Source organism: Esox lucius, chromosome 7 (genome assembly GCF_011004845.1).
Source record: "Esox lucius isolate fEsoLuc1 chromosome 7, fEsoLuc1.pri, whole genome shotgun sequence".
Classification (NCBI taxonomy): domain Eukaryota; kingdom Metazoa; phylum Chordata; class Actinopteri; order Esociformes; family Esocidae; genus Esox; species Esox lucius.
Window position 1 is genome coordinate 49,694,048 of NC_047575.1, and position 64,860 is coordinate 49,758,907.

General features: G+C 43.8%; 5 protein-coding genes across 11 annotated transcripts; 1 reads left to right on the forward strand and 4 right to left on the reverse strand.

Moving 5' to 3' along the window:
- Window positions 1-1,518: 1,518 nt before the first annotated feature.
- On the reverse strand, window positions 1,519-17,898 carry heatr6 (HEAT repeat containing 6). Of its 4 annotated transcripts, none has more exons than XM_034293386.1 (20): window positions 17,579-17,898; window positions 17,290-17,397; window positions 16,950-17,090; window positions 16,519-16,634; window positions 15,845-15,959; window positions 15,298-15,399; window positions 14,660-14,803; window positions 13,120-13,343; window positions 12,544-12,718; window positions 11,070-11,276; window positions 10,363-10,462; window positions 9,488-9,867; window positions 8,601-8,723; window positions 8,041-8,127; window positions 7,690-7,824; window positions 5,012-5,134; window positions 4,652-4,776; window positions 3,856-3,952; window positions 3,380-3,584; window positions 1,519-2,867 (listed from the first exon to the last, which is right to left on the reverse strand). In XM_034293386.1, the coding sequence occupies exons 1-20, from the start codon at window positions 17,888-17,890 to the stop codon at window positions 2,269-2,271; spliced, it is 3,618 nt and encodes a 1,205-aa protein (XP_034149277.1). In that variant the 5' UTR covers window positions 17,891-17,898; the 3' UTR covers window positions 1,519-2,268. The 4 variants fall into 4 exon arrangements, with proteins under 4 accessions (XP_034149277.1, XP_034149278.1, XP_034149279.1 ...); XM_034293387.1 differs by having other exon boundaries at window positions 17,290-17,393; window positions 17,579-17,666; XM_034293388.1 differs by lacking the exons at window positions 16,950-17,090; window positions 17,290-17,397; window positions 17,579-17,898 and having other exon boundaries at window positions 15,845-16,143; window positions 16,519-16,591.
- Window positions 17,899-21,493: 3,595 nt separating this feature from the next.
- LOC105006945 (zinc finger protein 271) lies at window positions 21,494-28,058 on the forward strand. 2 transcript variants are annotated; one of them, XM_020047846.3, is made up of 7 exons: window positions 21,494-21,699; window positions 21,930-22,132; window positions 22,775-22,876; window positions 23,312-23,401; window positions 23,517-23,624; window positions 23,711-23,834; window positions 25,577-28,058. In XM_020047846.3, exons 1-7 carry the CDS (start codon window positions 21,672-21,674, stop codon window positions 27,712-27,714), a joined length of 2,793 nt encoding a protein of 930 aa, XP_019903405.1. In that variant the 5' UTR covers window positions 21,494-21,671; the 3' UTR covers window positions 27,715-28,058. The 2 variants fall into 2 exon arrangements, with proteins under 2 accessions (XP_019903405.1, XP_010863987.1); XM_010865685.5 differs by having other exon boundaries at window positions 21,495-21,699; window positions 23,514-23,624; window positions 25,577-28,055.
- Window positions 28,059-29,105: 1,047 nt separating this feature from the next.
- Window positions 29,106-33,031, reverse strand: dynll2b (dynein, light chain, LC8-type 2b). The gene is made up of 3 exons (XM_010865687.5): window positions 32,882-33,031; window positions 30,931-31,064; window positions 29,106-29,974 (listed from the first exon to the last, which is right to left on the reverse strand). Exons 2-3 carry the CDS (start codon window positions 31,060-31,062, stop codon window positions 29,837-29,839), a joined length of 270 nt encoding a protein of 89 aa, XP_010863989.1. The 5' UTR covers window positions 31,063-31,064; window positions 32,882-33,031; the 3' UTR covers window positions 29,106-29,836.
- Window positions 33,032-34,742: 1,711 nt separating this feature from the next.
- Window positions 34,743-40,501, reverse strand: LOC105006947 (serine/arginine-rich splicing factor 1B). Of its 2 annotated transcripts, XR_001197930.3 has the most exons (5): window positions 40,104-40,501; window positions 37,655-37,851; window positions 37,378-37,550; window positions 35,507-36,226; window positions 34,743-34,986 (listed from the first exon to the last, which is right to left on the reverse strand). XR_001197930.3 is itself a non-coding variant. In XM_010865688.4 (4 exons), the coding sequence occupies exons 1-4, from the start codon at window positions 40,313-40,315 to the stop codon at window positions 36,041-36,043; spliced, it is 768 nt and encodes a 255-aa protein (XP_010863990.1). In that variant the 5' UTR covers window positions 40,316-40,501; the 3' UTR covers window positions 34,743-36,040. The 2 variants fall into 2 exon arrangements, 1 of the variants encoding a protein (XP_010863990.1); XM_010865688.4 differs by having other exon boundaries at window positions 34,743-36,226.
- A 67-nt stretch (window positions 40,502-40,568) lies between these two features.
- pigs (phosphatidylinositol glycan anchor biosynthesis, class S) lies at window positions 40,569-58,880 on the reverse strand. 2 transcript variants are annotated; one of them, XM_010865689.3, is made up of 11 exons: window positions 58,843-58,880; window positions 54,768-54,907; window positions 48,513-48,624; window positions 48,223-48,312; window positions 47,670-47,761; window positions 46,219-46,459; window positions 45,735-45,992; window positions 44,602-44,747; window positions 43,279-43,370; window positions 42,345-42,555; window positions 40,569-42,260 (listed from the first exon to the last, which is right to left on the reverse strand). In XM_010865689.3, the coding sequence occupies exons 1-11, from the start codon at window positions 58,859-58,861 to the stop codon at window positions 41,982-41,984; spliced, it is 1,680 nt and encodes a 559-aa protein (XP_010863991.2). In that variant the 5' UTR covers window positions 58,862-58,880; the 3' UTR covers window positions 40,569-41,981. The 2 variants fall into 2 exon arrangements, with proteins under 2 accessions (XP_010863991.2, XP_010863992.2); XM_010865690.4 differs by lacking the exons at window positions 54,768-54,907; window positions 58,843-58,880 and adding an exon at window positions 48,739-48,804.
- Between the last annotated feature and the right edge of the window lie 5,980 nt (window positions 58,881-64,860).

Sequence of the window (64,860 nt, forward strand, 5' to 3'; positions counted from 1 at the left end):
ACCATTGATCTCAGAGGATCAGGACGGCTACCATCCACTGGGCCAGTGTAATAAAGATCTGGTACAGAGGCTAATGGCCACTGGGCCAGTGTAATAATGATCTGGTACAGAGGCTAATGGCCACTGGGCCAGTGTAATAATGATCTGGTACAGAGGCTAATGGCCACTGGGCCAGTGTAATAATGATCTTGGACAGAGGCTAATGGCCACTGGGCCAGTGTAATAATGATCTGGGACAGAGGCTAATGGCCACTGGGCCAGTGTAATAATGATCTGGAACAGAGGCTAATGCCCACTGGGCCAGTGTAATAATGATGAGGGACAGAGGCTAATGGCCACTGGGCCAGTTTAAAAATGATGAGGGACAGAGGCTAATGCCCACTGGGCCAGTTTAATAATGATGAGGGACAGAGGCTAATGGCCACTGGGCCAGTTTAATAATGATGAGGGACAGAGGCTAATGCCCACTGGGCCAGTGAAATAATGATGATGAAGGACAAAAGCTAGTGCCCAATAGAACAGTTTAATAATGATGAGGGACAGAGGCTTGTGCCCAATGGGACAGGTTAATAATGATGAAGGACAGAGGCTTGTGCCCAATGGGACAGGTTAATAATAATGAAGGACAGAGGCTTGTGCCCAATGGGACAGAAAAATAATGATGAAGGACAGAGGCTTGTGCCCAATGGGACAGGTTAATAATCACATTAGAAAGGATCAGTGTTCTTGCTGTAAGCAAGTCTAAACTATTAGACTCTTAATATTATTCCATTAATATAATTCTGCCACTCTTCACTATCCCCCTCTTACACCATTCAACCTATCCAGCCCCTAAATCACTAACCTATCCAGACCCTAAATCACTTACCTATCCAGACCCTAAATCACTAACCTATCCAGACCCTAAATCACTAACCTATCCAGACCCTAAATCACTAACCTATTCATACCCTATATCACTAACCTATCCAGACCCTAAATCACTTACCTATCCCGACCCTAAATCACTAACCTATTCATACCCTAAATCACTAACCTATCCAGACCCTAAATCACCAACCTATCCAGACCCTAAATCACTAACCTATCCAGACCCTAAATCACTAACCTATCCATACCCTAAATCAGTAACCTATCCAGACCCTAAATAAGTAACCTATCCAGACCCTAAATCATTAACCTATCCAGCCCCTAAATCACTAACCTATCCAGCCCCTAAATCACTAACCTATCCAGACCCTAAATCACTAACCTATCCAGACCCTAAATCACTAAGTGTCTAACAATGAGACTGAGTCTATCAGAGGAATTTAAGTTCTACATTATATGGTTCTACACTAGATGTTCTACACTAGAACACTATCAGCAGTTACAACCTTTGACCCTTTTCACTATGTTCATATGTAACTTATTATGAAACCTTTTTATACTTAAACATTATTGTATCAAGTATCTACATTGTCTTAAGAAAATTCTCCCTTTTCTAGTTATAACAATAATAATAAATGACAGCTGGAGTAAAATAAAGGAACTGAATAGCAAAACAGTATTTTATTATATCCACTTTAGTATATTTAATACAACATTATAACCGTAATTGTGGATGCTTCAGTAAGGGACAGTCCAGCATCGTTAATCACATACTCATTAGTTTGTAAGCTGATAAAAATCCAGGGAAAGATTACATCAGGCCAATCCACAATGGAGAACATGGACAACTCGTCCTGAACCAGTCCCTCTCTGTGGCTCAAACAGAACACACGGCCTTCTGCATGGCCCTCCATTTGCACGTTCTTGCACACCGTTGCTATTTGCACAAGCTTGCCAAAGCCTTTTAGGGAGTTTGGGCTGATGAGAACATCCAGTGGAAAGAGCCACCAGAGAAACATGGAATCCCATGACACATTTTTTAATTTGCACAATTTCCCACCAAAGATTGGATAGACATGTCTGAACATATTACCTCTGCATTGTCTTATTTCAAGACTGGACATATGTAAATGAGACTACCTCTTGAAGTAAACGTTGAGCTGTTACTGAGGTTTCTTAATCAGCGAAGAGATTTGTTCATTTGAATTCATTGCTTGTTTCTTTAATTTAAAAGTGTAAAATCAATTGCATCATTCGAGTCACCAGTGTGTGACGTTGACATGTTTCATGGTCCCTATAGAAGTCACCCTCAGAGTTCAGGCAGCAACACTCTGGGGTCTGAGGCTCAGGGAGAGGCTGAGCTAGGCAACAGAACAGGTCAGGGTTAGAGGCCAGGAGTCAATCTGAGGTTGTGACCTTTAACTCTTCACAGCTCCTCAGAACGTCTTCCAAAACGGCCACCACCACCTTCGCACTCATCCTTTCCTCCCCCTCCCCCTCTCCAGACAGACCCCTCAGTCTCTCTAACGTCTCCTTAAAAGCTCTCAATCTGTCCTCCCCATCCTCCTCTATCTCTCCCTCTTCCCCTCCTCCCCCTTCCCCCTCTCTTTCACACTCCACCCCTCCTCCTCCCCCTCTCAGGTATTTAACCAGGTGTCCCCTGAAGCCCCTCCCCTCCTCAGTTTGCAGTGACGCCCCAAGGGCAGGCATGTCGTGTGATTGGCTGAGTTGTAGCAGGTGAGTGAGGGAGTGTGTGAGGGTGTGTCGCAGGGCAGAGCAGTAGCGATACTCCAGGAAGTCCCGGGTTTCCTCGCTGTGCTCCAGAGCCGTCAGCAGCGAGCGCCACACACACCCAAACCGCTCCGCGTCACCGTAGCAACGCCGGGAGGCGGGGACGGAGAGGGCGGCTGCAGACTTGATGCGCACCTTGAAGTTCTGACAGGAAATGACAACAGAGCAGAGGGCGGAGAAGGCACTGGCTGACCAGGAAGCAGAATCTGAAGGAGAGACGAAAGGGGAAGAGGAAGGAGGACACAGGAAGGGGGAAGGAGGAGAGGGGAAGGGGGAAGGAGGACAGGAAGGAGGAGGGGAAAGGAGGAGAGGGGAAAGGAGGAGAAAGGAAGGGGAAGAGAGGAAGGATGAGAGGAAGGAGGAGAGCAAGGGGAAAAGAGGAGAGGGGAAGGAGGAGAGGGGAAGGGGGAAGGAGGAGAGGGGAAGGGGGAAGGAGGAGAGGGGAAGGGGGAAGGAGGAGAGGGGAAGGGGGAAGGAGGACACAGGAAGGGGGAAGGAGGAGAGGAAGGGGATGAGAGGAAGGAGGAGAGGAAGGAGGAGAGGAAGGAGGAGAGCAAGGGGAAAAGAGGAGAGGGGAAGGAGGAGAGGGGAAGGAGGAGAGGGGAAGGAGGAGAGGGGAAGGAGGACACAGGAAGGGGGAAGGAGGAGAGGAAATGATCAATAAATGTGTGAAGATATGGAGCACATAAAACAAGTGTGTGTGTGTGTTTGTGTGTACCGAGTGGCAGGGCAGGGTTCCTGAAGGCGTTACCCAGGGCGTAGCAGGCATTCCAGCGAACTTTCATGGTGGCTTCTGATTGGACAGTGGTAACCAGGGCACTGATTGCCTCCTCCAGGGGGCGCTGGAAAACTGGCCGGGTCAGCTGACCCAAAGACAGGAAGTGGAGTAGATTACCTAGTGCACGCACCGCATTACTCTTCACCTGGAAATAGTGATGGAGATGGGGCAGAGGTTAGGGTCAGTGGTCGGGGTCAGAGGTCAGGTATAAATATCAGGCAACTGAGGTTAGAGTTAGAGGTTCAGGGGGCAAATAGGTTTTTGAATGTCAAATTAAGGTGTTTTCTCACCCTGTCCTTGTCAGATTAAGGTGTTTTCTCACCGTCTTTGTCAGATTAAGGTGTTTTCTCACCCTGTCCTTGTCAGATTAAGGTGTTTTCTATCCCTGTCCTTGTCAGAATAAGGTGTTTTCTCACCCTGTCTTTGTCAGTGGAGGCTTTGGTCGCTGACTGAACCATCTGGAGAACCAACATGTCCGACAGCTCCTCCTGGAACACCTCTCCTAAGCAACCCCTGAAAAGGATCAGACACACACATGGTAGAGCGATCCTGAGGCCTGGTCCGGACCGATCCTGAGGCCTGGTCCGGACCGATCCTGAGGCCTGGTCCGGACCGATCCTGAGGCCTGGTCCGGACCGATCCTGAGGCCTGGTCCGGACCGATCCTGAGGCCTGGTCCGGACCGATCCTGAGGCCTGGTCCGGACCGATCCTGAGGCCTGGTCCGGACCGATCCTGAGGCCTGGTCCGGACCGATCCTGAGGCCTGGTCCGGACCGATCCTGAGGCCTGGTCCAGATGTACTCAGGTATTTTTTTTTATTGTTTTTTTTCTCCTTGAAAACGCAAAAACCCGCTGTCAAGCCCTGTCAAGAACATGCCAAACCAACAGGCAATGATGAGAGTGTTGGATGTAGCAGTGACCTCCATAGCGTTGGATGTAGCAGTGACCTCCATAGCACATTCTGAGTTTTTTTAAAAGGTCAGTGACCTAAAACGCAATTTGTGTGCGCACGAAAAGCCAGAACGGATAGAAAAAACCTAGAAAATACCTGTGTATGTGTGAACTAGTCCTTAGTGTTTAGATGTGTGTATGTGTGAACTAGTCCTTAGTGTTTAGATGTGTGTGTGTGTGTGTGTGAACTAGGCCTTAGTGTTTAGATGTGTGTATGTGTGTGTGTGTGTGTGTGTGTGGGGGGGGGGGGGGGTCTCTTACATGTTGACAATGAGTGTGTCGGTGAGGTTGCCTAGCGACCAGGCAGCCTTGGCACGGACATTGGGCGATCGGTCATCAAGGGCAGTCAGAATGGCATTAGCCGTGTCCGCTACAAACATCACATCCTGTGGAGAAATGAGGTCACTTCCTGTGCATCATGCACATCCTCTTACCCAACAGTGGAATAGGAATAGAAACTGAAATAAACACCTGAACACCACACAGAGATCACCTCAAAAATCTTAAGAAATGTCTGCTTGCTTTTAAATAACCGGTCTGTGTCTGGTTGATTTACCACTAACAACCACTGAGGTGTTGAACACTGTATGTAGATGTATGTAAGATGTATTTTAAATGTACCTCTCGCAGGCAGGGAAACAGGATGTACACTCCCAGGGCCCTGACAGCAGCTGCCTTCACCAGGGAGTTGTCACTGAAGGTCAACCCCAACAGCACGGTTATACACAGAGTCTGGCTCCTCTCCTGGACACACGGCAAGAGTCAAAACCAATACTGTGTTCCACATTGACTCAGTCATTATACTGGAGTCAAGTCACTCCTGGCCTCCTCCACATGCACAACAAGAGCAGAATCTTAATTTAAAAAAAACATTGGTCACTTGGTCATCCATTTGAGCGAAAAAAAGAACACTGGAAAGAAGTCATTGGTTTAATAGAGAAAATAAGAGTGACTTCTGATATTCAAAAGAATATCAAGACACGACTGACAAGCCAGACAACACAACAGGGTAAAGAATGGGTCAAAGCCCTGATCTCTATCCTATTGAAATGCATGAGTCAGAGGGTTATGGAATGGGTCAAAGCCCTGATCTCTATCCTATTGAAATGCATGAGTCAGAGGGTTATGGAATGGGTCAAAGCCCTGATCTCTATCCTATTGAAATGCATGAGTCAGAGGGTTATGGAATGGGTCAAAGCCCTGATCTCTATCCTATTGAAATGCATGAGTCAGAGGGTTATGGAATGGGTCAAAGCCCTGATCTCTATCCTATTGAAATGCATGAGTCAGAGGGTTATGGAATGGGTCAAAGCCCTGATCTCTATCCTATTGAAATGCATGAGTCAGAGGGTTATGGAATGGGTCAAAGCCCTGATCTCTATCCTATTGAAATGCAGTGGGGGCTTGAATTGTGCTGTGACTGCAAGACAGCCCTCAAACATGAAATAGTTGAAGCAGCACTGTAGAGAAGTGTTAAGATGATGATTTTATGGTGTCCAATACCCCTCATTCTTACAAAAGCCTAATTGAGGGATGTGTCATTTCACGTAGTACACCTTGATTGTTTTCATCAGGTCCTGTCCATTGATTGCATTTAAGAGAACCATTTCTGTATCTTGATTAAAGTTATTTCCTATCCTCTTAATGATCCAGATCAACTGTAGGAAATGAATGTGTGCTAACCTAGTCTACATCGACTGAAATTATCAAAAGTTTAGTCTGAGTATATTTTTATTTATAGTTTGTTATCTGTAAATGTTCTCCTGGATATCAAGAGATACTTGAGAAGTAAAACCAAGAGTTTAGTTCTGGGTGAAACTGATTGAATAAATGTAAATGTAGGAGTGCCGGTTTCTTTGTTTCATTGTAGGAGAAAACAAATGAAGATGGCCATAGCATTTGGCCCCAGTTCTCTGTTTTCACACATTTTGTAACAAAGATTTGACCTTTTGGTCAAGAGTATATAAAGCCCCTGTAACCATGAGACTGAGAGCAACCCATCCTACAGTTAGTGTATCTTCTGATTCAACCCATCCTGCAGTTAGTGTATCTTCTGATTCAACCCATCCTACAGTTAGTGTATCTTCTGATTCAACCCATCCTACAGTTAGTGTATCTTCTGATTCAACCCATCCTGCAGTTAGTGTATCTTCTGATTCAACCCATCCTGCAGTTAGTGTATCTTCTGATTCAACCCATCCTGCAGTTAGTGTATCTTCTGATTCAACCCATCCTGTAGTAGTTTATCTACTGATTCAACCCATCCTGCAGTTAGTGTATCTTTTGATTCAACCCATCCTGCAGTTAGTGTATCTTCTGATTCAACCCATCCTGCAGTTAGTGTATCTTCTGATTCAACCCATCCTGCAGTTAGTGTATCTTCTGATTCAACCCATCCTGCAGTTAGTGTATCTTCTGATTCAACCCATCCTGCAGTAGTGTATCTTCTGATTCAACCCATCCTGCAGTAGTGTATCTTCTGATTCAACCCATCCTGCAGTTAGTGTATCTTCTGAATCAACCCATCCTGCAGTAGTGTATCTTCTGATTCAACCCATCCTACAGTTAGTGTATCTTCTGAATCAACCCATCCTGCAGTAGTGTATCTTCTGATTCAACCCATCCTACAGTTAGTGTATCTTCTGATTCAACCCATCCTACAGTTAGTGTATCTTCTGATTCAACCCATCCTGCAGTAGTTTATCTAATGATTCAACCCATCCTACAGTTAGTGTATCTTCTGAATCTGACATGAAGTTGACTTGCTCCTGTGCAACTGAATAAATCATTATAACCAACTGCTATTCACTTACAGTTGTGCTCAAAATTTTGCATACCCTTGGAGAATTGGTAATATGTCTACCATTTGAGGGGTGTGTGTGTACATACAGGTAGCTGTGTGTGTGTGTGTGTGTGTGTGTGTACATACAGGTATCTGTGTGTGTGTGTGTGTGTGTGTGTGTGTACATACAGGTATCTGTGTGTGTGTGTGTGTGTGTGTGTGTACATACAGGTATCTGTGTGTGTGTGTGTGTGTGTGTGTGTGTGTGTGTGTACATACAGGTATCTGTGTGTGTGTGTGTGTGTGTGTGTACATACAGGTATCTGTGTGTGTGTGTGTGTGTACATACAGGTATCTGTGTGTGTGTGTGTGTGTGTGTACATACAGGTATCTGTGTGTGTGTGTGTGTGTGTGTGTGTGTGTACATACAGGTATCTGTGTGTGTGTGTGTACATACAGGTATCTGTGTGTGTGTGTGTGTGTGTGTGTGTGTGTGTGTGTGTGTGTGTGTACATACAGGTAGCTCTGTGAAGGCTTGAGGCAGGATAGAAGACAGGGTGTCACAGGCGCTAGTCTGAAGAGTGGGGTGCTGTTGACTCTGCAGGGCTCCGTTCAGCGGTCCACTCAACACCTCCACCCAGAACTGCACCACCTGCAACACACACATGGTTAAAATGTAATGTATAATATAGTAACATGTATACAACGCTACATAAAAGTAGGTCCTACATCTTTTACCGCTCACACTAATGTACGCACACAGAATATACCTAGACAGAGTCTTCGAAAGACAGGTCAGACAGACAGGTGAGACAGACATAGCGACAGGTTAGAATGTCAGACAGACAGGTCAGACAGACAGGTGTACCTGTTGTATTGGCACTCTGCAGCTCTCAGGTTGACTGCTCTCTGATCTGTACTGCTGAATGATACCAGTCCCCAACTCCTCCAACAGCTGCAGGGACAGACAGACAGGTTAGACAGACAGACAGGTTAGACAGATGGTGTTCTGCAAGGAGGGGCACGTTATGTCAGAGTTGTTATTCAACAGGTCAGACAGACAGGTTACGTGTTCTGCAGGGTTATGTGCACGTTATGTCAGTGTTTATTACACCATTTAAAGATGCAGTCTGTAATATTTGCCCACTAGTTATAAAATATTTGCTGTCTAAACACAAAAGGTCCCTGAATATGTTCTACTGTGTCATGGCTTTATTACTAGTGATTCAACTTATAGATTCTGCACATATTACACCTCCAGCCCAAAATGGGTGGTAAACGACATTTTGTTTCATGCAAAAGTTCCAAACTGCACCTTTAAAACTAATCTGAAACACTGGTGGATCTGTATTTTGGAATACAAAATGGCGGAATACAAAGTGGTGGAATACAAAATTGCGGAATACAAAGTATCCTGGGGGTGTTTACCTTGGCTCCATGTAGTTGTACCGAGGGGTCTGTCTCTCTGAGGCAGCGAGCACTCACTCCACCCAGCTCACACAGACACACCTGGCACAGAGGAAAATACCCCCGAACCAGGTGGGCTAGAACCTGGCACACACACACACACGTTATCACTCATCAGCCCATTAACTAACTTCATAAACATTTCACAACTCCAGCTAAAATATAACTTGACATAATCAGCTACATCATATTATTGGATACATCGTGATATAATCTACGACAGTAACAGACAATCTTCATGTTGGACGGCATCAACGTCTCTGGTGATGTGTGGATCTAACTGACTGATCTACCACTATCAGTTATGTGAAGGTGACCGGAAATGCCATTCGGGGGCAGAGTCACTGGCTTGTTGTCTCTCTGTTGTGTAATTTGGTTTAATTCTGCTGGCAATACCCAAGTCTTGTCCCTGTCTTTGTCCATCTGGTCATGCTTCTGACCTGAATTATGTTTTATAGACTCTGGACACAGCCCACATGCATTTATTAATTATTACAACTTCTACGCTTAAAATGTTCACCCGGCACAGCCAGAAAAGGACTGGTCACCCCTCCGAGCCTGGTTCCTCTCAAGGTTTCTTCCTAAGTTTCAGCCCCTTTTAGGGAGTTTTTCCTAGCCACTGTGCTTCAACACTGTTGTTGTTTGCTCCTCGGGGTCTTCAGGCTGGGTGTTTTGTAAAAGCACTTGGTGACAACAGCTGATGTAAAAAGGGCTTTATAAACACATTTGATAGATTTAGGATGAAGAATTATAATCATCATCATAATTTAGGATGGAGGATTATACTAATCATCATCATCATCGTCATCGTCACACTAATAGTAGAACTACTGATGGTATCTTCACACCTGCAGGGCCTCCAGACGGACGGGGGAGGGCTCCAGGACGGAGGCTCCTCCTCCAGGGCCTTCGCTGTCTGATTGGTCGTCTCTGGGTTGAGTGACAAGTGACACACACAGCTGCAGCAGCCAGGGCACACGAGACTCCTCCTCTCCCGGAGTGTGTGATGCCGGGGGTGTGTGTGTGTGTGGGGTCTGGGAGTTGCGCTGCAGGGTGTGAGGTGTGTGTGACGGCGAGCCGGTCCCGTCACCCTGCCTCCAGCTGAGCGCTGTGTCCTGTGGGGGGGGGGTGTGTGGCTGGGTGAGGAGCAGCTGGATTTCGGGGAGGGGGGCCTGGGCAGACACCAAGGCTCCGTACAACGTCAGAACAGACACACGCACGTTGACGTCTGGAGAGAAGGCGCACACACACACGCACGCACACGCACGCACACGCACGCACACGCACGCACGCGCACGCACGCGCACGCACACGCACGCACACGTTTTAAGACAGCTAGGTTGAATAACCACACAACTCAATAGTACAGAAAAAACAACACTGTCAGTGCAGGAACCAAGACCATACAAATAATAAACATGGTGTTAGGATGTGGTGGGGAGGATGTGACGGTGGGGAGGACGTGACGGTGGGGAGGACGTGACGGTGGGGAGGACGTGACGGTGGGGAGGACGTGACCGTGGGGAGGACGTGACCGTGGGGAGGACGTGACGGTGGGGAGGACGTGACGGTGGGGAGGACGTGACGATGGGGAGGACGTGACGATGGGGAGGACGTGACCGTGGGGAGGACGTGACCGTGGGGAGGACGTGACCGTGGGGAGGACGTGACCGTGGGGAGGACACATTGGGGAGACTCCAGAGGGTGGGGGTGGGGTATTCACCTCGGTGTCGTAGGTAAGGGCGGATCTGCCTCCACAACGGACTGAGCAAGCCGGGTCTCAGGCGGTTATATGGAGCATTACCCACCAGGTGAGCCAGGCACTGGAACACACACAAGCATTTTAGGTACAGCTCCGTTTCACCCAGGTCAGGTACTGCTCTGTTTCAGCTGTTGCGGACAGACTAGCTATGTACTGCACTGTTTCACCCAGGCCAGGTACTGCTCTGTTTCAGCTGTTGCGGACAGACTAGCTATGTACTGCACTGTTTCACCCAGGCCAGGTACTGCTCCTTTTCAGCTGTTGCGGACAGACTAGCTAGGTACTGCTCCGTTTCAGCTGTTGCGGACAGAATAGCTAGTTACAGCTCTGTTTCACCCAGGCCAGGTACTGCTCCTTTTCAGCTGTTGCGGACAGACTAGCTAGGTACTGCTCCGTTTCAGCTGTTGCGGACAGAATAGCTAGTTACAGCTCTGTTTCAGCCTGGCTGTGTGCTGGACGTTGAATTTTGTACCCCTGACCGTTCTTGCATTGATAACCTTGATAATTTTTTTAACCCTTTACAATGTAACGTGATTTCCAAATTAAATTACAAACGAGTGTGAGTGGTCAGACTCACTTTGCTGTGGTACAACCTGTATGTTACCTTGATGACCTGAGTGAGTGTGTGCGGTCAGACTCACTTTGCTGTGGTACAACCTGTATGTTACCTTGACGACCTGAGTGAGTGTGTGCGGTGAGGACTCTGCAAGCAAGGCAAGAGACAGGGAGCGGTGCAACTCTCGGACAGTGGTTGCCATAGAGAAGGAGAAAGGCGTGTAGGAGGTCCGAGGTGGGGCTAAGTCCTCAGCCACGCCCAGGAACTGACGTGAACCCTCCAGCAAGGCAGACAACACCTGGAGGGCACAGGTGCGCACCTGAAAAGAGGCCAGAGTTAGTGACCACACACACAGGTACCCACCTGGAAGGAGTTAGCAGTACTTTATTGTAATCAGCTAATTAACTACATGGCTTGTACAGTAAGCCTACGAGACGTCTTTGGAGCAGATCTTAGAAAATTTCAACTTTAAAACCCACAGTTGGGCGCCTGGCCGGTACACACTAAATGTATTAAAATGATACTTTGCGTTGTAACGAGAGAAGCTTTAACTGGCTGCTGCAGTTAGGGAGAGGAATGTGAAGGTGGATTGTAAGAAGACACTCTGATTGGCTACTGCATTAAAAATGGAAATACTAAGCCAAATCTGACCGCTTATTTGTCTTTGTTAAATTCCAGAATATATTTGAAGCAATATAACCAGATTATGCTACACTCAGAGTAGCTCAACCCTGCTCTTCCTGAGAGTGTTTTGGTCATCGTGAGACAGTCAACAGTTACATCAAGAGATTAATTAACTTTAAATTATATTTTTTGTTATTCCCCTTTTATCTTCAGTTGTTCTTGCAGTTTGTTCTGTGGTGCATAATAAATAAAATCTGTTTGTTCTTTGGGGTGTAATAACTAAAAGCAGTTTGTTCTGTGGGGTGAAATAACTAAAAGCAGTTTGTTCTGTGGGGTGAAATAAAGTAGTTTGTTCTGTGGGGCGTAATAACTAAAAGCAGTTTGTTCTGTGGGGCGTAATAACTAAAAGCAGTTTGTTCTGTGGGGCGTAATAACTAAAAGCAGTTTGTTCTGTGGGGCGTAATAACTAAAAGCAGTTTGTTCTGTGGGGCGTAATAACTAAAAGCAGTTTGTTTTGTGGGGCGTAATAACTAAAAGCAGTTTGTTCTGTGGGGCGTAATAACTAAAAGCAGTTTGTTCAGTGGGGCGTAATAACTAAAAGCAGTTTGTTCTGTGGGGCGTAATAACTAAAAGCAGTTTGTTCTGTGGGGCGTAATAACTAAAAGCAGTTTGTTCTGTGGGGCGTAATAACTAAAAGCAGTTTGTTCTGTGGGGCGTAATAACTAAAAGCAGTTTGTTCTGTGGGGTGTAATAAACAAAATGTGTTTGTTCTGTGGGGTGTAATAACTAAAAGCAGTTTGTTCTGTGGGGAGTAATAACTTAAAGCAGTTTTATCTCTGACAGCACCTTAAGTGTATCCACCATTAACCAATGACTTGTTCATGTACTGTAATTTATGGTTTTAACCTTATACTCAGATACAGTATGTGTGTACAGTATATGAAGTGTATGAGTGTGTGCACCTTGGGTGAAGGGTCCTTCAGCACTATGGTCAGCAGTGTGAGAGGAGGCGGTCCACCAATAGGAGTGTCCGGTATAAAGGAGGACCAATAGCCATACAGCGTGCGTCTGTCCACTGCCTTCACTACGGTGAGGAGGCACAGCAACACCCCCTGACGAACTCTACTGTGGTACAACCTGAAGGAGAAACATACACCCCCTGACAAACTCTGCTGTGGTACAACCTGAAGGACAAACATACACCCCCTGACGAACTCTGCTGTGGTACAACCTGAAGGACAAACATACACCCCCTGACGAACTCTGCTGTGGTACAACCTGAAGGACAAACATACACCCCCTGACGAACTCTGCTGTGGTACAACCTGAAGGACAAACATACACCCCCTGACGAACTCTGCTGTGGTACAACCTGAAGGACAAACATACACCCCCTGACGAACTCTGCTGTGGTACAACCTGAAGGACAAACATACACCCCCTGACGAACTCTGCTGTGGTACAACCTGGAGGACAAACATACACATAAACACATGACCACGCCCCCAGACCCCTACCATCCCCAGGCCGGGCACTACCTCAGTTTGGAGTGTGCTGCTCCTTCAGGATCAGAGAACTCGGAATCAGAGCTGCTCATCTTCCAAAATGAGGCAAGGGAGGAGACGACTGCAGGAGAGGGAGGGAGGCCAGGAGTCTTGGGCCAGGTCCTTCCTCCTCCCGGAGGTCCCGGTCTAACCTCTCTCTCCACTTCCTCCTCCTCTCCTGCTTTCCTCCCGCGACCTTTGGACTTCCGTTTCTTATTCTACAGGGAAAATGAAGGGAAAGGGCAGATTGACAGGTTTAATGGACAGACTGGGGTAACAGACAGACTGGTTTAAAGGGAGTTTCATTACTGCTTTAACTAATGTGCCATTAACATACCGTATAATACAGTTAGGTCTGGAAATATTTGGACACAGACACAATTTTCATAATTTTGTCTCTGTATGCCACCACAATGGATTTGAAATGAAACAACTGAGATGCAGTTGAAGTGCAGACTTTCAGCTTTAATTCAAGAGGTTGAACAAAAATATCATATGAAACGTTTAGGAATTGCAACCATTTTCATACACAGTCCCATTATTTCACGGGCTCAAATGTAATTGGACAAATTAACATATTCTAATATGTTAATTTATATTCTAATACTTTGTTGAGAATCCTTTGCAGGATCCTTTTGTCTTCAGCCAGTGAAACGCTGCTCGATCTGGTTGAGAACATGTGACCGACTCGGCCATTGCAGAATATTCCACTTCTTTGCCTTATAAAACTCCTGGGTTGCTTTCACAGTATATTTTGTGTCATTGTCCATCTTTAAAGTGAATCGCCATCCAATAGATTTTGCTGAATCTGAGCAGACAGTATAAATCCCTCTAACACACATTACAGTTTCTGCATTTCACTGCTAGAAATAGGCCTTCTATATTTCCTGGTTGTAAGCTTCATCATCATTCATCATCTTCATGGTTGTAAGCAAACCATAATATACAAACCGACAGGTATGACATACAGGCTAATGTAACAGACAGTGTTACTACTGACAGACAGACAGGTGCAAGTGACAGACAGACCAGTGCAACAGACAGGCAGACAGACAGATTGGTGGAACAGACAGACAGACAGACCGTTGCAACAGACAAACAGGCCAGTGCAACTAACAGACCGTTGCAACAGACAGACCCGTGTAACAGACAGACAGACAGACCCGTGTAACAGACAGACAGACAGACCCGTGTAACAGACAGACAGACAGACCAGTGTAACAGACAGACCAGTGTAACAGACAGACAGACAGACAGACCCGTGTAACAGACAGACAGACCCGTGTAACAGACAGACAGACAGACAGACCCGTGTAACAGACAGACAGACAGACCGACCCGTGTAACAGACAGACAGACAGACCCGTGTAACAGACAGACAGACAGACAGACCCGTGTAACAGACAGACAGACAGACCCGTGTAACAGACAGACAGACAGACCCGTGTAACAGACAGACAGACAGACAGACCCGTGTAACAGACAGACAGACCCGTGTAACAGACAGACAGACCCGTGTAACAGACATTATTACCGCTGAGGTCTTGGTCTGTGCAGGGGGGTCCCTTGGAGGTTGGGGGGGTTTGGGGCAGCAGGTTTCGTACTGGGGGAGGGGGGCAGGGTACAGAACAGACAGCCACTCCACACACACTCCTGGACATCCATGAAACATGAACCGCTGCAAAACAGACACAGTTATAATGTATAGAAGATCAGAAACACTACCTTTAAACAGTGTGTATGTGTGTGTGTGAGTGTGGGAATGTGTGTGCGTGTGTGTGTGTGAGTCTGTGTGTATGAGTGTGTGTATGTGTGTGCATGCGAGAGTGTGTGTGTATGAGTGAGTGTGTGTAAGTATGAGTTTGTGTGTGTGTGTGCGTGCATGTGAGTGTGTGTGTGTGTATGAGTATGTATGAGTGTATGAGTATGTATGTGTGTGTGTGTGTGTGTGTGTATGAGTATGTATGTGTGTGTGTGTGTGTATGAGTATGTATGTGTGTGTGTGTATGAGTATGTATGAGTATGTATGTGTGTGTGTATGAGTATATATGAGTGCGTGTATGTGTGTGTGTATGAGTATGTATGAGTGTGTGTGTATGAATGAGTGTGTGTGTATGAGTGTGTGTGTATGTGTATGAATGAGTGTGAGTGTGTGTGTGTGTGTGTGTGTACCTTGAGAACAGCCAACAGAGCTCCCAGCTCCTCTGATCCTCCAAACCTCCATTTTCCTCCAGACAGGGATGCCTGGAGGCCCTTCACCGCTCCCTGAACCATCTAAACACGCATGTTGATGTGGTTGTCACTGTACCCCAAATCACATGGACCCCCCCCCCCAGTAGCCCCCCCAGACAGACTGGTTGCAGACATACAGCTGAGTATCACATGACAGAGATACACAGAAGGTTATTTAAACAAATCTAATATGTAATTGAGTTTTGTCAATAGTTTGGTTTAATGTGTCCAATCTACTCAAATCAACAACTATAATCACCCCCCCCCCTGACCCCTGACAGAAAGTGTGTGTGTGTGTGTGTGTGTGTGTAATCCACACATATAGTAAAACATGACAATGGGGTCTTCGTGGGTTCTATGTCCAGGGAAAATGAAATCCTGGGCTTCGGGGTTACGTTGAGAGAAAGATAAAGATTTCTGGCTGAGGATTGGGTCTCAGGGACCCACAAACACTAAAAGACAGGTGTGTGTGTGTGTGTGTGTGTACCATGCAGTAGAGCAGTGGGTCAGCATCAGGAGGTTGTGGTGACTGGAGCGTCTGTAGGAATACTTTGAAACACACACTCCTGTACGGCTCCTCTAGAGACGCCTGGCCGGGAACGCTACACACACACGCGCGCACGCACACAAGCAAATGCACACATAGATTATTGAACATCTGGTCAACTCTGAACGAGTGTTTATTCTCAGATTTAAATTGGATTAGATAAAGATGTCAGACACTACTGTCCCTGCTCTCCCTCTGTCTTCTGCTGACACAGATTAAAATATTTCCATAAACACGACCTAAACAAGGTGAGAATAATTTGTGTTTAAACAGAAAATCTGATACCTTTCTCAAATCGCATGCAGAAAAAAGCACAACAAGCTAATGTAAAACCGTTAATATACAACAATATCCCACATCAGATTATGGATAGAAGTGTGTGTACATTTTGTGGTGCTAAACTTTTAGACAGCAGGAGAGGTGCGTGTGTGTGTGTTACCTCAGACAGAGGTTGGCCAGACAGGTCAGAGCAGTGTGTGTGCGTGTCTGTCTGTCTGTCTGTCTGTCTGTCTGTGTGTCTGTCTGTCTGTCTGTCTGTCTGTCTGTCTGTCTGTCTGTCTGTCTGTCTGTCTGTCTGTCTGTCTGCTGTGTGTGTGTGTCTGTGTGTTTGTTACCTCAGACAGAGGTTGGCCAGACAGGTCAGAGCAGCCCGACGAAGCTCCATGTCTGGATGAGAGGGGTCGCTATAGAGACGCAGGATTCCATCATCACCCAGCAACGCACCCAAGTGCTGCAATATGGAGAACACACACGCCTCACTAATACAAGCTCACACACACCTCTCACACCACACACGCCTCACTAATACAAGCTCACACCTCTCACACCACACACACACCTCACTAATACAAGCTCACACACACCTCTCACACCACACACGCCTCACTAATACAAGCTCACACCTCTCACACCACACACACGCCTCACTAATACAAGCTCACACCTCTCACACCACACACACACACCTCTCACACCACACACACACACACCTCTCACACCACACACACACCTCTCACACACCTCTCACACACCTCACACCACCCACCCTGTGGCAGTGAGGTCCGTTCCCATAGACCAGTGTTGATAGAGCCAGGAGGATCTCACTGTGAGTCCAGGGGTTACACACACCCAGCGCCTGCACAGCGTAACACATACACACATCCAGTGTCTGCTCGTCCACTACCACCTACACACACACACACACACACACACACACACACACACACACACACACACACACACACACACACACACACACACACACACGTTGCTTCAACATATTATTGCTCACTTTTTAGGGTTCAGGCTGCATATTTGTATAAGCACTTGGAGACAGTAGCTAATGACAAAATGTTTCTAAGTAAATATGATTGATTGGTTGTAACCTGCAGCTGGTTGAGGAGGTGGTGTGTTAACTGACACAGTTTGACAACCAGGTGTTCTTGGCTGAGGGGAACCAGGCGAGTCACGTGCACAAGCAGGGTGCACACTTCCTGACGGCACAGAACCACAACATCACCTGTCAGTCACTAGAAGTCTACACTTGTTAAGTGCTTAAAAAAAACGTTTGCACTTCCCACAAATCTGCGACCACTACATCGGCCTGGACTACAAGGGTCCGTCGTTTTAGTTAACTTTTTAGTTCATTTTAGTTAACTTCAATACTGTACTCACCTCCGGTAGTATGTTATGGTTCGGGCTGTAGTTACTAGTGTAGTTTTCAGATATGAGTTGGTCGAATAGGATGTTAAGTTCTGTTTTTAGGTTGGCTGGGTTACCAGCTCGCAGTGAGCGGAGTTTTGAGGCGCAGCGGTTAAATTGCACCCCTGTTGCCGCCACAGAACCCAGTTCAACCCGGTTCTCCTGGCTCATTGGGGTGAATGGAACCGCATCAGGTGACAGGATTCCCGGCAAACAGTCATTAATACAGGCAGAACTAGACATCAGAGGACTAGAGCCCTGATGCAACGTTTCTTTGGCGGCCATCTTTCTGATCAGCGTCTTGTGAGCAACATTAAAGAAACACTTCCGGGTGACGTAAATCTGGAATTTTTCAAAATAAAAGAGACCAACGAATTACTTCAAAACTGAGATAAATTCAGTTTATTAATTGTTTGAGAACATGTACCTCCCAAAACATTGACAATAATTCAAATTAATTTCGATAAAAAGTGGGTGTTAAAACACGTTCCAAGGGTAAAATTCAGACAATGCCAATGACAGAATATGGAATACATATTGTCTCATAACTCATAAACTATTGAATATTCCAAAGAGAAAGCAGTGTAGGAAATGTCCAGGAGAATGTGTAGAGGAAGACAAACCTGTCTAATCATGGGGAACGGTGTGCTACCTCTAGCAACACAATATTTCCACACCCTCTTTTTCCACATTTTAACTCAATGCATATAAAATATATATTGGCCTATAAAAAAAACTATTCAATACACCGCAGTGAATGTATAGTAGGAAATATTTAGGAGACTCTATAGAGTGTTTATGTGCAATAGAGTAAATATAGGCAAAGAAATCAAGGGGCACTGTGTATGTGCAATTGTTGCTGGCATTTTACTCCACCCATCCCATGCAACTCAATGGATGTCAAATACATATTGGCCTGTACAGAAACAACTATTCTATACGCTGCAGTGAATGTATTGTAGGAAATGTTCAGGATAGTGTATAGATTAATTATATGCAAAAACATCAAGGGGCACTGTGTATTTGCAATTGTTGCTGGTGTTTTACTCCACCCATCCCATTGGCCACAATGCAACTCAATGGATATGAAATACATATTGGCCTTTAAAAAAATATATATTCTATACGCCGCAGTGAATGTATTGTAGGAAATGTCAAGGAGACTCTATAGAGTGATTATATGCAAAGAAATTAAAGGGCACTGTGTATTTGAAATTGTTGCTGGTGTTTTACCCCGCCCACCCCATTGGCCACAATGTAACTCAATGGATATTAAATATACACTCACCTAAAGGATTATTAGGAAAACCTGTTCAATTTCTCATCAATACAATTATTTAATCAACAAATCACATGGCAGTTGCGTCAATGCATTTAGGGGTGTGGTCCTGGTTAAGACAATCTCCTGAACTCCAAACTGAATGCCAGAATGGGAAAGAAAGGTGATTTAAGCAATTCTGAGCGTGGCATGGTTGTTGGTGCCAGACGGGCCGGTCTGAGTATTTCACAATCTGCTCAGTTACTGGGATTTTCACGCACAAACATTTCTAGGGTTTACAAAGAATGGTGTGAAAAGGGAAAAACATCCAGTATGCGGCAGTCCTGTGGGCCAAAATGCCTTGTTGATGCTAGAGGTCAGAGGAGAATGGGCCGACCGATTCAAGCTGATAGAAGAGCAACTTTGACTGAAATAAACACTTGTTACAACCAAGGTATGCAGCAAAACATTTGTGAAGCCACAACACGCACAACCTTGAGGCGGATGGGCTACAACAGCAGAAGAGCCCACCGGGTACCACTCATCTCCACTACAAATAGGCAAAAAAGAGGCTACAATTTGCACAAGCTCACCAAAATTGGACAGTTGAAGACTGGAAGAATGTTGCCTGGTCTGATGAGTCTCGATTTCTGTTGAGACATTCAGTTGGTAGAGTCAGAATTTGGCGTAAACAGAATGAGAACATGGATCCATCATGCCTTGTTACCACTGTGCAGGCTGGTGGTGGTGGTGTAATGGTGTGGGGGATGTTTTCTTGGCACACTTTAGGCCCCTTAGTGCCAATTGGGCATCGTTTAAATGCCACAGCCTACCTGAGCATTGTTTCTGACCATGTCCGTCCCTTTATGACCACCATGTACCCATCCTCTGATGGCTACTTCCAGCAGGATAATGCACCATGGCACAAAGCTCGAATCATTTCAAATTGGTTTCTTGAACATGACAATGAGTTCACTGTACTGAAATGGCCCCCACAGTCACCAGATCTCAACCCAATAGAGCATCTTTGGGATGTGGTGGAACGGGAGCTTCGTGCCTGGATGTGCATTCCACAAATCTCCATCAACTGCAAGATGCTATCCTATCAATATGGGCCAACATTTCTAAAGAATGCTTTCAGCACCTTGTTGAATCAATGCCACGTAGAATTAAGGCAGTTCTGAAGGCGAAAGGGGGTCAAACACAGTATTATTATGGTGTTCCTAATAATCATTTAGGTGAGTGTATATTTCATATGCATTAAGTTACATTGTGGCCAATGGTATGGCCGGAGTTAAACACCAGCAACAATTGCAAATACATAGTGCCTCTTGATTTCTTTGCATATAATCACTCTATAGAGTCTCCTGAACATTTCCTACAATACATTTACTGCGGTGTATAGAATAGTTTTTTTCTGCATAGGGCAATATTATTTCATATCCATTGAGTTACATTGTGGCCAATAGGGTCTAGGATGGGTGGAGAAAAATGCCAGCAACAATTGCAAATACACAGTGCCCCTTGATTTCTTTGCATATAACTATTCTACCCACTCTCCTGAACATTTCCTACAGTACAATTTTACAATATACACTAAGCAAAGTGTCAATATCGATACATTTAATATTATTAAAATCGCGTTTTACCGCAGACCTCTATTTTGAAGGCAAAATCCGAAAACCGGAAGTCTTATTGTTGCTACGGAATCTCTAATGTTGCCAGCATGACGCTAATATCTTTCTGGAAGAACAGCGGCTATGGCAACCGACATTCACATCCGCAGTCAGTGGGTGTCTGCGCATAGACTTAGCTAGAGGGATGATCATGATGAAACCGGAGATTATTTTAAAGAGATTGGAAATTCCGTTGTAATCGTGCTAACGCACAAAGATGTCCCTATCCAGAAAGTAGAAAAAAGTTCAGATGAAGGGCTCCAGAATGACGTAGCACGAAATTCACCATTTTGAATGATACAGCTGTATACAGATGGGAAGTCTTAGTGGAGACATATCAGCGATTCATGGGGGTCTTGTGGCGGCGCAAACTGACTCACTACCGTCCGGGATGTTATGGCGCGTTCCGTTTGTACTCGGAGGTCGGAATTGTGATTGGTGTTTATCAAGGATGGACTCGCCTATTCACATGATTGGACAGATTCTGCAGAACTGGACTTCACAATAAAACAAATATATATAATTACTCCTGTGTAGCTCTGTTGGTAAAGAAATGCATTGGTTGTAGATCTGATTCCCAAGATGGTCCAGTACAAGAAAATACAAAATAATGAATTTGCCTTTCGGATGGATAACTCTTCCCCGTATCTAACAATGCGTTTCTAGGAGGTTAAGTAGTCATGCTGATACAATTATCCCTATTGATAGGGGGAGACGTGAATATCTCTTTAATAATACAATTCATAATATAAAGCGAACATTCAAGTTGTTAATTCTAAAATAATGTCATGCTATAATAATTATTTTCCACTAGTTTAGAAAATCTATTTTAACTAACAAAATACACATTCTTCACTTAAATTGTAATAATAATTTTATTACAATTGCTTGGAATGTCCCTTTATCCGATACGCTATTATGGAATATTTACAAAGATGGGTCCTCCACAATTACATAATACGTGAAACGGGCTCTCCAGTCTGTTTTGCAAATACTAGTTTACTTCCTGTGTTACATTTAAATAGGTTCCCCACTAACCCATACATCGGCAGAGACGGTTGTCATTTTCAATCGGATAATAACTGTTCCAGTAGTCGGATGTGAAGAAGAGTCTCTCAGGGGGAGAGACAAGATGCCTAGTAACATTTCTACCGGGAAAGGTAACGTATTTTCTGTGCATAAACATGAGCGTTAGCTAGGTAGCTTATGCTAACTTTACTGGCATTTTGTGGAAACTACATGATTAATATTTCTAGTCAAGTCTAGTCTAGGACGTGATGACAGCAATTATGAACTTCTGCTCATTACCTAATAGTATTATTTGTCCCAGTTTGTGTCATGCAATTTAAGTGCTTCTACATTGTTTTCTATAAAAAAAAAAAAAAATCAGGACCCCCTCTTCCTCTGCCGTCTCTGCGCCTGATGATCCCTCCTCTCCGACTGGTCTCTGCAGCCATCTGGCAAACTGTGCAGCGCAGACATGTGATGGATTATGGGGTGCTGGAGGAGTTTGTAACCATGGTCACAGCAATGGTTCCAGAACTTCTGAGTCACAGACAGAAGGCACAACTTATTCTGGGTCTTCAAGCACGGGTAAGAGGAGGTGTTGATCAAACGTTGGGAAAGATGAAATGTGGTCATATTGAAAGATGACCCACTATCTCTCTAGACCCATTGGGTCTGATTTTAGTTGTTATGACTGATATAGTATTTCCACCTTAAGACACCATCCATCCATGGATGACATGAAAGACGCCACCAGCAATACAGAATTCATTCCCGATTGGTGGAAACAAGTGTCTGCTAAAATGTTAGTGTCAAGTTGCACCTGGTGTGAAGAAATATGTCAGAAAACTGAAAAATCTCTGAATACAATGGGCCAGGGTGGTCTGTCAGTTTTGTTGTGGATATTCAGAGCAGCTGTAGCTGGTAGCAACATGGTTTTCGTCCACATGCAAGATACTAAACAAACTGTCAAAAGATGCTGGTCACTTGGCAGATCAGATGGTTGAGGAACTTTTTGCAGTACAAAACTTTCATTGAAATATACATTTTAATTTTTACACCTCCCGCAACTGAGCAGATGTATTTTAGCAAACACTTGTATCCATGAATATAGAATTAAGACGTTTTTTGTCAACAATTGGTTAATTGAGTCTGTTGCACCATCTTACATTTGGTGAACCGTGTATAGTACTGACATATTTTAAGGTTTCTAACAATAGCTGCTTTCAGCTGGTCCTGGAGTTGTGTCGCTCAAAACCGATGGCCGACCTCCAGACGATTCAGCTACACCTGGACCGCATTCAGACCCTCACACCTCTCTGGGGGGGACAGGTGAGTTATTCATTCAGACCTTCACATCTCTCTGGGGGGGTCAGGTGAGTTATTCATTCAGACCTTCACATCTCTCTGGGGGGGGGTCAGGTGAGTTATTCATTCAGACCTTCACATCTCTCTGGGGGGGTCAGGTGAGTTATTCATTCAGACCTTCACATCTCTCTGGGGGGGTCAGGTGAGTTATTCACTCAGACCTTCACATCTCTCTGGGGGGGTCAGGTGAGTTATTCATTCAGACCTTCACATCTCTCTGGGGGGGTCAGGTGAGTTATTCATTCAGACCTTCACATCTCTCTGGGGGGGGTCAGGTGAGTTATTCATTCAGACCTTCACATCTCTCTGGGGGGGACAGGTGAGTTATTCATTCAGGTTAAACAGATTCTTAATGCATTTTCTTTTCGGTTATAACCATGTGTCTTTAATGTGTTGCAGACTGGTGATGTAGATTTATCTGGATCTAACTTCCTGGCTCTGATTGAAAACCTGCTGGAAGACCCGGACGAGATGGAACACTTCTTCCAGGTGTAAATATGGGGCTTTAATGTCCTCTGTGTATTTAGGTCTGTAAGTCGTATATAGTCAAGTGCAATCTGAAGGAGGGCTTTTCCTAAGGTACACCTTTTTTCTCCTTCAGGAGGTTTTCCCTGTGGAATTTGGTCCTGATTATGATGCTGAGATAGAGATTGTCATGTGGAAGTTCCTTTCCCGACTTGAGGAGCTTCTCCCAGTATCAAACTTCCAACAGGTACTGAAATGAGGTGTCAGAAGACCAAGGAATGGAATCATACATTTGTTCAAAAGCACTTATTGTTTTCTACTGGTCATTATCAGGCTGCCTCACTGCTCGGCGATGCCCCCTCTGTTCTGAAGGAAGGTGTTGAGTCCGTGTCCGACCCACAACACCTGAAAACCCTGATTCAGTACCACAGAGAGCTCGGCCTGTTGGACGACCATGGTAGGAAGGATCATCTGTTCGATAGATTTGGTGACAAAATTGCAAATTCAAACCAAACTACTAAATATTTTTTCATCAACAAAATTCTATACATATAATATACAGATAACATAGAATTATTAAAGGTGAGGAGGAGCCACAGCACAGCCTGTTGTAGTAATTAAAGGTGAGGAGGAGCCACAACACAGCCTTTTGCACTAATTAAAGGTGAGGAGTAGCCACAGCACAGCCTGTTGTAGTAATTAAAGGTGAGGAGGAGCCACAGCACAGCCTGTTGCAGTAATTAAAGGTGAGGAGGAGCCACAGCACAGCCTGTTGTAGTAATTAAAGGTGAGGAGGAGCCACAGCACAGCCTGTTGCAGTAATTAAAGGTGAGGAGGAACCACAGCACAGCTTGTTGCAGTAATTAAAGGTGAGGAGGAACCACAGCACAGCCTGTTGTAGTAATTAAAGGTGAGGAGGAACCACAGCACAGCCTGTTGTAGTAATTAAAGGTGAGGAGTAGCCACAGCACAGCCTGTTGTAGTAATTAAAGGTGAGGAGGAACTACAGCACAGCCTGTTGCAGTAATTAAAGGTGAGGAGGAACCACAGCACAGCCTGTTGCAGTAATTAAAGGTGAGGAGGAACCACAGCACATCCTGTTGCAGTAGTTAAAGGTGAGGAGGAACCACAGCACAGCCTGTTGCAGTAATTAAAGGTGAGGAGGAACCACAGCACAGCCTGTTGCAGTAATTAAAGGTGAGGAGGAACCACAGCACAGCCTGTTGCAGTAATTAAAGGTGAGGAGGAACCACAGCACAGCCTGTTGTAGTAATTAAAGGTGAGGAGGAACCACAGCACAGCCTGTTGTAGTAATTAAAGGTGAGGAGGAACCACAACACAGCCTTTTGCAGTAATTAAAGGTGAGGAGTAGCCACAGCACAGCCTGTTGTAGTAATTAAAGGTGAGGAGGAACTACAGCACAGCCTGTTGCAGTAATTAAAGGTGAGGAGGAACCACAGCACAGCCTGTTGCAGTAATTAAAGGTGAGGAGGAACCACAGCACAGCCTGTTGTAGTAATTAAAGGTGAGGAGGAACCACAGCACAGCCTGTTGCAGTAATTAAAGGTGCACCTTGTCATCCAGATGCTGTAGCGGGATAATTGTCATTGACCACCAGAGAGAAACCTGATGTTTGTTTTTAAACTGAGAAATAAGTGCAAGTTTAGTATTTTTACATTTTATAATTTTAAAATAATATATTGTAAAGATTACATAACATCAGTATAATGTTGTTCTTTCATATAATATATTATAACAATATAGACATTAGTCTTTAATATGATAATGTATTGTAGTAATATAGATGTTAGTCTTTAATATATTAATGTATTATAATGTAAAGATGACATGACATCAGTATAATGTTCTTATATAATAATATAGAGGTTAGTCATTAATATAATAATATATTATAATAATATAGATGTTAGTCTTTAATATAATATATTATAATGTAAAGATGACATGACATTAGTATAATGTTCTTATATAAAGTAATATAATAATATAGATGTTAGTCATTAATATAATATATTATAATAATATAGATGTTAGTCTTTAATATAATAATATATTATAATAGTAGTAGTATAATGTTCTTATATAAAGTAATATAATAATATAGATGTTAGTCTTTAATATAATAATATATTATAATAATACAGATGTTAGTCATTAACTGGTGGTCTTTTTTCACAGCAACGCCGCCTTCGTCTGATGGTGACTGCATTCTGTCAGCTCTCTGCTTCTCCCGTGTGGAGAAGGTGAGGTCCAGGCAACCGGACCACAAGCCAACGGTTGACTCAGTGGAACATGAGGACATGGAGGCCGATGCCGGCACTGAAGAGGAGAACGCTCTGGATCTCAGAGCAGCAGGAAAGGGGGTGGATGGTACCAGTGAAGAGGTGGATCCCAGAAATGAAAGGCTGATCGGATACATCAGAGAAGATGGGGTATTGATGACTTACGAAGATTTAGGTGTGAAAAAGAAAACTTTCAAACGGCCTCAGATTATTTTGCCCGATGCAGTGACGTCTTCCGTGCACTGCCAACCCTCTGTAGATCTACAGAGACTTGATTCTATGATCCAGACATTGACACCAGTGAGAAGCAACACAGGAATTAAGACAAAGAACTTTCTAGAAAAGACACAAACCAAAACAAATTGCAGACAGATGCAATCTTGTGCTTCGAACACATCGAGGCATTTGAAGAGCCATTCCCAGGATGAAGTGTACCGCTGTAGTTACTGTACAAGAACTTACAGGCACCGCAACAACATGAGGGTTCACGAAGAGACCTGTCTGATTGAGAAAGGTCCACCCGGGAAGGTTCCCTGTGTGGAGGGCGCTAGTCCTTCCGGTACGACACAGAAAGACCCAAAGACATTGGATGTCACTCCGCAGCAACTATCTACAGGGGCGTTAGAAATTGATTCATCCAGAGAAAACCAGGAAACTGAAATCTCCCAATCTCCTGTAGTCAGCAAATCTCTAAATTTGTTCTCTATCAACACCACCTTTCAACTGTCACCAGCTGACAAGATTCTCCCGAGCCACACAACTTTTGAGACAAAAACACAGAGTTACAAGGACACTGAAAGCTTGAAAAAACATGGACTGAAATGTGAAGACACCAAAGAATCACATTGCAGGTCTGTAGCTAGTGATGAAATGAACCTAAAGATGTACAGCAGAATTTTTCCCGAAGTTAGCAGTAACTCACAGGACCTACGTGACAACCCATCTAGTGAACCAGATCCTAACCAAACCAGAACCCACCAACAGCATTTGCCAAACCCAGTTAGTGTGAAACCCCGTATGGGCTTGCATCCTCACACATGCCCACATTGTCAGAAGAAATTTATGTTCATAAGAGCACTAAGGACACACCAACTTACCCACAATCCGCTCTTCTGCACTCTGTGCAGAATGAAGTTTGCTGACCAAGATAAGCTCGACAGACATAAACGGGTGGCTCATAAGCCTCTGAAGTGCACCATGTGTGAAGATGTCTTTGACTGGATCAAGCCCCTCAACCAACACTACCTGAATGTCCATCAGTTCAGCGGACCCTTCCTTTGCACCTACTGTCAGAAAAGCTTCTCAACGTTATCGGCCCGGGTTACTCACGAGAGGACTCACACAGGGGATCTGCCGTACCAATGCTCCCAGTGCCCCAAGAAGTACAACAAATCGGCCGATCTCGTCGAACACCGCAAGCTCCACACGGGGGAGAAGCCGTGCCTTTGCTGGGAGTGCGGACAGGCGTTCACCAATGAAATGAAACTGAGGAACCACATGCTGAACGTCCACAGAAAACCCCAACACCCCTGCTCCCAGTGCGACAAGTGTTACGGGGAGAAGAGGACGCTGGTGAGCCACGTGAAGACCTGCCACTCTGGCGTCCGCTACCCATGCGCGCGCTGTGCGAAGACGTTCACCAGCGCGTCCTCGCTGACCATCCACGAGCGGATCCACAGCCAGCAGAAGCCTTTCAAGTGCACGGAGTCGGAGTGCGGCAAGGACTTCCGATCCAAGAAGGAGCTGACGGTGCACGTGAGATACCACACGGGAGAGAGGCCCTTCAGCTGCCAGGTCTGCGGGAAAGGGTTCACCCAAAGCTGCTACCTCACGCAGCACATGCGGACTCATACCGGGGAGAAACCATACTCCTGCTCTGTCTGTGCTAGGAGTTTCAATGACTCTAGGAAACTGAAGAGACACATGATGACACACACTAAAGAGAAGCCCTACAAATGTTTAAGATGCGACAGGGCTTTCTGCCGGCCAGACCTTTTGAAAGCTCATGATAAAAAAGAGCACGTGACACACTGAAAGGATACTTGGTTTGTTATTTTAATATTCAGATTTGTCTCTGTTTGTAAGAAAAAAACATCTGTCCTTTTTTTCTGAACTTACCATTAGGAAGTTATACCTGCAATGCATTTTGGGACAAGAGTTGGAAAACATGGCAGCTATAAATATAGTAATGTAACAAATCAAATATCGGGTTAGTGTTTGTTATATATATCCCTTTCCATGGAAATAAAAGACATAAGACCTAAAAGAACACCCATTAATTATCCTGTTTAAATAGGTCACATTATGACCATTTCTCATGCATAACATAGTTGCAAGTTAAATAAAAATTATTGAATGAGAATGACAAAGTATTCAATTTCCATGTTTTCCTTGATGTGCTATTTGACGTTTGAACACAAGGGATATTGCCCTCATATTCCACTAGGCTGGGTGGGTGTAGCCCCGGCTGGTCACTCATATTCCACTAGGCTGGGTGGGTGTAGCCCCGGCTGGTCACTCATATTCCACTAGGCTGGGTAGGTGTAGACCGTGGTGGTCACTCATATTCCACTAGGCTGGGTGGGTGTAGACCGAGGTGGTCACTCATATTCCACTAGGCTGGGTGGGTGTAGCCCCGGCTGGTCACTCATATTCCACTAGGCTGGGTGGGTGTAGACCGAGGTGGTCACTCATATTCCACTAGGCTGGGTGGGTGTAGCCCCGGCTGGTCACTCATATTCCACTAGGCTGGGTGGGTGTAGACCGAGGTGGTCACTCATATTCCACTAGGCTGGGTGGGTGTAGACCGAGGTGGTCACTCATATTCCACTAGGCTGGGTGGGTGTAGACCGAGGTGGTCACTCATATTCCACTAGGCTGGGTGGGTGTAGACCGAGGTGGTCACTCATATTCCACTAGGCTGGGTGGGTGTAGACCGAGGTGGTCACTCATATTCCACTAGGCTGGGTTGGTGTAGACCGAGGTGGTCACTCATATTCCACTAGGCTGGGTTGGTGTAGCCTGAGGTGGTCACTCATATTCCACTAGGCTGGGTGGGTGTAGACCGAGGTAGAAACTCATATTCCACTAGGCTGGGTGGGTGTAGACCGAGGTGGTCACTCATATTCCACTAGGCTGGGTGGGTGTAGACCGAGGTGGTCACTCATATTCTACTAGGCTGGGTGGGTGTAGACCGAGGTGGTCACTCATATTCCACTAGGCTGGGTTGGTGTGGACCCGGCTGGTCACTGAGTGGATTTGTGGGTCAGATTTAAATGTCATCTGACTGGACCCTCCAATAAAACCCAAGTCAACATTTCTTTTAAATAAAGTGTTAAAGTATTTTTTATTGATCATATGGAAGCAACAGTCAAAGCATTTTATATAATATCTGTGCAAAAAAAATAATCATAGAAAAAAGGGAAAAGGCATTTAAACAAAAATCTCACTTTATGGTCTTAAGCAACTCTATCAAAAGCACATTCATCGAACTGCAACATATACATAATACACACACAGACACACTAATAGTCACAGCAAGATCCCAGGTGACTCCTTCGTCCCAATCTAGTGAACTATGATTGATTTGTTGACCCTCGTCTTTATCTAATGAACAATGATCTAGTGAACTCTTTGACAAGAACCTTGTAATGCATTAAAAAAGGAATTAGATCCAGCAAGTCTGATACTGAAAAGTTATTTACACCACCCAGTCTGTTGCTGAAACATTTACACCACCCAGTCTGTTGCTGAAACATTTACACCACCCATGCAGACAGAAGTGCCTTCAGTCATCAGTATATCACTGTGAGAAGAGGTGTGTGTGTGTGTGTGTGTCACGGAGTGTGTGTCTTCAGCCATCAGTATATCACAGTCCAGGTGAGGAGCGCAGCCTCTGACAGTGAAGAGAGGAGGACAGGGGTATCTATCTGGAGGACAGCTTCAGGGTGGGGTGTTTGTGGTTTTGGTAGAGGGACTTTAACGTAGGGTGGTTGTGGTTTTGGTAGAGGGACTTTAACGTAGGGTGGTTGTGGTTTTGGTAGAGGGACTTTAACGTAGGGTGGTTGGGGTTTTGGTAGAGGGACTTTAACGTAGGGTGGTTGGGGTTTTGGTAGAGGGACTTTAACGTAGGGTGGTTGGGGTTTTGGTAGAGGGCTCATCCAGACTTGAAGAGCAGAATCGCCACCTGGCCCAGGTAGAAATAGATGAAGTGTTTGGTCTCGTGTGTCACATAGCTGCCAAAGTTTCTACCCACGATGCAATGCCATGTGGGGTTGTACTTCTTGTCAAACTCCTGAAAATAAACAATCAGAGGAAATTAGAACACTGCATAGAATGTCTGTCAGTCGGTCGGTCTCGAGGGACAGGGTTCAGGTCTGTCAGTCAGTCAGTCAGTTTCAATGGGACATGGTTACGGTCTGTCTGTCAGTCTGTCTCGAGGGACAGGGTTCAGGTCTGTCAGTCTGTCTCGAGGGACAGGGTTCAGGTCTGTCAGTCAGTTTCAATGGGACATGGTTACGGTCTGTCTGTCAGTCTGTCTCAAGGGACAGGGTTAAGGTCTGTCTGTCAGTCTGTCTCGAGGGACATGGTTTAGGTCTGTCAGTCTGTCCTGAGGGACATGATTTAGGTCTGTCTGTCAGTCTGTCTCGAGGGACATGGTTTAGGTCTGTCTGTCAGTCTGTCTCGAGGGACATGGTTTAGGTCTGTCTGTCAGTCTGTCTCGAGGGACATGGTTTAGGTCTGTCTGTCAGTCTGTCTCGAGGGACATGGTTTAGGTCTGTCAGTCAGTCTGTCTCGAGGGACAGGGTTAAGGTCTGTCTGTCAGTCTGTCTGGAGGGAAAGGGTTAAGGTCTGTCTGTCAGTCTGTCTCGAGGGACATGGTTTAGGTCTGTCTGTCAGTCTGTCTCGAGGGAAAGGGTTAAGGTCTGTCTGTCAGTCTGTCTCAAGGGACATGGTTTAGGTCTGTCTGTCAGTCTGTCTCGAGGGACATGGTTTAGGTCTGTCAGTCTGTCTCGAAGGACATGGTTTAGGTCTGTCAGTCTGTCTCGAGGGACATGGTTTAGGTCTGTCAGTCTGTCTCGAGGGACATGGTTTAGGTCTGTCTGTCAGTCTGTCTCGAGGGACAGGGTTAAGGTCTGTCTGTCAGTCTGTCTCGAGGGACAGGGTTAAGGTCTGTCTGTCAGTCTGTCTCGAGGGACATGGTTTAGGTCTGTCAGTCTGTCTCAAGGGACAGGGTTAAGGTCTGTCTACCTTCTTAATGTAAGCAGCGATGTCTTTTTCGATGTTGTACTTCTCCATGGCTTGAGTGGCACAGTCCACTGCATCCTGCTGCATGTCCTCAGACATGTCTGCATTCTTAATCACGGCCTTCCTGTCCGTCATGACTGCAAAGAAGAAGACCGGCTCACTGATGTAGAACACCACAAGAGGATTCTAGGACATCGGGCTGTTTCAAAACTGGGGCAGTTTTACAAAAATGACAACTGGCTATAACAAAAGCACAACCAGAAAGGAGGGTAGTTTAAAGGGTGTTTATACATAATCTGTAATGTGGAGCCCTGAAGCCCTAAAACTAGAGACCACTTTCAAACCTACCCTTTTTAAGAAAGTGACACCACTGCTGTAGACAATAACATACTCCTTGACATACAGAAAGACCGGGCTGGCCTCTCAGGTTAGGACTTACCTGACTGGCCAAAACTTTTTTGTTACTCTAGGTGATCAAAAAAAAGAGAATTGGATAATTGCTTTACAGAAAAAAATGCCAAATTGGACATTGTTCAAAAACAGCAAGCTGTCACCCATCAAACCTTGATCTCTCGGGCCCGAAAGGCAAACCTGTAATGGTTCTAATAACAATCCGCAGAACAAATTACCAATCTTAAAATGTTGAAGACAATCAAAGATGCAATTGTAACACAGTTTCAAAAGCTTTTCAAAAGTACAAAAATATATTAACAGGGACATCATCCAATAGATCATAATACTCAATTCTAGAAAGTCATCCAACACTGACCTCAAATTATTCTTATAGTCTGACAGACATTCATCAATTATACATTCTTGATTTCAACCTTTTCCCCAAATGTTTAAGCCACCATTTTGTAAACATAATTAAGGAGTCCAACTGGTTGGCAATTATCAGTAACGAAGGGATCCTTGTGTGGTTTAGGAATGAGAGTGCCAACCCCTTGTTTCAGCGATGCCAGTAGTTCCTGGAGACTGCCCGTTACGTTCCAACTTTAACTAATTTATTCACCGGTCCTGTCCAGCCCGTTGGTCTGAAATCTACTAGCCCAAATTTATTTTTACTGGTCTGAACTGAATAAAAAAAATAATAATACAATTGTATTGTACAGTATGTAAACATTTAATCATCAGAATATTGATTTATACCAAAGTTTTGCATGTGATGTGAGACATGAGCTGATAAATAAGATGCAATGTACATGATTACTTTTAATAAATAGTTATCAAAATATTACTATAAATATCATTATCATCTTTTCATTAAGATGACGTATATTAAAGCTTGATAATAAAATAACTGAGTTAATATATTTATGGTTACATAAATATGGCGCAATACACATTCAATCCAACAGGTGAGGTGGTCCAACTAGTTAGTTCGCAGGCTTCTTCTTTGTCACTTCGTAAGAGCGTAGGTAGACGCAGTCAACATGACACGCACTATCCTACGACGTTAGGTCTTACTGGCCCCGGGTCCGCGGGCCATCGTTAATGTTGAACCCTGTCCGTAATGGACAGATATTGATAGCAATTCTTTATAGAGTCAAAGAGTTCCTTCGAGTCAAAAACAGTTATCTTAGGAGTAAAGAGACATAAATTAACTTTCTATCCTCAGGTGTTTCAACAGAAATATAAAGTATCTGAAGAGTTTTCAATTCCCCTCCGCTTTTTTGCAATTATTATTTTTTTTTTTTACTATATCATCTCCTTTCTGTATTTCTGACGTAGCACGGATGACGTATTTCGTTGCATGAGTTGGCCATGACATCGCCTATCTTCATAAACCATCTTTGGCTGTAATCAGATACACCCACACACCCACACACACAGTCTCCCAGATCACAGACACAGCATATAACGCAACACCTTGATGCCATGCCACATCTGACCATGCAGTTACAACACGTTGCATGCACAACAGATGACTGAGAAATACAATGACGCTGCTCACCTCCTGTTGCTGTGATATTATTTAGCTTGTTGACAATAGTAAACAGGTTCGAAAACGCAGTTCTGTCAGTCTTTCCCTAAAGTTTAGGGTGCGTGTTTTGGACGGCGGTTCTGTGTACCGATCCTTTCTCATATGGGGTTACATGCCACATTCCCAACGGCCCCGCCCACTCATACCGCACCGCTGATCTGATTGGCTGTTTCCCGGACTCCTCCAGCGTGCTACGAGCGTTTTCCACTAGCGCGCCACTGCCTGCATTTTGTTTCCTCCCAGAATGCATTACGTTCCTGGTGGAAGCTGGGAATTAAAGGCTCGTTCTCTCGTGTCCTCTTAAACAGAGGTGAAGAGTCGAGGTGTATGAAATTGCGAAAACTGCCAAAGCGACAGATTCAGCCCCCAGTGTTTTTTGTGGTCGAGTAGTGGTGAATTAACGGAGCAAGTTGTTCTAAATCAGAGACACTCGTGTTTATACCGCTGGTTTTGAATTTGCCACCTCCTATTCAGTCATGTTATTGTCAAGAGAATACCATGCCAAATGTTTAAAGGCACTCTCACGTCACATGATCATCCATCTGCTATCGCCTTTTAACTAAAACACAACACCTCAATCATTGTTTTATGAATCACTATTACAACTAGCCTATTAAAACAGAGCAGTACACCCCACCCCCAAACCTGCGACACACCTGAATGTTCTGATTGGCTTGTCTCTGCCGAGGTGAGATGTGTTTAAATTAGCTAGCTACTTTCAATATGGGGATCAGGAGAGGGGCACCTTAAAGGTAATGATGTTGCTTATAACGTCTTGCACAACCAATTTCGTTTTTAACACATTACTCTAATATCAATAAGATATGATTAAAATAAACCAAACACTAAATACCTTTGAAAGTTTATAACTTCCTGCTGCTAAAAGCATTCACAAAAACGTGCATGATGTAATTCCATTTGTATCTGTGTCATCCCGCTATTCTGAAAGCTACCTCCTTTGCGCAGTAGGTAGGGCGTCATTCTCCTGATCTGAAGGTCGTGAGTCCCATCACAGGGGCACAGCTCTTGAAGTGGTTTGTACAAAGCTTAATACGTTCAGATGACATGCTTAGCACGTGCCGTGGATGCAGTGGGACTCTCCGACGAGACGTGGCATAGCGCCTGTGATTAACTAGGCACAATGACTTCAAGATCATATACACAAAGTTTAAGAACGCCTAACGGTGGGTTAGCCTGGGGTTAGCCTGGTTTTGGACCACCAAAACAGGGCAGTCAGACTTTGAACACCTGGCGAGGGATCTTCATTAGCACCTCTACAACAGGACCTACCACATCATTCACCATCACAGTAAGACTTCACATTTTATCCTTCATGATTTCTTCCTGGGGAACAAGAACCAGCTGGAGGGCTGCAGAGTTTGACTTCTCCCAGAGGTGTGGACTACTTGGCTGTAAACATGGTACTGAACAAGCCTAGAGGTGGTGTGGCAGAACAGTGGTTTGGGGAAGAACCAGAGGGACAAACTGCAGCTATTGTAGAAGACAACCTTTATTGAAGAGGAGCTGAAACAGGAAAAGTCACAAACTAGGGATACAAAACGCATATTTCCTCTTAACAAACCTACTAAGGAAACAAACTGAAAACCTTTAAAAACAAACAGAACCCTAACCCCCTCCCGACAAGCCACCCCCCTCCCTGAGAACCCACCCACCCCCCAGATTGTGATTCCCTCTAGTTACCACTCTCCTTACGCGCGCCTCTCTCCGTCCTGAGCCAGTCTCCTGGTTTTGATCCGAGCTTTGCGCTCCTCTTTTAAAAAAAATGCTAACGCTCATCAGGATCCCAGCAGGGCGCTCGGGGGTCCACATGAAAAAAAAATCCTATGAAACTGTAATTTAGCCTGTTTGAGCCAAATGAGTTAGGTCTAGTTTCTAGGTTCCAGTGGGCTGAGATGTGGCCTGGTCCCGATCCTATGCTCCTGTCCCGCTCCGAGTTCTTTCTTTCCATCCTTAATCCTAATCCTAATCCTGAATCCTGCTCTGATCCTGAATCCTGATCGTCTGATTGGCTCCGGGATGGGGAGACAGAGAGCCCTCCTCCAATCACAGCCCTCCTTGAGACAGATCCCAGACCCAACAGAGAGAGGGAAGGAGCAACAGGTTAGAACACTAGAACCCCGATTCAGAACACAGAACACTATAACCCTGATCTAGAACACAGCCTTTTAGCTTTCCGCCGGCTGTCATAGATGTGGCTGTATTCAGTTATCTGAACCAAGATTAGTGTGAAAATGAAACCAACCGAAGATACTGCTAGTATTGACACTGCCCTATTTTATAGATTTAATATTGTAGTATTATATTTAAAAAAAATAAAAAATACTCCAAAAAAACCTTTGAGCTAGCTGGTGCACCAGTGTGGATGGATGCCATGCATGTTACGCTCTGACCAGGGAGTGTATAGAAAACTGGGGGAGGGAGGGGGGGAGAAAGAGGGAGGTGGCGAAGCTGAATGCAGAGAGTTTACAGCAGTAAAAAAATAAAGTTAAAACCAGTTCAATAACATCACTGGGTCAGAAAAACAAAAATATCAGGTCTGCGAGCTGATTGGATGAGAGACTACTGCAGTCATACCATTGGCTGTTTATTTGACTCCTCCTCCTGTTAATCCTAATATGAACTGTTTCCTGTGTCCCAGCCAATCAGGCTCTGTTTCCTGTGTCCCAGCAGCCTATCAGCTTGCTCCTGTGATCTCTACAGAGAGACACATGACAGACAGGTCAGAGGTCAGCACAAAATGTCACAACAGACACCTCAACAGGTCACGGAAAATAATAAAAACCCATCCCCCCCACCAGCCAGAACAATCAGAACCAGAAAAGCATTTTACACTGAGGGAGGAAGAGAGACAGGTGGACTAGAGAGAGACAGGTGGACTAGAGAGAGAGAGACAGACAGGTGGACGAGAGAGAGACAGGTGGACAAGAGAAAGAGGTGGGGGATCAGGGACAACAGTAATGTTAGAACAGTGATGTAATTCATCACAAGGTCCACCAGGGGGCATCTGTCTCTGAGTCAGCTGATGTCACATCTCTCTCCATGGATGCTGCTGGGCTGGGTGTGTGTGTGTGTGTGTTTGTGTGTGTGTGTGTGTGTGTGTGCGCGTGTCTAGGAGCGTGAGCGGGAGCGTGAATGACGGGGCGAGTAGCGTGGAGAGGCCCGGCTGCGTCGCGGTGGAGAGAAGCTGCGTGAACGGCTGTTGCTACGCCCGTTGCTACGGCTACGAGAGCGGGACCGTCCATAGCTGGGGCTGCGAGGTCCGTCCACCTTCACACGGACGTACGCCGTCTCCCCCTAAACACACAGGAGACACACAGCCAGATGAGACGGGGCCCCGAGACCCCCAAAACACACAGCCAGATGAGACGGGGAGACCCCCCTTGGTCAAAAAGAGCAGTGGTCCAGATTGATCCCATGCTGCAGAGGCCATGGTTGATCACCAGAGGTGAAAACCCTGTTGTTAACAGTGTTGGGGAACATTAAATGGTAACCAATTACACTTAGTTACAATTACTATGAAGTAACTAGAAACGTTACTTGCTGTAGAAAAGAAGGTGTTAAGCTACTTAGTTACTTTAAGTTAAGTCCTTTGATTCTATATTCACGTGTTGGTCACTTATGCCCAGAAGGCAGACAATGGGTTATTGTATCAATCCTATTATCTCAAATTATCATATACCATAATAAGAAACAATAAATTCATTTAGATATTTAACCAAGAAACACTTACGTGCAATACAATTTTTTTATTGATCTGCCTCTACATTTTCAGGCCAGGCTTATTTAACAGCCTGTATGTACAGACTTCAGTACTAGATACTACAAGCAGACATCCCCGGGCCAGTCTGGAAAACAAGCCATATTGCAACGGAGGACAGTAAGACCACAGAAAAGCCTAGTTATTTGAAACAGGCTAGTTATTGGAAATGCGTTTGTCTATTAAATAATAATGTTGTGAAATAAGGCTACATTATGGTGCATTGCAAAACAATTCTAAACTAGATTTAAACATACTGAAATAAAGAACCAAACGAGTTTCAGTAAATGACCTGCACCTGTAACTTTCCGCAGAGCTGTCAAACACTCGGAAATCCTATGGCACCAGGCATCATTTTTATGGTAGGCAATTTGTTGAGACGTTTCTAACAAGCCTCAAAACCCCTTATTCAGTTATGGAATCAAAATATTGTGCAAAAAGATATTTATCTATAAAAATATTTGCCATTTGGCTCATATTATTTTGATCAGGATATTATGTAATAACTGCGACAGCCCTAGGTGTAGTTTATATGCTCAGTTTGAAAAGAATGTGAAGACTTCATTCTGCCTAATTTAAGTAAAAAAAGGCCCAGCAGAAAATGAACAACCTTGTCCCTCATACTGGCCATGTCCTTAATAAGGCCAAGTCGTTTTTCTCCCTTTCCAACATTCAGGCCCTGACCCACCTCGTGAGAGCGGAACTTGGTGTTGTCCAGCTTGCGGACCGCATATGTCATGTCCTCCTTGCGTACGAACTCCACAACGCCGGTTCCATCCCGGAACACATCTGCATAACACACATCACCCGCCTCGCGCATGTGATCCTTCAGGTCCTGCCAGCTACCGCTTGGAGGGAGTCCTGGGGGGAGGGTAACAGATCAGACACGCCCCTCAACACCCGACACGCCCCTCAACACCGGACACACCCCTCAACACCGGACACACCCCTCAACACCCACTAACCTGAGACAATGACCCTGTACTCAGAGCGCCTTGACGGGGGTCCATAGCGTCCTCTTGGGGCACCTCCATCTCCTCCGCCCCTGCCACCACCACCACCCCCACGTCCTCCGCCACGCCCACTCCGGGGGAACTCTACCCGGAGACGGTAACCATCGTAGTCGTAACCATCCCGACCGTGCACGGCATCATCAGCATCCCTGAAACACACACACAGTTAGCCCCCAGTAGTCCTCACTGACATGTTCATTAGAGGGTAACAAGCGCTGCACAATCACCACAACTCTTACTGGGACCCCTGAGTTATTAACTAGCTGTGAAAAAAATAGTTAATTTGGTGTCTGAGGTGGTGGTTTTGAGAGATATTTTCCTTAGCCTGTGTGCCAAATTTCATAACTGACTTAAACACCAGATAGCGGATGTGAATGTTCTTACAAACATGTAAATGGGTCTGCAACATGTACCAATACTGATATTCAAGAATTTTTCATTAACTTTGAAGGAAAACAAGAACCAATTAAAGCTGCAAAAAGCATTTAGTGGGATTCAGCATTAATCTATTACTAACCAGATTGCATTTCCCCCTCAATAGGACACACATCCAACTAATGTCCATAGCTGTAAACAATACTGCATATGTTTTTTCCTTTTCTGTCATGTCCCCATGGGGCCAAACGGAAACATCATATATAAAAACTAAACTCACAATCCTGATCATGGGTACCAAAATTAATCACACTTAACATCGGTCATTGGAGGCTGCAGAAGTAGCATTTGAAGCGTATTTCACAAATTCTGAATTACTGTAAAACCATTATGGCTGAGTTAATGGGTCCAAATTGAAAATATGTTCCTTGGTATAATTTGGACCTGTATACCTTATTTCAAGAGTACATCTCAAATGGGGTGAGTTTCATGAGCTTACAAATGTGGATGACAATAGGGCCACAATGTGAGTGACCAAAATTTGTTTGCACTCTGTCATCTCTTGGTTGTAAACATATTTACCGAAGTAGAATTATAATACCACTATAGGTGGAAGAGTTGTGTGAATATATGCAAAACCATACCCACACAAAAGTTCACTGGTCAATAGCGGCCATATTTTTTTTTACATACTGGCCTGACCATTATGACCACCACCCAAAAATGAAAGTATGTGATAATCACTAATCTGTTGGCGTAGAAGTTGCTGTTTGATTGTTTTTCACAAACTCAAAATGTCAGAAAAACCAGTAAGGCTAAGGTAATGAGGACTGCAAAAACTCTCCTTGTGAGGAGATGGACATACCAACCACTTTCCATGGGTCCAACTCAGAGGGTCAGCATGGTGAGCTGGCTAATATAGAAAACCTGAACAGTGCCACTGCGGTTGACAAATATTGTTTGCGTTCATTTTTGTTGTATCATCTTATATGATACAATTAGATTTATTACACCCATTATCCTTGTAGGATGCTTGTGCATATATGTGCAAAACCACACCCCCGTCCATGTTCATTGGTCAATAGTGGCCATTTTGTTTTCGAAATACTGGCCTGACTGAAATAACATTTGAAGACAATGGTCCACATTGGACATCTGGTGCAAGAGTTAATTTTTAAGTGTTTTATAAAAAAAATATATATATCCTTTTACTACCATATAATTTTTGGCACCTTAGCACTCTTTTTTTGCCGGAAGAATATTAATGAACTGGAACAAACAATAGAATTTCACCAGTGAACTGCTGAAACCCTAAAAAAAAATATATATATATATATATATATATCAACATGGCCAACATTGAGACAATAAAATCCAGTCAAACACGTAACCACGATAGTTAGCTTCCTTGGACTGGTCTATCTACCATAACTAATTCCTTTGCGCTTTACTATGAGTTCCAAAACTAAAGAAACTCACAAACTCTGATTAAACTGGAAACACCACATCATACTTGGATTAAACAAGTACAATATACAAGCTTTTGTGATTATATAAGTATATTTACTGTATTGCTATTTAATACTTCAAATATTGTTCAGAGCGTGCGCTGCAGAAGGACAAGCAAAGGCCAAGATGAGACCTACTAGTTCTGATCAGTCAGAAAGTAATGAAAATAAAATGTCTTCAAAATGTGCACAACCAAAGATAAAAAATACGCGTTTTGTCGCAGATATCGTAATCTCAGTACTAACGTACATAATGGGTAAGCAACAATAATTAATACATTCCGTCTAACACGGAATTACGATAACTACTGCTGGTTTCGCCCATTACTAAAAGACAACACGAGGTAGTTAGCTAATAATCAGCTAACATTATCCAACCAGCTGGCTATGTTACTAGCTTAAGCTACCTAGCTTTCTGAGGCAGCAAGCGCGCCATTAATAATGTCGGTAGAAAGCGGCTTATGAATGTAGCCATTTAGCATTCTAAGTAGCCAGCTAGCCTAGCATAGTTCAGTTACCTGGGGTCCTCAAATTCAACAAAGGCGAACGGTGGTCCCCCTCTCCGGTTCTTCAAATCAATGTCTCGGATCGCCCCGTATTTATAAAACACATCCTCCACGTCTTTAGTACGAATATCAGGGGGCAGATTGCCCACATATATCCGACAGTCGTTGTTTCCCGCTGGGCCGCGAACCACGCTCCCGCCACCCGACATGTTATCTCCTGACATCCAAAGACAGCAAACCAACTTTAGAAAAGTCGCTTAAAATGTAAAAAAAAACAAAAAACGTAAACGTTATATAGTAAATGGCCTTTAAAAACGATGTCTGATCAACTCGATCACGGCTCACACAAAGACTATTGAATCGCTAGAGACAAAACACAAACACCCTCACAGCTCTCGCTGGCTTCTCAAAATGGCACAGTAGTTGAGATCTCGCGTTTCTTTGGCACATGCGCGGACGAATACCAGGACGCAGAAAATAGTTCCCACAATAAGTTATTTAATGTTACTAAACCAACTTCAAGATTTGAACACGATAACAAAATACAATTTATGTTCATTGTCATCTCATATAAACAAAGATTAAACAAAACCATACAAACATATCAGCAGTCAGACAGAGAGAGACAGAAAGTTTCCCATCTGGGTTTATGTACACCAGACTTCAATAAATACATATAAATTCCGTTAATTTACTTAAAGCTGGGATCCTTAATTTGAACAATAAGAAACAATCACCACACTTATGTTTTGGTAAAAAGCTTAGTGATGGACCTGGAGAAATGTAACTACTCTATAATTCATAAAACAGAGCGCTTAAAAGCTTGATCATTCAAAATATCAACAGTATTGTTTTAACTATGTTGAGTCTATACAGTGTACATTCTACATTGTTTAAAAGCAAAGGAGCAAAACAACCTCATATGTTGGGCTCAGATGGGGTACGACAGTAGAAACTAAGTATCCCAGTATTAAGCAACCCCTAACAGTCTATCTTTAATGCAGAACATACATTTCTTTCAACATAAACATTATAAACTAAATCATATAAACCCCAGACTAAACCCTGATATTGCAATATGAAAGACACGTTCCTCCCAAATGACACATCAGGCAAATAAACGTAGCAACATATCCATGTACAAAATCCTAATGATGCTGGTCTCCACACCTGCCTTTAGGTGTTTCAGACTGCTGTAAAGCCTGGCCTCCACCCCTGCCTTCAGGTGTTTCAGACTGCTGTAAAGCCTGGCCTCCACCCCTGCATTCAGGTGTTTGCTGTGAAGCCTGGCCTCCACCCCTGCCTTCAGGTGTTTCAGACTGCTGTAAAGCCTGGCCTCCACCCCTGCCTTCAGGTGTTTCAGACTGCTGTAAAGCCTGGCCTCCACCCCTGGATTCAGGTGTTTGCTGTAAAGCCTGGCCTGAGGTCACTGTCACTGTTGACGTGGTAGGTCAGTATCAGTAGTCCAGTAGTTAACAGGATCAAGGCCACTTGTAACTTAAATTAGCCCACAATTGAACACAAGGTTCAACAGAAATTGTTCATATTCATAATCAGATCAGTCGTTAAGTCCATCCTTCTTGACCCAGTTCAGAGTGTGTGTGATTGTGAACATGTGTGTGTTTTTATAATCCCTCCCTCAGTCCTTCTTGGCCATGTTCAGTATGTGTGTGAGAAGTTTTATCGTCCCTCCCTCAGTCCTTCTTGGTCCAGTTCAGTGTGTGTGTGTGAGAAGTTTTATCGTCCCTCCCTTAGTCCTTCTTGGCCTAGTTCAGTGTGTGTGTGTGTGTGTGTGTTGTGTGTGTCAATCCTTCTTGGCCCAGTTCAGTGTGAGTGTGTGTGTGTGTCAGTCCTTCTTGGCCCAGTTCAGTCTGTCTGTCTGTGTGTGTGTCAGTCCTTCTTGGCCTGTCCTTGGCCTGGTCTCTGGCGGACCTCGGAAGCCATCTTCAGCAGTGACAGCAGGATAGGGACACACATGGGTAGGAACAGAGGGATGTAGATGGCAAACTTCTGGTCATCAGGGAAGTAGAGAAGGTGGAGCAGAGAGGGGTCAAAGAAGGCCCGCTCTGATTGGAGGATGGCCTCCTTACTGTACTGCATGGCCAGACCTAGGTTCCCCACCTCCAACTGACCCACGGCCAACTGGAGAGAGGCTACTGCAGACGACACCTGACGGAAAAGGACAACAGCCAATCAAAACGTAGGAAAACACCATGACAATGGTAGTAATCGTAGGGTTGAATGAACACAAACCTGTTCGGCGATGTTGTCGTTGATGACGATGTTTCCGATCTGGTCCAGCAACTGGGCCAATGATGTGATGGTTGTTGTTGCTGTAGCAACGTTTTCCACACTGCGAGTCCACATCAGGCGGTCCAACTCCCAGTCAGCCAATCCCGCATTGCCACACGGGCCAATCAGGAAACCAGGGGGAGGGGCTGCCGACTGGACACCCAACATCAGCCTGTCAAAGGGCGAAAGAGGGGTTAATAGGTCATATAGGAATAGGGGTCCTCTCAGAAATGGGACCGATCCTGTGATGTAGCTATAAACAAGAAAAAGAACCAGGTGACCCTAGTGCGTCCGGCCTGAACTAGGAGGAATGGACGTTGTTGCCCCCGCTGGATTCGAACCGGGGTCTCCTATGTTAGAGGCTGTGTCTTCAACAACTACGCTACTAAACTATACGTGTGCCGTGTTCTGCAGTGTTAAACCAATTAGTCGAAACTCCACGGTTCTCGAAAATAGTTCCCTACATTTAGCTAACATCCAAACCAACAGGTATAACAGGGTTGATACACTACATTCACTGTGTTAAATTAGAAAGACATTACTTTAGGGACCGATTGGGACATACTACCTCATCATAAAATGTTGTTTCTCGACATTAGATCATTTTGTCACGCATTAACATCACGCCAAGTGTCTGTGGCGGGGATCGAACCCCGGTCGCCCACATGGCAGTCCTCTCTAACCACAATGCTATTTAACAAGGGCTTGTCAGTCAGTCAGACAGGCACTCAGTAAGCGACTTCTTGGCTGGCTCGGCATACACGATCCGGCAAAAACAAATTCACAAAAACACATCGCTGCACACACACAAACATATTAACACAAACCTCTTTACACACACTAAAACCAGCACATATCCACACATTTATGAGCAGACAGAATGAGAGCAACGAACCGTAGCTGAGGCAGGAAGACTCCCATCACTCTTCTCATGTCTATGTGGACATCAACAGGGAGCTCAGTGCCACTGGCGTTCACATTATAAACCTGGAAAACACACACACACCTGTACTATGTACATTATGATCACTGGTCACTGTCTACTTTTTAAATTTGATCTGAGGAATTCTTTTTGCATTGTATTAGCTAATTGCAAAAATTTAATAAAGGCGAGAACCACTGTCTGGGAGACAAAAGTGATTGGAGATCAATATCTTTGACATCCTGTCTGGGCAAAGTACAAAGAAAAGGTCATTGTCCAGAATATAATTTTAGCTCTTGAGGAACACCAAAATCAGTCTGGCCATCTGCCTAATCTCAGCAGTCTGCCTATCAGCCAAATCCCAGCAGTCTGCCTATCAGCCAGATCCCAGCAGTCTGCCTATCAGCCAAATCTCAGACAGGTTCAGGTGCGTCAAATACACGGGTCAGCACCGGCCAGAGTTTATGCTAGACTTTATTTTGGGCGGGTAATATGGCCATTAGAATTGCAGAATTCCGGCCATATAGAACAGTTACCAGACATATGTTTTAAATAGTCATAACAACTTACATTTAAACAGCAATAAAACACAAACGCTCATTATTTGAGCCAGATCGCAATTATCTTTTATACACAACGATGTTCTTGCACACAATTTTGATTCCAAATTCATGTTTCCAATCTGAATAAGGGATTTTAGGCCAATGTTAGAAACGTTTTAACAAATAACATTCAAATTTTGAACATAAACCTTGGTAATGACACTGGTTATATCGACTATGTCCACTGGTTATATCGACTATGTCCACTGGTTATATCGACTATGTCCACTGGTTATATCGACTATGTCCACTGGTTATATCGACTATGTCCACTGGTTATATCGACTATGTCCACTGGTTATATCGACTATGTCCACTGGTTATATCGACTATGTTCACTGGTTATATCTACTATGTCCACTGGTTATATCGACTATGTCCACTGGTTATATCGACTATGTCCACTGGTTATATCGACTATGTCCACTGGTTATATCGACTATGTCCACTGGTTATATCGACTATGTCCACTGGTTATATCGAGTATGTTCACTGGTTATATCTACTATGTCCACTGGTTATATCGACTATGTCCACTGGTTATATCGACTATGTCCACTGGTTATATCGACTATGTCCACTGGTTATATCGACTATGTCCACTGGTTATATCGACTATTTTCACTGGTTATATCGACTATGTCCACTGGTTATATCGACTATTACTTGTTCTGTATTCTGATCTGTGTTTTACCATAATTCCTCCCCAGCGAGGGGAGCTGAAGGCGTTGGATGGGACGGTGTGTCTGCGATGGTCTGTGATGTGGAGGGGGGAGTGGCGTGAGTCTGGAACATACAGCAGGAAATTCAACACTGGGTTGGAGGACGCAGCGCTGGAGCCTGGACACAATAAAAACACACAAACACACACACACACAGTAATAAAGTCACATGGGCTAGTGATCAAACAGCATGCCCTGTAAACCTGGAAATAGATTGCACATGGCCATTAGCAGATGATGTCAAAGAACACAGTCAGACGTCTCCAAACATCAGTACATACATGACCTGAATGTCACCAGGACTGGTAGGAACTGGGTTTATTTGTGTGTAATGTGACGCTGTGTGTGTGTGTATGTAATGTGTGTAATATGTTGTTGTGTGTAATATGATGCTATGTGTGTGTAATAAGACGCTGTGTGTGTGTGTAATAAGACGCTGTGTGTGCGTAATAAGACGCTGTGTGTGCGTAATAAGACGCTGTGTGTGCGTAATAAGACGCTGTGTGTGCGTAATAAGACGCTGTGTGTGCGTAATAAGACGCTGTGTGTGTGTGTGTGTAATAACACACTGTGTGTGTGTAATAAGATGCCTTGTATATGTGTAATAAGATGCTGTGTGTGTGTGTGTGTGTAACATGAAGCTGTGTGTGTAACATGAAGCTGTGTGTGTTGCACAGTGTCATGATGCTATGTGTAAAATAATGCTTTGTGTAGTATGTTGCTGTGTGTAATATGATACTGTGTGTAATATGATACTGTGTGTAATATGATACTGTGTGTAATATGTTGCTGTGTGTAATATGATACTGTGTGTAATATGATGCTGTGTGTAATATGATGATGTGTGTAATATGTTGCTGTGTGTAATATGATACTGTGTGTAATATGTTGCTGTGTGTAATAAGACGCTGTGTGTGTGTTTTAAGACGCTGTGTGTGTGTTTTAAGACGCTGTGTGTGTGTAATAACACACTGTGTGTGTGTAATAACACACTGTGTGTGTGTAATAACACACTGTGTGTGTGTGTGTAATATGACACTGTGTGCAATATGTGTTTAATATGTTGCAGTGTGTGTAATATGACACTGTGCGTGTGTGTTCTCACCCAGTCTGGCCTCCACTGGGTTAATGACATGAGATAAGCTGTCAGCGTTGAGTGTGTATGCGTTGAGTGTGGGGTCATATCTAGGGTTGACCCCCAGAACAGCGTAGTAGAGGATCTGGGAGTCAATACTGAAGTTGGCCACAGGGGCCATCTTGGAGAGGAGAGGCTGGATGTAGCTGCTGATGGCTGCTTCTACATCCCAGTGGAGGAGGTGAGAGGTGGGGTCAGGGTTCAACAGACTGAAGGTGATCTCATAACCTGGGGAGAGAAAGGCATGTTGCACACAAAATTAATGTGTCTCTGTCTGGGTGTGTGTCTGCATGTGTGTGTGTGTGTGTCTGCATGTGAGTGTGTCTGCGTGTGTTTCTGCGTGTGTCTGTGCTTGTCTGCGTGTGTGTTTGTGTGTCTGCGTGTGTGTGTGTCTGTTCTTGTCTGTGTGTGTGTTTCTGCGTGTGTTGGTCTGCATGTGTGTGTCCATACTAACCTGGGCTAGACTTGAATGCTCGCATGCTGTCGGCCAGACCCTCTCTGCTCCTGTCGCCTGGACGCACGCGGTCGCTGAGGGCTGCTGTGATGTCACCATGGCTGAAAGACATCACCTGAAGCACCTGTTTGATCCATGTCTCCAGGCTGGCCAACACCTCCTTCAGGGCCACTGCCACTCTCATCTGCCCGCCAGCACGCAACAACGCAGTCCGCCTCTGGCCCACATACACACTCACACCCTGGAACACATTATGACCAACACACTCAAGAGGACCCACTGTGAAACTTCTGATTGGTTGACAGACACACAGCCAATTAAGAAACAGGACAAAGACATAAAACCCAGTTTCCAAAAAAGTTGGGACACTGCGTAAAATGTAAATAAAAACAGAATGCAATGATGTGCAAATCATTTTAACCCCATATGTAATATAAAATATTACAAAGACAACATATCAAATGTTGAAACTGAGAAAAAAAAAATTATTGCATATTCTATATGCCCACTTTGAATTTCATGCCAGCAACATGTTTCAAAAAGTTGGGACAGAGGCAAAAAAAGACTGGAAAAGTTGTGTAATGCTAATGAACTAAACCTGGTGGAATATCACACAACTCATTTGGTCAACTGGCAACAGGTCAGTAACATGATTGGGTATTAAAAGATCATTTCAGAGAGGATGGGTCTGTCAGAAGTGAGGATGGGGAGGGGTTCACCACTCTGTTAAAGACTGTGTGGGCAAATAGTGCAACAATTTAAGAATGTTTTTTTCTCAACAAAAATTTGCTAAGAATTTGGATATCTCATCATCTATGGTACATAATATAATTAAAATACTCTATTAGACACTATTTTAAATTAAATATAGGTATATATGATTTGCAAAGCATTGCATTCGGTTTTTATTAGCATTTTATGCAGCGTCCCAAAATGGAAACAGATTATAAATTAATCTCTTGGACTAAAATAAAGTTACATATTTCTCATCTATGGTATGTGCTGCCTCACCTCAATCTCCAACATCACCTCAATCTTCAATCTACACATAATTGTCACATTTTGTTTTAATCTCTCTACTTTTTGCTCTTTTTTCATTCCAGTAGCCACCATTCTTCCCAATTTCAATATATCCAATTTAGTTATAACAACTTCATTGCACTTCCAATTTAGTTATAACAACGTCTGCTAAATTAATAAATGTGCTGCAAAATCAAATGTACACTACCATGAAAAGCTTTTGAGCGCTCATTCTGGGAGAACTACGAAAAATAAATATGAAATTGTACCCCAAGATAATAGAGCACAGAAGGAACTCCCCACCCACACAGTATCAAAGGGATTCAGGTAATCAGACAAGGCTGACAAATCCCAAGTCATTCACCTGGCAACCTCAGATAATCCCTAGGAAATCAACTGGCTATCAGACCCAGTTAGATGTGTGTTCTCACCTCCGGTAGGACTGTGGAGGATTCTGGGACAACATAGATGACCACGGAGCCACTTGGGCTCTCACTGAGCATGTGGAGGGAGATGTCAGCCTCTATATGGGAGACAGGAGGGAGAGAGAGATAAGCCTCTATGTGGGAGACAGGAGGGAGGGAGATGTCAGCCTCTATGTGGGAGACAGGAGGGAGGGAGATGTCAGCCTCTATGTGGGAGACAGCGGGGAGGGAGATGTCAGCCTCTATGTGGGAGACAGGGGGGAGGGAGATGTCAGCCTCTATGTGGGAGACAGGGGGGAGGGAGATGTCAGCCTCTATGTGGGAGACAGGGGGGATGGAGATGTCACTCTCTATGTGGGAGACAGGGGGGAGGGAGATGTCACTCTCTATGTGGGAGACAGGAGGGAGGGAGATGTCACCCTCTATGTGGGAGACAGGAGGGAGGGAGGAGTGAAAGGAAGTCTGTAAAAGGGAGCGTATTAACAGGAGATATAGATCACAAACAGTTTGTGGAAAGTTCGTCCTCGCCAGTCTGAGGGAAGCTCAGACATCCACTAACCTGCAGCTGTAGACTGGTTCAGGGCGTCCTCCTCCATGATGGTAGCGGTTCTGTACCTTGTCTCATACCTGTACCTCAACCTGGTGGTCTCTGAGGGACAGAGAGACAGAAGGAATTAGGTTTTACTATGTAGTCAGTCCTTTTGTTTCATCTGTACATGCTGAACCAGCCACATACACCTCCACCCCACCCCCACCCAAATACTCCTCCCCACCCCCACCCAAATACTCCTCCCCTCCGATACACCTCCACCCCACCCCCACCCAAATACTCCTCCCCTCTGATCTCACCGTCCACAACGTGTTCCTCCTGACGTGTGTTAGAAGGCGGAATCTTCTTCTGGTGTTCAGCAGTCAGAGTTCCTTTAGAGAACACCACCTCAACCTCCACACTCAGCTGGAGCTGAAACCAAAAAGGTTAACTAGTAACGCACCTTTACACACACACACACACACACACACGAGCTAGAGCTGGTTAATAGTTAGTTAGTAGCAGATATAGGTATTTAGAAGTTACCTGTAGCTAAGCTAGTTGTCGCATGTAACTAACTCGCTGGTAAATCTTCAGTTGAGCTTGTTGGATAACAAAAAAGTTGGGATGCTGCATAACAAGCTAATAAAAACAGAAAGCAATCATGTGCAAATCACTTATCCCTATATATAATTGAAGATAGTTCTAAGACAACATATCAAATGTTGAAACTGAGACATTTTATTGTTTCTTGAAGAATACATGCCCATTTTGAATTTGATGCCAGCAACACATTTCAAAAACATTGGGGCATGGGCATGTTTACAACTGGGTTGCATCACCTCTTCTTTCAACAACACTCTGTAAGCGTTGGGGTACTGAGGAGACCAACTGCTTTAGTTTTGAAGTTAAATGTTTTCCCATTCTTGCTTGATAAAGGATTTCAGCTACTCACTAGTTCGGGGTTTCCTTTGTCATGTTTTTACTAAAGGATTTTTAAATTTTGATTTGTCAGACCACAGGACAGTTTTTCACTTCACCTCAGTCCATCTTAAATGAACTCGGGCCCAGAGAAGGTGGCAGCAGTTCTGGATCTTGTTTATATATGGTTTCTTTGCATGGTAGAGTTTTAACTTGCATTTGTGGACATACTGTGTTCACAGACAATGGAGTTTGGAAGTTTTCCTGAGCTCATGCAGTGATTTCCACTACAGAATCGTGTCCATTTTTAACGCAGTGCAGCCTGAGGGCCTGAAGATCACGGCCATCCAATATTGATTTTCGGTCTTGTCCCTTGCGTACAGAGATTTCTCTGATTTCTAGGAATCTTTTAATGATATTATGTACTGTAGATTATGAGATTTTAGATTACATAAGATTTAACTTCGTCATCGACCAGTACAAGTACAGTAAAATAAAATGCAGTTAGCATCTAACCAGAAGTCCAAATAGAAGAGGGCATGTTATTTAGAAGTATTAAGTATAGTGTATGTTACAAGTGGAATGTATAGATGTTGTGACAGATGAAGTAGTTGCAAAGTTGAGCCGCTGAGTTTTGCAACGTGTAAATAACTGTGGGGTGGAGATTTGTTAGTTTCTGATTTATGTTGCAGTACCAGTGGGTGACCACTGCTGGAGGTGGCGCTGCACCTTTTCCCGTTCAGCGGGAGAACACGCTGATTGTGGTGGCCTACTTCTTCTGCCCTGGGAGAGGAAGTAGGCCATCTTTAAAGAGGAGAGGGTTTTACTGCCGAGCACATGAGTGGTGGTGGTAAAAAGGGTGTGACTTTGACAGGTGTTGTGATGTCGAGGGTGAATCAGAAAATAAGTTGTTAATGACTGAATACGTGCATCTGTAGAGAACAAAACGCAAAGCTGACGGCCCACGGGCTCCGTAATGAAATTAAAGTTAACACAAACTCTAGTGGATGTTCTGGAAAGCACCCTCGACCATCTTACAATGTGAAATGAAGGCAAATACAGTGCTAATGGCAATTCTAAATGAGCAATGAAGGCAAATATGGGAGGGCAGAACATTTACAAGTATTAAGTATATGTATGTACAAGTGGGAAATGAACAGTTGTGCAATGAGGCAAATGCAAATGGTAATTCTAAATGTGCAGTGCAGGCAAGTTGACGGTGGCATGTGAAACTGAGATACAGGGATAGCAGCATTGAGGTTCATGAGGTAGACAAGTAGTACAAGGGAGTAGTGCAACAAGGTCACTGAGAGGCAGCACTATGCGCGGTGGGCGGGTGGGTATGTTTCATTGTGGGTGGGACCAAGTCATTGTTTTCAAGTCACATGTCACAAGTCACATTTGGCTGCAACAATAAAACCTCTGATTAAGGTCTACAGAGTGTCTATAGTTTTAGTTTGTATTGTGTAGGCTACATTTTCAAAGGTAAAAACTTTGTTGGGGAAATTATGAGGAACAATATCTACTTCAATAATACTTTACATAAGTTAAAGAATATTATAAGGTGGAGCACACTGAGAAACGGTTAGAGCTTAAGTAAATGTAAAGGACATTATCTAATATTATCAAAAACTATTTTGATGTTATTGTTGGTAATTTGCTTGTGCTCATTATCTTTGGAGAGGGATTGTGTAATACTATATTTGGCTGGGTGTGTGGTTGGATGTATTACACAATCCCTTGTTAGTGATGCAGTAGATGGAAAGGAACTGTTGAGCCTTCTGGTGCGGGAACGAAGAGACCTGTACCACCTGCCTGATGGGAGGAGGGCAAACAGTTCGTTGCATGGGTGTGAAAAGTCTCTGATGATGCTGCATGCCCTATGCAGATGCCGCTTGCGCAGGAGGTCTACGGTGGCTGGGAATCTGGGCACCAGTGATGTGCTGGAGGTCTACGATGGCTGGGAATCTGGGCACCAGTGATGTGCTGGGCGGTTTTCACCACCTGTTGCAGGGCTTTCAGCCAAACCACACAGTGGCACAGTTCATCAAAATGCTCTTGATTGTGTAGCGGTAAAAGTTCACAAGGATCTGGGAAGACAAGTGGGCCTTCTTCAGCCTCCTAAAGAAGTACAGGCGCTGCTGCGCCTTTTTGACCAGGGTTGAGGTGTTGAGGGTCCAGGAGAGGTCCTATGAGATGTGGACACCCAGGAATTTGAACCTGGACACGCTCCACATCAGAGCCATCGATGAGAGCTGGGGCGTGACTGCAAACTTCAGACTTCCTGTAATCCACAATGAGCTCCTTGGTCTTCTCTGGATTGAGGGCCAGGTTGTTGTCAGCGCACCATGCCGCCAGGCACTTGACCTCCTCCCTGTAGGCAGACTCATCATTGTCACTGATCTGGCCTACCACCATGGTGTTGTCTGTGAACTTGACGATGCCGTAGGAACTTGTGGAACACCAGTGTTCAGGATCAGGATGGAGGGGGTTCAGCACACAGCCCTGTGGAACACCAGTGTTCAGGATCAGGATGGAGGGGGTTCAGCACACAGCCCTGTGGAACACCAGTGTTCAGGATCAGGGTGGAGGGGGCTCAGCACACAGCCTTGTGGAACACCAGTGTTCAGGATCAGGGTGGAGGGGGCTCAGCACACAGCCTTGTGGTACACCAATGTTCAGGATCAGGGTGGAGGGGGCTCAGCACACAGCCTTGTGGAACACCAGTGTTCAGGATCAGGGTGGAGGGGGCTCAGCACACAGCCTTGTGGAACACCAGTGTTCAGGATCAGGATGGAGGAGGTGAAGTTGTCTAACCTGACAGACTGGGGTCAGGTGAGAATGAATGGTTGCCAGAGAGAAAGGTTGCATTGACAATGGCTCCTCATTTACTACACAGTTTTTTTGCTTACTATTGTTTGAATTTTTGTTCATGCTGCACTATCGCTCATACAGTATGATCTACAAGCACTTTTGGATTTTCGTTCATCACTGAACACAGACTTTTACTCTACTCACTGCTGCAATTCTTCTTTTCTGCCACTGATCTGTTTACCAATACGCCAATGGAAGAGAAAGAAGAGGGGCAAACGTGCCGTTATTCTATGCAGATCTCGGACAGGATACTGCAATCCGCCATTACCGAGCAGTCACTATTGTGCCCACCAAGCTTGTTCCTAAGCTCAGGACCCTGGGACTTAACACCTCCCTTTGCAATTGTATCTTGGACTTCCTGACGGGCAGACCCCAGGTGGTGAGAATGGGCAACCTCACCTCCTCTGCACTGACCCTTAGCACCGGAGCCCCCCAGGGCTGTGTACTCAGTCCCCTCCTGTACTCCCTGTTCACACATGACTCCGTGGCCACACACAGCTCCAACATCATCCTCAAACTCACAGATGACACAACCATCCTGGGTCTCATCTCCAACATTAATGAGACTGCGTACAGAGAAGAGGTAAGGAACCTGGCTACATGGTGCCAGGACAACAACTTCTCAACGTCTGTACGACTAAAGAGATGATCGTGGACTTCAGGAAGTGGCGGGGGAGTGTCATGCCCCCATACACATCAATGGAGCTGAAGTGGAGAGTCACGAGAAATTCAAGTTTCTCTGTGTGTTCATCAAGGATGAGCTCACTCAGTCCAGACAAGCGAACCCGGCAGTGAAAACTGCCCATAAACGGCTATACTCTGTGAGGAGACTAGAAATTTGGCATGTCTGCAAAAACCAACTTCTACAGGCGCACCATGAAAAGCATCCTCACAGGCTGCATTACTGCCTGGTACGGCACTGCAAGTCCCTCCAGAGGATGGTAAAGTATGCGGAGCACATCAATGGCTGCCATCTCCCCTTCGTGCAAGAAATCTACCTACCATACACAATGCCTGAGGAAAGCACGGAAAATCAAAGTCCTAGGCCTTTTATTAAGTATTCTGTTTCGTTTCTGTCTGTTTTGTTTCATTTATTAAATGTTCTCTGTTCTCCCTGCTCTTGTGTCCTGCCTCCATCCAACATTGTGACAGTTATGTCTATTGGTAATACTGTAACTGTCAGGACTCGACTAAACTGATCAGATTTGTTAATAAACTTTTTCTCATGGTCCTTTTCATCCTGTGAACAAATCTTTTGGATCACTGTAAGGAACGACAATGACTAAGGAGAAGGTAGCAGAAGTCTTTTAATCGTTTGAATCTCTCATTATCAGCCTTAGTATACAGAATTAACGCAAAAAAATGATAAGGTCTATTAACATTTATTAGATGATCTATTACATTTTAAAAGTTGTAATGATTGGATAAATATAATTACGTTTAGAATAAACTTTTATTACTATTTCCTAATGATTTCTTTCAATATAAATTGAACCTTGATTTTGCCTCTGGACAATTTGTTGGGCTTGTGTGTTTTTTGTACAATAATTCATGCCCCGTGGCCTGCAGTCAGACTTTTTTAAAATCTTTTAATAATACACATAGTGAACATGGTTTTGTTAATGGCTGTAAAGCATGATATGGTGTAGCATTTGCTCTTAGTTAGAATTAAGAGTGGGACTAAGGTTCCTTCCTATTTCCATCTTCATAACAAGTGTAGCCCAACTTAGACAGTTATTTGAGGGTCTGCTAGACTTCCCCGGGGAGGGCTGACTCAAATGAACATAATTAGTCTAAAGGTTTGTTCCTTCTCCTGAACGATTTGAAAAGATCAGTCAAGTGAGTAGAATTTCCCATCACTACACCAAACTCTTTTCAATTTTACGTTGTGATACGTTATTCTGAAATTGTTGCACTATTTACCAGCGCAGTCTTTCACAGAGTCAAAAACCCCTCCCCATCTTTACCTCTGAAAGACTCATCCTCTCTGGAATGCTCTTTTAATAACCAATCATGATACTGACCTGTTGCCAATTTACCTTATTTGCTGCGTGATGTTCCTCGAGGTTTAGTTTTTTAGCATTACACAATTTTTCAGTCTTTTGTTACCCCTGTCCCAGCTTTTTTGAAACATGTTGCTGGGATGAAATTCAAAATGGGCATATATAGTATTTTTCAAGAAACAATAACATTTCTCATGTTGTCTTTGTACAATTTTATATTGAATGTAGGGTTAAAATGATTTGCACATCAATGCAATGTTTTTCTTTACATTTTACATAGATTTCCAACTTTTTTGGAAACAGGGTTGTAGATGGCTCATAGTTACCTGTAGCTTGCGCTGGCTGGCCAACAGTCACATGTAAATAAGCTATCTGGTAAATATTGACCTGTAGCTGAACTAGCTGATAAATAGTAACCTGTACATGAGCTAGCTGGTTAATATTTATTGGTACATGAGCTAGCTGGTTAATACACTGCTCAAAATAATTATGGGAACACGTAATCATCACAGGATAACACCTAGTCAATTCAACTTCAGGGATACCAATCTGTCCAGTTAGGAAGCATAAGCGAATGTGAATCAACAGGTTGTAGTTACCTGGTTGAGCTAGCTGGTGAACAGTTACCCGTAGCTGAGCTAGCTGGTTAACAGTTACCCGTAGCTGAGCTAGCTGGTTAACAGTAACCCGTAGCTGAACTAGCTGGTTAATAGTTACCTGTAGCTGAACTAGCTGGTTAATAGTTACCTGTAGCTGAGCTAGCTGGTTAATAGTTACCTGTAGCTGAGCTAGCTCGTTGATTTGAGCAACAGGTAACCAGGCTCTGTATGTCTCAGTAGTTTTCCACCATAGAGGAACTCCTACAGCGATCACTACTGCCGCTATGGCCAGGGCCGCCAGACGGCCTCGATGACGCTCTGCAACACATTACACACACGCACGCACACACGCACGCACGCACACACGCACGCACACAGGCACGCACACACGCACGCACGCACACACACACACACACACACGCACGCACGCACAAGCGAGAAAAGGTGTGTTAAGACTTTTTTTAAATAGTTCCTAAAATAGCCTGATTTTAAACAACAGATAAACAGTGTGGTTTAACAAAGAACATCCAAAGATATCTCAATTTAAAAACTATTTTTAATTTCATTTTGTAACAGAATGTGGGGTCCAAAGTGGGAGAATACTTCTGACAGCCACTGTATGAAGTCCTTAAGGACATTCAGAGTTGCTGATGTCCACCCCTGGCCAGCTCTGAAGCCTGGATGAGACAATAAGGTTGGAAATTGGTCTAAAATGCCCCTAAAGATAACGCCTCACAGTTAGCTGTGTCATTGTGAGACCAGGGTTTGAATCATGCTCACAGTCCCACAGAGGGCAGAGCAAATAGCCACCACAGCACAGTTTTCATGGGTTAGTATTCAGATATTGTTGCCTCGTCTAGTCCTTGTGGCGGTTCGGACGTCTGTGAGCTCAATCAAGTTAGAAGACCAGAAAAAGTATTCCCTCAGGGGCATAAAGCAGGATTCAACATTAATGATGGCCCGCTGGCCCAGGGCCAGTAAGACCTAACATCAGACTGTAAGAAAATTCAAACGTAAATTAAATATTTCATAGTATGAAAAAACTAAATTCAGTCGATGACAATTTCTTCCAAACTTCATTCTATGACTTTTTATAATGGTGTGATTCGTGGCTAATCGGGAGCGAGAATTCAACGCCCAGATAAAGCCCCGCCTCCACGCCAATAAAGGCTCAAAACTTGGTTTTGAGAAAACACGACTCGAACGAAGGTGGGGCGAAATTGAAATCGTAAGAAGCGAACGTGGAAAAAACTTGTTTGAACAAAGTCATTTTAGTCAATTTAATGATTTTAGCATACACATTTTCCATGCTTGAATATTTTTTTTTTCATACGATTGAATTTAGTTTTTTCATACTATGAAATATTTCATTTACGTTTGAATTTTCTTAGTCAATACATTTTAGCTCAATTTGGCTCTAGAGCAGGACCCAAATATGGTATCGTACGAGGCAAATCAAACGCGTAAATTTTTGTTTTCGTGAAATGAACAGGTTCCATGGGTCGAAAACGATAACGTCAAGGGACACACATACTGCCATTCATGTTGTGCGTTCCCGACGAAACCCGATAAGACAGTCGTTTATTAAGGGAAATAACAACTTCCCTAAAACCTGCTCTTAAGTCCCTGCGGCATATCGCGTGTATTGTGACCAAACGGGCTGTTGACAACCCCGCGCCTGCACAAATGAACGTCTGCCTGCTCCGAATGAATGAGGTAGGGCAAAGCCAAAAGCGAAAAACTACACTGAACAAAATTATAAACGCAACACTTTTGTTTTTGCCCCCATTTATCATGAGCTGAATTCAAAGATCTAAGACTTTCTCTATGTGCACAAAAGGCCTATTTCTCTCAAATATTGTTCAAAAATATGTCTAGATCTGTGTTAGTGAGCACTTCTTTGCCGAGATAATCCATCCACCTCACAGGTGTGGCATATTAAGATGCTGATTAGACAGCATGATTATTGCACAGGTGTGCCTTGGGCTGGCCACAATAAAAGGCCACTCTAAAATGTGCAGTTTCACTGTATTGGGGGGGTCTGAAAACAAGTCAGTATCTGGTATGACCACCATTTGCCTCACACAGTGCAACACATCTCCTTCGCATAGAGTTGATCAGGTTGTTGATTGTTGCCTGTGAAAAGTAGGTTCGCTCCTCTTCAATGGCTGTGCAAAGTTGCTGGATATTGGCAGGACCTGGAATACGCTGTCGTATACGCCGATCCAGAGCATCCCAAACATGCTCAATGTGACATGTCTGGTGAGTATGCTGGCCATGCAAGAACTGGGATGTTTTCAGCTTCCAGGAATTGTGTACAGATCCTTGCAACATGGGGCAGTGCATTATCATGCTGCAACATGAGGTGATGGTCGTGGATGAATGGCACAACAAAGGGCCTCAGGATCTCGTCACGGTATCTCTGTGCATTCAAAATGCCATCAATAAAATGCACCTGTGTTTGTTGTCCATAACACACACCTGCCCATACCATAACCCCACCGCCACCAAGGGCCACTCCATCCACAACGTTGACATCAGCAAACCGCTCACCCACACGACGCCATACACGCTGTCTGCCATCTGCCCTGTACAGTGAAAACCGGGATTCATCCGTCAATAGAAAACCTTTCCAAAGTGCCAGACGCCATCTAATGTGAGCATTTGCCCACTCAATTTGGTTACAACGACAAACTGCAGTCAGGTCGAGACCCCGATGAGGACAACGAGCATGCAGATGAGCTTCTCACTAATACAGATTTAGACAGATTTGTGAACAATACTTGAGAGAAATAGGCCCTTTTATGTACATCTTTGAGTTCAGCTCATGATAAATGGGGGAAAAAACAAAGTGTTGCTACGTCCATGACCGTTAAATATGGTTAGAAACCATACGGACATGGCTTGACAGTAAGTGTCATGCTAACTACGCCTGCCTAAGCGCTTGGTAGCAGTGACACAGAAGTCAGTCAACCAACTAGTGGAAGTACTGTATTGGGCCATATTTATGTTACCATAAATATATTAACTCAATTATTTTAATTTCATACTTTTATGTCAAATCAAATCAGCAAGCATCTCCATGAAAAGATGATAACGGTATTATACTAGCTAATATTTTGATAACCATTTTTTAAAAAGAAATGATGTGCGTTGCATCATATTTATGTAAACAGCAATTGCTTGTATCAGCTCATGTCTCATCACATGCAAATCTGTGATATAAATCAATATTCTGATGATATAATACTTACATACCCGGCCCCGGATAAGCGGAAGAAGATGGATATGTGCAAAATACAATTATATAATGTTTTTTAAAATTCAGTTTGGGGCAGTGAAAATACATTCCCGGCCAGTAGATTTGAGACAAAAAAGTTAAGGTTGGACCCTGATAAGGATTACAGCATATACTTTTTGGTTGAGCAAGCACATAAAAAAACAGAACAACATCAGATTTGCTTTGGAGGACATTGGGAGATAAAGGGGTAACAGGACACTCGTTGGTTTGGCCATTAAAAGAACAACTGCTTTTATTTCCCCTTGGAGTCGCTGTTTGGTCAGGGGAATCCAGAAATATCTGGAGGTTCTGTGGGAAAGACTACATGGAACGGGAGCATTAGTGCCGCCAGTGGGAATAGGTGGTCAACGAAGCTTCAGACTTGACGGCATTTCCGAATTTTAATACAGTAGCCGGCTGTGATGAGGCGTTGATGATGACGACAACCTCATTATTGCAACTGGCTGGTTAGCTTTTACGACGTTATCCTCATTATTGTAAGTAATTGGTCAGTCAGCATGTGATGTTATCCTCATCATAGCAACTGACTGGTCATCTTGTGATGTCATCCTCATCATAGTAACTGACTGATCAGGTTGTAATGATCATGATTATTTTAGCTGATCAGTCACCTTGAAATGATGATGGTAATGCTGCTGATATACTTAACTGACTTTAATAACTGACTGGTCAACTGTAGTCAGTAGTGCTACAGACTGTATATGAAAACTAATAAGGCTCAATATATTGCACTGTAAACAGCTAGATACACACTGGAAGGAACCTAGTTAGCTGAAGTTGTTGCTATCTAGGATAGGTGCCTAAGCGAAAAACACAATCAAACAGAGATTAAACCATATACGTTTATAACCGCTGTCTTGTGGTCTCTTCTTAAAGACTGGTCTGTGTGTGTGTTAATATTTCTACAGTTACGGTCGTTTAAAGAAAATAACACATTTTGATAGTCACTCACCGACTTCAACCGTTGCCATCTCCCTCAATGCAACTGGGCGGGGCTAGGACCTCATGAGAGACTGTTGTCCAATCAAAGCTCGCAATTCTATATAGTATCCAATCATGAATCAGAAGGCTGACATTAAATATTTACCAGGAAGTGGAGAAATACGGAACCTTGAAAGGGCCAATAAGTTGTGGTTTGCCGTACCAGCTCCCGAACACTGCAATGTAAGGTTTAGTGGAAATTGAATTGTTTGATTAGCAAATTTTATATAACTAACGAAAACGAGTCTTGTTTGTAGCCCAGACTGTTCTGTAGCCCGTATCATTGCTGGCAGAACCTTAAGAATCTTTGTGACGTCTTTGAAGATCTTAAGATCATATGTTTCTTTATATTGTCAAGTAATTGCAATTACCCGATCAATAAAAAAGTGTTGAATTTTAATAAATCCAATCTTTTTTTTTCATCCAGTGCATTTTGGGAAGTATTAAGACTTTTACTATATCTATGCATTTTATAGTGTTTTAGACTACATTTATAATTGATTCATGACTATTTTGCCATCAGTCTACACACAACTGATTAAAATCTACACACATAGTAAAACAAGCTTTTTAGAAATCTATGCCAACTTATTGAAAATAAAAACTGGAATATTGCATGTACATATATTCAGACCCTTTATTCAATACTTTTCAAACACCCATTGGCAAAGATTTCTCCCATTGTTTCGTTTTGATTAGATTCAACTTTATTGTAATACAGTACAACGAAATGCAGTTAGCATCTAACCAGAAGTGCAAATAGATGAGTGCAGAAGATTTACAAGTGAAAAGTATTTTATATGTGGGATGTATAAATGTGCAATGAAATCAAATGCAAGATCCTCTAAGATTGGATTGGGAAAGCATTGAGTTGCGATCCTCCGCTCTCCCTACAGAGTCTTTGCCGTAGTCCGAGGTCCTCTGTGCTCTGGATCACGTTTTCTTCTAAGACCTCTCTGTATTTTGCTCTGTCCATCCTTCCCTCAATCCTGATCAGTCTCCCAGTCCCTGCTGCTGAGAAGCATCCCCATAGCATGATGCTCCCACCACCATACTTCACCGTAGGAATGGTATTTGCCAGGTGACATGTTTTGGGTAATTAACATGACTTTATAAAAGGACAGACATGCATTTAAATGATATTGCAATGCCATATTACCAATTTCCCACATTCTATCCAAGTGTCATGAAATACATTCAAGCTTTATCTGTGGTGAACGATGCAGTAAACATGGGCCTGCACCTTATCCTACAACACATTCATAATCCAGTCAACATGGACCTGCACCTTATCCTACAACACATTCATAATCCAGTCAACATGGACCTGCACTTTATCCTACAACACATTCATAATCCAGTCAACATGGGCCTGCACCTCATCCTACAACAAATTCATAATCCAGTCAACATGGACCTGCACTTTATCCTACAACACATTCATAATCCAGTAAACATGGGCCTGCACCTTATCCTACAACACATTCATAATCCAGTAAACATGGGCCTGCACCTTATCCTACAACACATTCATAATCCAGTCAACATGGACCTGCACTTTATCCTACAACACATTCATAATCCAGTAAACATGGGCCTGCACCTTATCCTACAACACATTCATAATCCAGTAAACATGGGCCTGCACCTTATCCTACAACACATACATAATCCAGTCAACATGGACCTGCTCCTTATCCTACAACACATTCATAATCCAGTAAACATGGACCTGCTCCTTATCCTACAACACATTCATAATCCAGTCAACATGGACCTGCTCCTTATCCTACAACACATTCATAATCCAGTCAACATGGACCTGCTCCTTATCCTACAACACATTCATAATCCAGTAAACATGGGCCTGCACCTTATCCTACAACACATTCATAAACCAATAAACATGGACCTGCTCCTTATCCTACAACACATTCATAATCCAGTAAACATGGGCCTGCACCTTATCCTACAACACATTCATAAACCAATAAACATGGACCTGCTCCTTATCCTACAACACATTCATAATCCAGTCAACATGGACCTGCTCCTTATCCTACAACACATTCATAATCCAGTCAACATGGGCCTGCACCTTATCCTACAACACATTCATAAACCAATAAACATGGACCTGCTCCTTATCCTACAACACATTCATAATCCAGTAAATATGTGCCTGCACCTTATCCTACAACACATTCATAATCCAGTAAACATGGGCCTGCACCTTATCCTACAACACATTCATAATCCAGTAAACATGGGCCTGCACCTTATCCTACAACACATTCATAATCCAGTAAACATGGGCCTGCACCTTATCCTACAACACATTCATAATCCAGTCAACATGGACCTGCTCCTTATCCTACAACACATTCATAATCCAGTAAACATGGGCCTGCACCTTATCCTACAACACATTCATAATCCAGTCAACATGGACCTGCTCCTTATCCTACAACACATTCATAATCCAGTAAATATGTGCCTGCACCTTATCCTACAACACATTCATAATCCAGTAAATATGTGCCTGCACCTTATCCTAGAACACATTCATAATCCAGTATACATGGGCCTGAACCTTATCCTACAACTCCTTGATAATCCAGGAACCTATGCAAGGGACTTATTTGTGGATTTTGTATTGAGCCAAATTGAGCTCAAATGTATTGACCATAAGAAAAAAAAAAAGAAAAAAAATATTTTGAAAATGAATATAGAAGCAAAATTAACAAACAATATTTAATCGTATGAAAGAATAGATTCATGCGTGGTAAAAGTGTATTCTTGACTCATGAAATAGATTTTTCGTGTCTGATCTTAACATTTCTTTGTTCAAAAGTTTTTTTCACATTGGCTTTTGTGATTACAATTGCTTCCTATCTTCATTCGAATCATCTTTTCTCAAAACTAAGATTTGAGCCTCTATTGGCATGGAGGCAGGGCTTTATCTGGACATTGAATTTTCAATCTTAGCGTTTCCATGCACTGCTTTCCCAATGCAACCTGTGGAGAGAAGTTTAAGAATTGTATAAGCTAGGCAAATGTGTACATTTAAACAGAATAACAAACTTTTATTTACAGATAGTTGTGCTCAAAAGTTTGCATACCCTTGGAGAATTGGTAATATATGTACCATTTGTAAAGAAAACATGAGTGAGCAGGCAAAACACGTGTTTGATTTCTTATGGGATTCATATTCAACTGTAGGTCATAACAGAATGGCACAATCAGAAAAGGAAACACGGCAACAAAGAAAAAAATTAACTGACCCCTGTTCAAAAGTCTGCATACCTTTAGTTCTTAATACTGTGTATTAAGCATCAATGACAGCGTGCAGTCTTTTATAATAGTTGTGTATTAGGCCCCACATTTTTGTAGGTGTTTTTGCTGCCCATTCATCTTGGCAAAATGCCTCCAGATCATGCAAAGTCTTTGGTCGTCTTGCATGAACTGCACCTTTGAGATCACACCCGAGAATGGCTCGATGATATTGAGGTAAGGAGACTGTGATGGCCACTCCAGAACCTTCACCATTTTCTGCTGTAACCACTGGAGGGTCAACTTGGCCTTGTGCTTAGGGTCATTGTCGTGTTGGAAAATCCAAGAGCGTCTCATGTGCAGCTTTCATGCAGAAGAATGCAAATTGTCTGCCAGTATTTTCTGTTAACATGCTGCATTCATCTTGCCATCAATTTTCACAAGATTCCCGTGCCTTTAGAGCTCACACACCCCCAAAACATCAGTGAGCCACCACCATGCTTCACAGTGGGGATGGTATTCTGTTCACAATAGGCCTTGTTGACCCCTCTCCAAACAAAGCTCTATTCTGGTCTCCAAAATTGTACACTATAGTACACTGCCGCAAAAATAGTACAAACCTGATTCCAAAAAAGTTGGGACACTGTACAATTGTGAATAAAAACAGAATGCAATGATGTGGAAGTTTCACATTTCTACATTTTATTCAGAATACAACATAGATGACATTTTAAGGGAAAAATAAGTTGATTTTAAATGTCATGGCATCAACACATCTCAAAAAAGTTGGGACAAGGCCATGTTTATCATTGTGTGGCATCCCCTCTTCTTTTTATAACAAACTGCAAATGTCTGGGGACTGAGGAGACAAGTTGCTCAAGTTTATGAATAGGAATGTTGTCCCATTCTTGTCTAATACAGGCTTCTAGTTGCTCAACTGTCTTAGGTCTTCTTTGTCACACCTTCCTCTTTATGATGCGCCAAATGTTTTCTATGGGTGAAAGATCTGGACTGCAGGCTGGCCATTTCAGTACCCAGATCCTTCTATGCAACCATGACATTGTAATTGATGCAGTATATGGTCTGGCATTGTCATGTTGTAAAATGCAAGGTCTTCCCTGAAAGAGATGATGTCTGGATGGGAGCATATGTTGTTCTAGAACTTGGATATAACTGTCAGCATTGATGGTGCCTTTCCAGATGTGTAGGCTGCCCATGCCACACGCACTCATGCAACCATCAGAGATGCAGGCTTCTGAACTGAGCGCTGATAACAACTTGGGTTGTCCTTGTCCTCTTTAGTCCGGATGACATGGCATCCCAGTTTTCCAAAATTAACTTTTTTGTCTGACCACAGAACACTTTTCCACTTTGCCACAGACCATTTTAAATGATCCTTGGCCGAGAGAAAACGCCTGCGCTTCTGGATCCTGTTTAGATACGGCTTCTTTTTTGACCTATAGAGTTTTAGCCGGCAACGGCGAATGGCACGGTGGATTGTGTTCACCGACAATGTTTTCTGGAAGTATTCCTGAGCCCATGTTGAGATTTCCATTACAGTATCATTCCTGTATGTGATGCAGTGCCGTCTGAGGGCCCGAAGATCACGGGCATCCAGTATGGTTTCCCGGCCTTGACCCTTACGCACAGAGATTGTTCCAGATTCTCTGAATCTTTGGATGATATTATGCACTGTAGATGATGATAACTTCAAACTCTTTGAAAATGTTCTCTGAGAAACTCCTTTCTGATATTGCTCCACTATTTTTCACCGCAGCATTGGGGGAATTGGTGATCCTCTGCCCATCTGGACTTCTGAGAGACACTGCCACTCTGAGAGGCTCTTTATATACCCAATCATGTTGCCAATTGACATAATAAGTTGCAAATTGGTCCTTCAGCTGTTCCTTATCTGTAAATTAGCCAATATTTGGCATGACATTACAAAATGTCTCACTTTCAACATTTTATATGTTATCTATATTCTATTGTGAGGGAGATTTGGAAATTATTCCATTCCTTTTTTACTCACCATTTGTACAGTGTCCCAACTTTTTTGGAATCGGGTTTGTACACTAGGAGAATTCTAATTAATCTAACTAGTACACCAGGAGGATTCTAATGATCTTAACTAGTACACCAGGAGGATTCAAATGATCTTAACTAGTACACCAGGAGGATTCTAATGATCTTAACTAGTACACCAGGAGGATTCAAATGATCTTAACTAGTACACTAGGAAAATTCTACTGATTCTAACTAGTACACCTGGAGGATTCTAATGATCTTAACTAGTACACTAGGAAAATTCTACTGATTCTAACTAGTACACCTGGAGGATTCTAATGATCTTAACTAGTACACTAGGAGGATTCTAATGATTCTAACTAGTACACCAGGAGGATTCTAATGATTCTAACTAGTAGACCAGGAGGATTCTAATGATCTTAACTAGTACACTAGGAGGATTTAAATGAGTAGTACAAGGAAACCAGTGAAATGTTTACGCCTGTCTATATATACCCCAAAGAGATTTTCATGCTGTAAAGAAACATATTCAAGTTGTTAGAAACAGAAAGGCTGTTATGTATGAGGACACAGTGTGCAGAGGTGAAAAATGAATACAATTGTAACAAATATTTCAATACATTTTTTACTTTTTATTGTGGATTTTGCATTCATTGTTTTCAACTACAACTCACAGCAAATGCTTTAG

Bases quoted from the DNA above. Each gene is read 5' to 3' on its own strand.
- heatr6 (XM_034293386.1), bottom strand. From the start codon at position 17,890: ATGGCCGCCAAAGAAACGTTGCATCAGGGCTCTAGTCCTCTGATGTCT. The intron at 17,091-17,289 runs GTTACAACCAAT...GTGTGTGTGTAG, and splicing joins ACCTCCTCAACCAGCTGCAG to GTGGTAGTGGACGAGCAGAC. The intron at 15,960-16,518 runs GTAACAAACACA...GTGTGTGTGTAG, and splicing joins CTGGCCAACCTCTGTCTGAG to CGTTCCCGGCCAGGCGTCTC.
- LOC105006945 (XM_010865685.5), top strand. From the start codon at position 21,672: ATGCCTAGTAACATTTCTACCGGGAAAG. The intron at 22,133-22,774 runs GTAAGAGGAGGT...AGCTGCTTTCAG, and splicing joins TTCTGGGTCTTCAAGCACGG to CTGGTCCTGGAGTTGTGTCG. The intron at 23,402-23,513 runs GTGTAAATATGG...TTTCTCCTTCAG, and splicing joins AGATGGAACACTTCTTCCAG to GAGGTTTTCCCTGTGGAATT.
- dynll2b (XM_010865687.5), bottom strand. From the start codon at position 31,062: ATGACGGACAGGAAGGCCGTGATTAAGAATGCAGACATGTCTGAGGAC. The intron at 29,975-30,930 runs GTAGACAGACCT...GTTTATTTTCAG, and splicing joins TCGCTGCTTACATTAAGAAG to GAGTTTGACAAGAAGTACAA.
- LOC105006947 (XM_010865688.4), bottom strand. From the start codon at position 40,315: ATGTCAGGAGATAACATGTCGGGTGGCGGGAGCGTGGTTCGCGGCCCA. The intron at 37,852-40,103 runs GTAACTGAACTA...TGTGTGTTTCAG, and splicing joins GTTGAATTTGAGGACCCCAG to GGATGCTGATGATGCCGTGC. The intron at 36,227-37,377 runs GTGGGTCAGGGC...CTGTGTGTTTAG, and splicing joins CCAAGTTCCGCTCTCACGAG to GGGGAGACGGCGTACGTCCG.
- pigs (XM_010865689.3), bottom strand. The intron at 48,313-48,512 runs GTGAGATCAGAG...TCTGTCCCTCAG, and splicing joins GGAGGAACACGTTGTGGACG to AGACCACCAGGTTGAGGTAC. The intron at 42,556-43,278 runs GTTCGTTGCTCT...GCCCTTTGACAG, and splicing joins GTCTTCCTGCCTCAGCTACG to GCTGATGTTGGGTGTCCAGT.